This window comes from Oncorhynchus mykiss, chromosome 18 (genome assembly GCF_013265735.2).
Source record: "Oncorhynchus mykiss isolate Arlee chromosome 18, USDA_OmykA_1.1, whole genome shotgun sequence".
Lineage (NCBI taxonomy): Eukaryota > Metazoa > Chordata > Actinopteri > Salmoniformes > Salmonidae > Oncorhynchus > Oncorhynchus mykiss.
In genome coordinates this window covers 35,033,822-35,096,351 of record NC_048582.1, presented here as the reverse complement: position 1 = coordinate 35,096,351, position 62,530 = coordinate 35,033,822, and the positions used below count along the sequence as shown (strand labels likewise).

The 62,530-nt window shown below is 43.5% G+C and overlaps 1 protein-coding gene across 2 annotated transcripts; it reads left to right on the top strand.

The window, feature by feature from the left end:
• Positions 1-2,534: 2,534 nt before the first annotated feature.
• On the top strand, positions 2,535-44,957 carry ago3b (argonaute RISC catalytic component 3b). Of its 2 annotated transcripts, none has more exons than XM_021571762.2 (19): positions 2,535-3,182; positions 9,928-10,099; positions 10,279-10,399; positions 10,530-10,738; positions 15,949-16,085; positions 16,465-16,599; positions 17,035-17,122; positions 20,898-21,045; positions 21,211-21,330; positions 21,437-21,580; positions 21,883-22,016; positions 23,322-23,506; positions 41,105-41,264; positions 41,969-42,059; positions 42,234-42,428; positions 42,615-42,749; positions 42,857-42,958; positions 43,239-43,438; positions 43,660-44,957. In XM_021571762.2, the coding sequence occupies exons 1-19, from the start codon at positions 3,164-3,166 to the stop codon at positions 43,766-43,768; spliced, it is 2,604 nt and encodes an 867-aa protein (XP_021427437.2). In that variant the 5' UTR covers positions 2,535-3,163; the 3' UTR covers positions 43,769-44,957. The 2 variants fall into 2 exon arrangements, with proteins under 2 accessions (XP_021427437.2, XP_021427436.2); XM_021571761.2 differs by having other exon boundaries at positions 2,537-3,182; positions 21,850-22,016.
• Positions 44,958-62,530: the final 17,573 nt, after the last annotated feature.

Below are 62,530 nucleotides of genomic sequence, written 5' to 3'. Positions count from 1 at the left end.
GCATAGATGGTTGTCCTTATTTTGTCACATGCAGTTTAAAATGAATATATTAAAATTATAATAGAAGTATAATAAATATTTAAGGAGCAACCATAAAATAGCAAGGCTTTTATACAGGGGGTTCCGGTTCAGAACCAATGTGCAGGGGCGCCGGTTAGTCGAGGTAATTGAGGTAATATGTACATGTAGGTAGAGGTAAAGTGACTATGCATGGATTATAAACAGAGAGTAGCAGCAGCATAAAAATGGGGGGTGGGGTGAGGACAATGCAAATAGTCCAGGTAGCCATTTCATTAACAGTTCAAGAGTCTTATGGCTTGGGGTTGGAAGCTGTTAAGAAGCCTTTTTTTATCTAGACTTGGCGCTCTGGTACCGCTTGCCGTGCGGTAGCAGAGAGAAAAGTCTATGACTAGGGTGGCTGGAGTCCTTGGCAATTTTTTGGGCCTTCCTCTGACACCGCCTGGTCTAGACGTCGTGGATGGCAGGAAGCTTGGCCCCAGTGATATACTGGACCTCACGCACTACCCTTTGTAGTCGGAGGCCGAGCAGTTGCCATACTAGGCGGTGATGCTCTTGATGGTGCAGCTGTAGAACTTTTTGAGGATCTGAAGACCCATGCCATATCTTTTCAGTCTCCTGAGGGGAATATGCGTTATCATGCCCTCTTCACGACTGTCTTGGTGTGTTTGGATCATGATAGTTTGTTGGTGATGTGGACACCAAGGAACTTGAAGCTCTCAACCTGCTCCATATCAGACCCATCGATGAGAATGGGGGTGTGCTGGTTCCTACTTTTTCTGTAGTCCACAATCATCTCTTTTGTCTTGATCAAGTTGAGGGAGAGGTTGTTACAACCCATGACACGTAAGCATGTGCCAGCAGTCTCTTGGGACATTCACTGGGACCTCTTCATCTGCAGACCATATCTGAGGACAGACAACATGACAAAGAAACAGGCTTCATTCTATTACAATTAGACAGCCCTGACCTATCTAACTAATACACCTACTCCCTTTCCTGACAACTGGAGCAGCACATCCTTTCACCCTCTTCCATTACTGTCATCTACAAATGCATTTGGAGCATGTATTTTTTATTTACCATTTTTTTCTCAACTTTATTTAACCAGGTAGGCTAGTTGAGAACAAGTTCTCATTTACACCTGCGACCTGGCAATGATAAATAGGCCTACACACACAACATTTTTCCTTGAGCCAAGTCAAAGTTTAGTCATTGAAGTCTATGCCATTTGGTTGGTGATTGGTCAACAGTATAACTCCTAGTGTGAGTGGGAACTATGGACGGGATTCTTCAATTAAGTGTTTGTTGTCATTCAACGAGAGACGACTAGTTTTCATGCACATTTTTTCACTTGAGAAATACTGCATCAAACATCTTAGATGTAAAATTGTGTGGCTAAGATCTCCTCGGCAAAAACATCGAAATTAATTATAGATTTCTTGATTTATCTTGGATTAATTCAGACTATTTTGAGGAAGTGTATACCGGCTATGTTGTTGCTATGGCATCTCAAGAGGGACAAACAGCAATATTTCCGCTTTTTTTTCTCATTTTTCAAGCAAAGGTCTTTAAGGGAGTTCTGCTAGGAGCAAATCGAACCTAGTAGGGCGTGCCTTAACTTTGTAGAATGTAAGTGTCATACTAGTCTTGACATCCAGACCCTATGCAACACTTGGGTCTGGCTTTTGAGACTAGTGTCATACTAGGTTGTTTAATGATAGCCTACAATGTAACCTCGTTCAAAATGTAACAGCTGCAAAATACATTTCAATCTCACATAACATTTAACATTGTATTTTGATATTGTTTGACTTTTCGGTATCTTTTATTCCTCAGCATACTGTATATGAAGCAAGCCATATATTGTTTCTATCGGCCCACAATGTAATATATTATAGTTTGATACAATATACACTAAGCATACCAAACATTAGGAACACCTTCCTAATGTTGAGTTGCACCCCCCTTGGCCCTCAGAACAGCCTCAATTTGTCAGGACTGGGATGCTGGCCCATGTAGACTCCAATGCTTCCCACAGTTGTGTCAAGTTGGCTGGATGTCCTTTGGGTGCTGGACCATTCTTGATACACACGGGAAATTGCTGAGCGTGAAAACCCAGCAGTGTTGCAGGTCTTGACACAAACCAGTGCGCCTGGCACCTACTACCATACCCCGTTCAAAATATTTTGTCTTGCCCATTCACCCTCTGAATGGCATACATACACAATCCATGTCTCAAGGCTTAAAAATCCTTCTTTACCAGTGTCCTCCCATTCATCCTCACTGATTGAAGTGGATTTAACAAGTGACATCAATAAGGGAGTATAGCTTTCACCTGGATCCACCTGGTCAATCTATGTCATGGAAAGAGCAGGTGTGCTTTTTTACTCCGAAACATGACAAGCCAAATATCCGTTTTTTTTTAAACAGCAAAGTTGTTTGATTTAGTTTATTTTTTGTAGTTTGGTCATTTTTTTGTTGTTGGTAGTTTGGCCGTTTAGGGGGAATCCTGTTTCCATCCCTCACAGTAGGTGGCGGGATGTACATTAAATTGTGCAATCGCCAATATACCATAGAAGAAGACGATATCCGTGACCCGGAATGTACTTAGTTAATCTTGCCCGCTTCACAGCGGTAGTACAGAGAACGCACCGGGGAGTGAAACACCAATTTGCCGGCAGAAGAACACCAAAAGGGTCACTTTTATGGTCGGAAAAAACAAACATGATGTTGATATTATCCTGGCAACTAATGACAAGGTGAAACCCTAAACGATTGAGATATAGCCTTAAAACCGTTCAGGAATAGGAGCAGTGGAGTATCCGAGGCTCTGAAATATTTTCTGGGACTTAAGTCTTTGAAAAACAAATATATATATTATCACCTGAGAACAATTAGTGCTTTAACGAAAGGAAGGAGACACGTCGTTTAACTTGTGCCGGTTGACAACGGGGGCAATTTGGGAGGATCTCGGGTTAAGCGGACACCCCAGCGGCCCGTGTCCAAATCAGAAACAGAAGCCGGGGTGTCGGCTTGAGAGAGTGGTCGGGTGGAACGTCTCCAACGCTGAGGTAATAGCGTCAGACGAACAGGAGCTGCGTTGAGATTTGGCCATTGGGAGCCGGGGACAGAGACCTCATGAATGGAAATCGGAACTTCAGGTATATTCATACACCTGTCTGTCAAACCCCTTATTCTTATTAAATTGTTGAAGTTTGGTGTTGGAAGTTTTGTAGGCTGACTATCAGTTGCTATCCTTAAAGGATAGCATACAGTCAAACCAAAAGCCTAGTAAGCCTACCAATCAGATAATGCATGAAAATAAACACATTCAGGCCTTTCACTCTACTGTCTGGGTTAGAAAACGAATTTGGGTGACCAGACATACCATTGGTAAGATGGTTTGCCGGTTCAGCGTCTCGTCGGCAGCAACAAAAAAGTACTTCCGGGTCACAGAATTTGGGAACATTTCTAAATAAAAGTCCCCCACGTAATAGCGGGGAAAAGTGTAAATAACCTGTATTTATTTATGAGATGACATATAATTCTCTAAACATTAACAATGATTCATATGTTTAAGAAATCATTTGCATTCAATTTGGGTTTAAAAAAAAACAAGTTTGAAGGTCAAACAAATCCCCCTCAATGCGAATCACTGTATATGGAATACATACTGGCTTAATAGAGCAAAACCTATTTTGGGTGTGGTAGTAAAAGTGTTATAGGCAATACTCAGTAGGGTCTGTAGATTGTGTAAACGGTGTCATTTCAAGGGATCTGAATAATACGGAGTGTTGCTGGCCCTTTCCTCGACCCGTTATATTGGCGGACACAATGCAAATCACTATATAGAGCAAAAAATATTCAGGGTGCCGCCGTAAAAGTATTGTAGGGAATACTTAGTAGAATTGTATATGTTGGTGTCATTTCATCGGGCTCTGAGTGTTGCTGGCCTTTTACTGTGGTCAAATTGCTTAAAAATGGGCTGCCTGGACACCTTACGGTACAAATATAGCACTGTACAGGAAACATAGGGTAATACATACTTAGAAGGATCTGTAGAATGTATATGTGGTGTTGTTTCATGGGGGACTGAGGTCTATATGCCCAGCAACTCTTTCTACTCCACCCACTCAAATGGTCCCAATGCAATACACTGTAGGCCTATACATTTACATATTGGAAAAACTATTCAATGTTCATAGGAAAAACCTGTTGCCTAAGCCTGTTGCGGTGACTGTATTACCGCCATACCGGTGGTCACAAGTCATTTTTTATTTCACCTCTAGTTAACCAGGTAGGCTAGTTGAGAACAAGTTCTCATTTGCAACTGCGACCTGGCCAAGATAAAGCATAGCAGTGTGAACAGACAACAACACAGAGTTACACATGGAGTAAACAATAAACAAGTCAATAACAGTAGAAAAAAAAAGAATCTATATACATTGTGTGCAAAATGCATGAGGATAGGCAATAAATAGGCCATAGGAGTGAATAATTACAATTTAGCAGATTAACACTGGAGTGATAAATGATCAGATGAACATGTGCAGATAGAGATACTGGTATGCAAAAGAGCAGAAAAGTAAATAAAATAAAAACAGTATGGGGATGAGGTAGGTAAATTGGGTGGGCTATATACCGATGGACTATGTACAGCTGCAGCGATCGTTTAGCTGCTCAGATAGCAGATGTTTAAAGTTGGTGAGGGAGATAAGTCTCCAACTTCAGAGATTTTTGCAATTCGTTCCAGTCGCAGGCAGCAGAGAACTGGAAGGAAAGGTGGACAAATTAGATTTTGGCTTTAGGGATGATCAGTGAGATACACCTGCTGGAGCGTGTGCTACGGGTGGGTGTTGCCACCGTGACCAGTGAACTGAGATAAGGCAGAGCTTTACCTAGCATAGACTTGTAGATGACCTGGAGCCAGTGGGTCTGGCGGGGAACATGTAGCGAGGGCCAGCCGACTAGAGCATACAGGTCACAGTGGTTGGTGGTATAAGGTGCTTTAGTAACAAAACGGATGGCACTGTGATAAACTGCATCCAGTGTGCCTTATTCAAAATGATGTAGTTCTGTCCTTAAGCTGTTCTTGTCTATTAATGTTCTGTATTATGTCATGTTTCATGTTGTGTGTGGAACCCAGGAAGAGAAGCTGCTGCTTTCGCAACAGCTAATGGGGATCCTAATAAAATACCATCTGGTCAGAATTTGTCACCTCCATTATAGGGCAAGCCAAGAGTGCAAGTCTGGTACAGAATGGCATTTTATTTCACACTGGAAGCAAACATTTCTCATTTATTGTTTTGTAATTAAGATATTGTCCTGACTTAGTCAGTCAGCAAAGAGTTAAAGCGACATTACCAAAGGGCAGACTGGACCCTGGTTTTATGGACACAAACAATTCATATTTTTCCTGTACAGTGATATATTTGTACCATATAGTGTCCAGGGGCCCCACCCAAACCAATTTGACCACCGTGAAAGTCTAGTAACACTTCCTATGACCTAGCTTTTTGTTCAAACTCATCCTTTTTGTACAGAGAATTATGTACGGTGCAATATGTAGTCCAATATGAAAAATGGATTTAGGCTGATTGGCCGCTCTTAAGGGCTGCAGAAGTGACACTCCTCTGGGTGTAAACTTCAACAATAGATGTGTTCATGCGTAAAATGGACCCTGCTTTTACTGCAACACAACGTACAGGGAATTATGTACGGTGCGATATGGATGTCCAATATGAAAAACATTCTGAACGTAGGGCAATACAAATGGGCTAATTAACAGTGGGATTTTCTAAGGTTGATTTAATGTAATACAAATAATTGTATTATTGTTATTATTAATAGCATTATAAATAATGTTTTGTGATTTGTATTACTGTTGTTACATGATAACTATCTATCAATATGCACACTTCACAGCCAGAAGAGGACTGGCCACCCCTCATAGCCTGGTTCCTCTCTAGGTTTCTTCCTAGGTTCCGGCCTTTCTAGGTAGTTTTTCCTAGCCACCGTGCTTCTACATCTGCATTGCTTGCTGTTTGGGGTTTTAGGCTGGGTTTCTGTACAGCACTTTGTGACATCAGCTGATGTACGAAGGGCTTTATAAATACATTTGATTGATAGTAATCATATTTTTTCATGCTGTTAACAATGTCAATATTATTTGTGCTATAAAATATTTTCTCATTTTTCATATTCTTAAAATTCTGCCTGCTAGCATTTCCTCGTAAAATGTTACGACCATTTGATTATTTTTTCCCCCCATACTGCATGCTGGTGGAACGGAGTTGTTTGCTGGTTGGTTGCCTCTGCCGAGTCCCCAACAACCGGATGTTGTGGTTTTCAGGGGAAATGGAAAGAGAGTCTGTGACGTGACTTCCGCTTTAGGACGTTAACAAGGCGACACTCCATCGTAACTCCTCCACATGTACTGGATTGGTTGAACAGAAGAGAATCTCCCCCCGACAGTATCTAGTTTCAAGCTTTTCTTTTACGCCTAAATTAGGTTTGCCGCCGGCTGTCATAAGCAGGTGGCAAGCCCGTCAGGTGTGTCTAATTATCTCAAGCCCATGAGAGGCTGGCTGGCTGTTTGGGAGTTGCCTGCCTGCCTTCCACACCAGCTGGTGTCAAAGTTATTGAATAGTGCTTTTTTCTTACCTTTATTTAACTAGGCAAGTCAGTTAAGAACAAATGTTATTTGTTTTACAACCCTCCCCTAACCCGGATGTTGTTGCATGGAACTCTGTATTCCCAGCATGGGACTCCCGATCATGGCCGGTTGTGATACAGCCCAGGATCGAACCAGGGTCTGTAGTAACATCTCTAGCACTGAAATGCAGTGCCTTAGACCGCTGCGCCATTCGGGATCCAACTCACTGTGGGCTCGCTTAATTATCAATCAATTCTGCATGAAAGCCACAAAGTCAATTAACTATCAGCTAGGGGCAGCTGCTTTGTGAGACAAATATTTGTTGGCATAGTTTTGAGCTGTCAAAACATTGAAACCATGATTGGAGATGGATGATATGATTTGTGATGTCTGCTTTCTTAGCACTCATTCGACACAGTCTGTTGGATTGTCATGTTTTCTGATTTCATGCCAGTTTGATTTGATATCAAATCTTAATCTGTATTTGGTGTCTTAAATGAGGCCTGGGAGATAAATGCCAAGTAAAGTTCCCTACATCCACTTTTTTTTTTTTGTACTGTATTTTAGGGGAATTACAATATTTGGATACATTTTGCACCCACCAAATGACCCATGTGTGTTAACGTGCCTCGAGAGAGGAGCCATAGATGTACAGCTGCTGAGTGCCTGTACCTGGCTGAACACTGGCAGACTCACTTTGATGATCCATGTTGTATAGGCCTAGAGCTTTCACATGGTGTTTATCGTATAGGTTCTGTGTGTGTAAGCCAAGAAAGCCCATGATCCAGAGCTCTGTGTGGGTAGACTTGCAGCCTAACTGTAAATGGAAGAGGATGAGAAAGAAGAAGAGGCAGTTAGTTAGCCATCCACACCACCATTGCCACCCACTCTTGTACACTCAGTTGTTTCTTGTTAGGTTTAGGTTCAGTATCTAGCTAGTTGTTTAGTAGTGCAGTCAGTGTATGAGTTGATGTTTGAGTGGGTAGGCTAATTGTGTTCCTGGCTGGCAAAACCATGCATTGTCCAACTCATGATTACACCATCTTCTTTTGAGCTGGACCCTTGATTAGGTCGGTATGTGTGTCTGTTTTTCCTCTTGTCAGGATGGTCTGTGTTGCCATGGAGAAGTGGCAGCCACATGGGTGCTGTTGGCATGGCAATGACACACATGGGAGCGAGTGATAGACACTGGGGACACGGCATCACAGATAGTACAATCTGACTCTACAAAACCACGTTACAGTGTACATTTGTTGATTGCTAGACATACAAATACGATGATTTATTGTTACATTTGAAGCTAGGTCTAGTTGTGGCCACAACCGGACTAGATTGTGAACGACTGTTGGCAGAATGCATTGCTTGACTGCCATGAGGGTGATGAGCACAATATAAATTGAATAGCCGAACCCCAAACAATTTGTTGTCTAGTTAGTTGAGCAGAAACTATGTATGTTTTGGTTCTACAAAGCTGTGTCCATCATAAAATTCCATAATTAAATATTGCACAATGCGATCAATTATCATGCAACATGCAACAATTTCACTGAGTTACAGTTCATATAAATAAATCAGTCTACTGAAAAAAATTCATTAGGCCCTCGTCTATGGATTTCACATGACTTGGAATACGGATATGCATCTGTTGGTCAGAGATACCTTAAAATAAAAAGGTAGGGGCGTGGATCAGAAAACAAGTTAATATCTGGTGTGACCACCATTTGCCTCATGCAGCGTGCGAAGTTGCTGGATATTGGCGGGAACTGTAACACGCTGTCGTCCATGTCGATCCAGAGCATCCCAAACATGCTCAATGGGTGACGTCTGGTGAGTATGCAGGCCATGGAAGAACTAGGATATTTTCAGCTTCCAGGGATTGTGTACAGATCCTTGTGACATGGGGCCGTGCATTATTATGCTGAAACATGAGGTGATGGCGGCGGATGAATGGCACGCCAATGGGCCTCAGGATCTCGTCATGGTATCTCTGTACATTCAAATTGCCATTGATAAAATGCAATTGTATTCGTTGTCCGTAGCTTATGCCTGCCCATACCATAACCCCACCGCCACCGTGGGGCTCTCTGTTCACAATGTTGACATCGGCAAACTGCACTCTCACACGACGCCACACACGCTGTCTGCCATCTGCCCGGTACAGTTGAAACCGGGATTGATCTGTGAAGAGCACACTTCTTCAGCCTGCCAGTGGCCATCGAAGGTGAGCATTTGCCCACTAAAGTCGGGTATGCTGCCAAATTGCAGTCTGGTCAAGACCCTGGTGCGAACGACGAGCATTTAGATGAGCTTCCCTGAGTTTAGGACAGTTTGTGTAGAAATTCTTCAGTTGGGAAAACCCACAGTTTAATCAGCTGTCAGGTTGCTGGATATTGGTTGGTCTCAGACGAGCCCGCAGGTGAAGAAGCCAGATGTGGAGGTCTTAGGCTGGTGTGGTTACATGTGGTCTGCAGTTGAGAGGCTGGGGATGTAAACAAATGAGAGAAATAAGCTTTTTGTGCATATGGAACATTTCTGGGGTCTTATTATTTCAGCTTATGAAACATGGGACCAACACTTTACATGTTGCGTTTATATTTTTGTTTTGTGTACATTCTACAGACCCTACTGAGTATTCCCTACAATACTTTTACTCTGGCACCCAGAATAGGTTTTGCTCTATAAGTCAGAATAGGTTTTGCTCTATAAGCCAACATGTATTCCACCGATCCTAGTAGATTGCCAAACATTTCTGTAAAGAAGATAACCTTGCATGTTGCGTTTTTATATTTTTGTTCAGTATATTTTGCCTGTGCACATATGACAAGCATTTCTTGGTCGGATCACCTCTCCTGAGTCACCGGAGGAGCGCGTGCTAATCCTGTTGTAGAATTCATTGTGGCCAGCAGGTCAAACGAATGACTACAATTAACAAGTTACTCAGAAATACAAACCATGACTCTCTCGAGTCAGTAGAAAGAGTAGTTCAAAAAGAACGAATCATTCGCCAACTGCGCTAGTGTCATGTTTTTTGTGTGTGTGTGTCAGAGTAGTTAGTGTGCGGCTCATCTGAGTTGTAAGTGTGGGTAGTGTGTGTGGTTTTGTGACGTCATGATTACCGGAGTAGTTTTCGACGAGGCTGTGGTAGAGTATGGGTGTAGTGTGGCTGGCACACCCATACTAATCTCTCCAACAAAGTTTGTGTTAGTCAGGAGAATTCTCACTCGCTCTTACGTTCACCCTCCTCTCTCTAGGAGATGTTGGGGCCCAGGCCCTGTTCTCAGTGCCACGGCGGCCTGGCTTTGGCACCATGGGGAAGCCCATCAAGCTGCTGGCCAACTGCTTCCAGGTGGATATCCCCAAGATGGACGTCTACCTCTATGAAGTAGACATCAATCCCGAGAAGTGCCCGCGTCGCGTCAACAGGTAAGCAAGCTGCGCTGGATCAGACACACAAACTCGTATGTGTCTGCATGAACATTCTCAAAACAACACAAACTGGCTGCAGAGCTTTCATTTGATCACATAAACTGTACTCGGCATCACTTTACATTATGGATCAGTGCTGGAGTGTCGATATATTTGTCTCTCTGGTGCCCCTATAGGGAGGTGGTGGACTCCATGGTGAAGCACTTCAAGGTGACCATCTTTGGGGACCGAAGGCCAGTCTACGATGGGAAGAGGAGTCTCTACACAGCCAACCCCCTACCAGTCGCCACAGCAGGGGTGAGATGCGCGCGCACACATACACACACAATAACATTTGTAGTGTCATTTACCATATTGAATGTCAGATGGGTGTTCTGGTGATTCATTGAGTTGCCATAGAAGTTCAAGCTATCTATATTCTTCTCAGGTGGATCTGGACGTCACCCTGCCAGGGGAGGGGGGTAAGGATCGCCCCTTCAAAGTGTCCATCAGGTTTGTGTCGCTAGTCAGCTGGCACATGCTGCATGAGGTCCTGACAGGGCGCACCATGCCTGAGCCCTTGGAGCTGGACAAGCCCATCAGCACCAACCCTGTACACGCTGTGGACGTGGTGCTGCGACACCTGCCCTCCATGAAGTGAGTCATTACAGTTTTCACTTTATTTATTTTAGGTAGGCAAGTTGAGAACAAGTTCTCATTTATAACTGCGAAGACCTAGCGAAGATAAAGCAAAGCAGTTTGACACAAACAACAACACAGAGTTACACATGGAATAAACAAACATATAGTCAATAATACAGTCTATATACAATGTGAGCAAATGAGGCAAAAAAAGGCCATGGTGGCGAAGTAAATACAATATAGCAATTGAAACACTGGAATGGTAGATTTGACAGTAGATGAGTGTGCAAAGTAGAAATACTGACGTGCAAAGGAGCAAAATAAATAAATACAGTAGGGGAAAAGGTAGTTGTTTGGGCTATTTATAGATGGGCTAGATGCAGTGATCTGTGAGCTGCTCTGACAGCTGGTGCTTAAAGCTAGTGAGGGAGATGTGTTTCCAGTTTCAGAGATTTTTGTAGTTCGTTCCAGTCATTGGCAGCAGAGAACTGGAAGGAGAGGCGGCCAAAGGAGGAATTGGCTTTGGGGGTGACCAGTGAGATATACCTGCTGGAACGCGTGCTATGGGTGCAGCTATGGTGACCAGCGAGCAGAGATAAGGTGGGACTTTACCTAGCAGGGTCTTGCAGATGACCTGGAGCCAGTGGGTTTGGCGATGAGTATGAAGCGAGGGCCAGCCAACGAGAACGTACAGGTCGCAGTGGTGGGTAGTACAGTGCCTTGCGAAAGTATTCGGCCCCCTTGAACTTTGCGACCTTTTGCCACATTTCAGGCTTCAAACATAAAGATATAAAACTGTATTTTTTTGTGAAGAATAAACAACAAGTGGGACACAATCATGAAGTGGAACGACATTTATTGGATATTTCAAACTTTTTTAACAAATCAAAAACTGAAAAATTGGGCGTGCAAAATTATTCAGCCCCTTTACTTTCAGTGCAGCAAACTCTCTCCAGAAGTTCAGTGAGGATCTCTGAATGATCCAATGTTGACCTAAATGACTAATGATGATAAATACAATCCACCTGTGTGTAATCAAGTCTCCGTATAAATGCACCTGCACTGTGATCGTCTCAGAGGTCCGTTAAAAGCGCAGAGAGCATCATGAAGAACAAGGAACACACCAGGCAGGTCCGAGATACTGTTGTGAAGAAGTTTAAAGCCGGATTTGGATACAAAAATATTTCCCAAGCTTTAAACATCCCAAGGAGCACTGAGCAAGCGATAATATTGAAATGGAAGGAGTATCAGACCACTGCAAATCTACCAAGACCTGGCCGTCCCTCTAAACTTTCAGCTCATACAAGGAGAAGACTGATCAGAGATGCAGCCAAGAGGCCCATGATCACTCTGGATGAACTGCAGAGATCTACAGCTGAGGTGGGAGACTCTGTCCATAGGACAACAATCAGTCGTATATTGCACAAATCTGGCCTTTATGGAAGAGTGGCAAGAAGAAAGCCATTTCTTAAAGATATCCATAAAAAGTGTCGTTTAAAGTTTGCCACAAGCCACCTGGGAGACACACCAAACATGTGGAAGAAGGTGCTCTGGTCAGATGAAACCAAAATTGAACTTTTTGGCAACAATGCAAAACGTTATGTTTGGCGTAAAAGCAACACAGCTGAACACACCATCCCCACTGTCAAACATGGTGGTGGCAGCATCATGGTTTGGGCCTGCTTTTCTTCAGCAGGGACAGGGAAGATGGTTAAAATTGATGGGAAGATGGATGGAGCCAAATACAGGACCATTCTGGAAGAAAACCTGATGGAGTCTGCAAAAGACCTGAGACTGGGACGGAGATTTGTCTTCCAACAAGACAATGATCCAAAACATAAAGCAAAATCCACAATGGAATGGTTCAAAAATAAACATATCCAGGTGTTAGAATGGCCAAGTCAAAGTCCAGACCTGAATCCAATCGAGAATCTGTGGAAAGAACTGAAAACTGCTGTTCACAAATGCTCTCCATCCAACCTCACTGAGCTCGAGCTGTTTTGCAAGGCGGAATGGGAAAAAAATTCAGTCTCTCGATGTGCAAAACTGATAGAGACATACCCCAAGCGACTTACAGCTGTAATCGCAGCAAAAGGTGGCGCTACAAAGTATTAACTTAAGGGGGCTGAATAATTTTGCACGCCCAATTTTTCAGTTTTTTATTTGTTAGAAAAGTTTGAAATATCCAATAAATGTCGTTCCACTTCATGATTGTGTCCCACTTATTGTTGATTCTTCACAAAAAAATACAGTTTTATATCTTTATGTTTGAAGCCTGAAATGTGGCAAAAGGTCACAAAGTTCAAGGGGGCCGAATACTTTCGCAAGGCACTGTATATGGGGCTTTGGTTACAAAACGGATGGCACTGTGATTGACTGCATCCAATTTGTTGAGTAGGCTGTTGGAGGCTATTTTGTAAATGACATCACCGAAGTCGAGGATCGGTAAGATGGTCAGTTTTACGAGGGCATGTTTGGCAGCATGAGTGAAGGATGCTTTTTTGTGAAATAGGAAGCCAATTCTAGATTTAACTTTGGATTCTGGAAGGAGAGTTTACAGTCTAACCAGAAACCTAGGTATTTGTAGTTGTCCACATATTCTAAGTCAGAACCGTCCAGAGTAGTGATGCTGGACGAGCGGGCAGGCGCAGGCAGCGATCGGTTGAAGAGCATGCATTTAGTTTTACTTGCATTTAAGAGCAGTTGAAGGCCACGGAAGGAGAGTTGTATGGCATTGAAGCTCATCTGGAGGGTTGTTAACAGTGTTCAACGAAGGGCCAGAGGTATACAGAATAGTGTTTTCTGCATAGCGGTGGACCAGAGACTCACCAGCAGCAAGAAAGACATCATTGATGTATACAGAGAAGAGAGTCGGCCCAATAATTGAACCCTGTGGCACCCCCATAGAGACTGCCAGAGGCCTGGACAACAGGCCCTCCGATTTGACCCACTGAACTCTATCAGAGAAGTAGTTGGTGAACCAGGCGAGGCAATCATTTGAGAAACCAAGGCTATCGAGTCTGCCGATGTGGTGATTCACAGAGTCTAAAGCCTTGGCCAGGTCAATGAATACGGCTGCACAGTATTGTTTCTTATTGATGGTTAAGATATCGTTTAGGACCTTGGCTTTCGAAGACCTTAGAAAGGCAGGGTAGGATTGATATAGGTCTGTAGCAGTTTGGGTCTAGAGTGTCTCCCCCTGTGAAGAGGGGGATGACCACAGCTGCTTTCCAATCTTTGGGAATCTAAGGCGACACGAAAGAGAGGTTGAACAGGCTAGTAATAGGGGTTGCAACAATTTCGGCAGATAATTTTAGAAAGAAGGGGTCCCGATTGTCTAGCACGGCTGATTTGTGAGGGTCCAGATTTTGCAGCTCTTTCAGAACATCAGCTGACTGGATTTGGGAGAAGGAGAAATGGGGAAGGCTTGGGTGAGTTGCTTATTGAAATTCTCAATTATAGTGGATTTATCGGTGGTGACAAAGTTTCCTATCCTCAGTGCAGTAGGCAGCTGGGAGGAGGTGTTCTTATTTTCCATGGACTTCACAATGTCCCAGGACTTTTTTGAGTTTGTGTTGCAGGAAGCAAATTTCTGCTTGAAAAAGCTAGCCTTGGCTTTTCTAACTGCCTGTGTATGTTGGTTTCTAACTTCCCTGAAAAGTTGCATTTCACAGTGTTTCAGGGAGCGCTTGACAGTGATGAGTGGAGGTCGTTTGACCGCTGACCCATTACGGATGCAGGCAATGAGGCAGTGATTGCTGAGATCTTGGTTGAAAACAGCAGAGGTGTATTTAGAGGGCAAGTTGGTTAGGATGATATATATGAGGGTGCCCGTGTTTACGGCTTTGGGGTTGTACCTGGTAGGTTCATTGATAATTTGTGTGAGATTGAGGGCATCAAGCTGAGATTGTAGGACGGCCGGGGTGTTAAGCATGTCACAGTTTAGGTCGCCTAGCAGCACGAGCTCTGAAGATAGATGGGGGGCCATCTTTTCACATATGGTATCCAGAGCACAGCTGGGGGCTAAGGGTGGTCTATAGCAAGCGGCAATGGTGAGAGGCTTGTTTTTAGAGAGGTGGATTTTTAAAATTAGAAGTTCAAATTGTTTGGGTACAGACCTGGATAGTAGGACAGAACTCTGCAGGCTATCTCTGCAGTAGATTGCAACACCGTCCCCTTTGGCAGTTCTATCTTGTCGGCAAATGTTATAGTTCGGGATGGAAATTTCAGAGTTATTGGTGGTCTTCCTAAGCCAGGATTCAGACATGGCTAAGACATCAGGGTTGGCGGAGGGTGCTAAAGCTGTGAATAAAACAAACTTGGGGAGGAGGCTTCTAATGTTAACATGCATGAAGCCAAGGCTTTTACGGTTACAGAAGTCAACAAATGAGAGCACCTGGGGAATAGGAGTGGTGCTAGGCACTGTAGGGCCTGGATTAACCTCTACATCACCAGAGGAACAGAGTAGGAAAAGTGTACGGCTAAAAGCTATGAGAATTGGTCGTCTAGATTGTCCGGAACAGAGAGTAAAAGGAGGTTTCTGGGGGCGATAAAATAGCTTCAAGGTATAATGTACAGACAAAGGTATGGTAGGATGTGAACACAGTGGAGGTAAACCTAGGCATTGAGTGATGATGAGAGAGATATTGTCTCTAGAAACATCATTAAAACCAGGTGATGTCATCGCATGTGTGGGTGCTGGAACTGAATGGTTGGATAAGGTATAATGAGCAGGGCTAGAGGCTCTACAGGGAAATAAGCCAATAAACACTAACCAGAACAGCAATGGACAAGGCATATTGACATTAAGGAGAGGCATGCTTAACCGAGTTATCATAAGGGTCCAGTGAGTAGTGAGGTTGGTTGGGGTCACGGCGATTCAGACAGCTAGCCGAGCCATGGGTAGCAAGCTAACAGAAGATGGAGGTCGGTTTTTAGCCACCCTGTGCGTTTCCGTCGGTAGATTAGTGGGGTTCCGTCTGTATGGGCCTAGGAGTGTTCATGTACTATAGAACTGCTGTCAGAAGCTCTTTGCTGTGTTTTTCCAGATGTTCTGTTGGTTGTGTGTATTTATCAACACTCATAGTTCAGAATAGTAGTAGTTTATAGTATTGATTCTTTTAGAAAAGATATACAACCTAATGAAGCTATGTCTTGAATAAAACATGAGTTGAGTAATTCAATACATTTTCTGGCTGTGAAAGGTGACCCCCTCTTCTCCCCAGGTACACCCCAGTGGGGCGCTCCTTCTTCTCCGCACCAGAGGGTTACGATCATCCCCTGGGCGGGGGTAGGGAGGTGTGGTTCGGCTTCCACCAGTCGGTGCGGCCCGCCATGTGGAAGATGATGCTCAACATTGACGGTGAGGGCCTTTTCCCTTGACTGTCAGGAACATCGACAATAATAACGTATTCTTCACTGGTGGCAGGGACTTGTTTCTTTCCACGTTGTCTGGATGACAATGTTGTAGCATCTCAGTCAGTCTCTGATGTCTGTGTTTAGTTGCATTTTGTTTAGTCAGTCATGTCTTTGATTGGTCCAAATTATATAGAATACAGCCTATCCCTCACACTTATACTCAGAATTTGATCCTTAGCTACATTCGAAGTTCCTGATTTTTTTTAATTTTTAATTTACATATTCCAACTCTTGCTCTTTGAATTTGGTTGTTGACTATCATAACATGGATCCTAAGCCGCATTCAAGTACCTTATTTTAATTTGACCACTTCTCCTCTGTAGTATCGGCCACGGCTTTCTACAAGGCCCAGCCGGTGATCCAGTTCATGTGCGAGGTCCTGGACATCCACAACATAGACGAGCAGCCCCGGCCCCTCACCGACTCCCACAGGGTCAAGTTCACCAAAGAGATCAAAGGTATGCAGAGTGACGTCACCACCACCACGCCAGGAACAAGAATGCTAACTAACACTTTAATGGAACACACTGCTAGACTCCTTGCATCACTATTGAATTCCAGGACTAATGTTTTTGTCATTTGTTTTGGTTGTAGGGATATTGGTATTGTGATAGTTCATTCACTCCTTTCTGTGTTGTTGAATCGTTTTATACTGAACAAAAATATAAGCTCAACAATTGAAATAAATTCATTAGACCCTGATCTATGGATTTCACATAACCGGGCAGGGGCGCAGCCATGGGTGGGCTTGGGAGGGCATAGGCACACCCACTTGGGAGCGGGACTGCACCCCTGCCCAGTTATGTAAAATACATAGATTAGGGCCATAATTAATTTTCAATTAATAGTTCTTCTCAAACATATGCACCTCCTCCTTCCTTTGCTGTGTCCAGGTCTGAAGGTGGAAGTGACCCACTGCGGGACGATGCGGAGGAAGTACAGAGTGTGTAACGTGACCCGCCGCCCTGCCAGCCACCAGACGTGAGTACCTATACACAGAGAGACAGGGATATGTGTAGTTTGGCGGCAGGCAGACCAGAAGTTAAGAACGTTGGCCCAGTAACCAAATCCCCAAGCTGACTAGGTGAAAAATCTGTCAATATGCTCTTAAGCAAGGCACTTAACCCTGATTGCTCCTGTAAGTTGCTCTGGATAACATTTCAAATATTACAATGTAGGTTAACTCTGACACAGCCTGAACCGAAGCCTTGAATTGCCTCTAAATTTGACTAATGGGCAGCTTCCTGGATACAGAATGTTTCTGTTTATTTGTTTGTTTCACCTTTATTTATTTAACCAGGTAGGCCAGTTGAGAACAAGTTCTCATTTACAACTGTGACCTGGCCAAGATAAAGCAAAGCAGTGTGACAAAAACAACAACACAGAGTTACATGTGGGATAAACAAACGTACAGTCAATAACACAATATAAAAATCAATGTGCAGTGTGTGCAAATGTAGTAAGATTAGGGAGGTAAGGCAATAAATAGGCCATAGTAGCGTAGTAATTACAATTTAGCAATTAAACACTGGAGTGATAGATGTGCAGATGATGATTATGATGATGATGATGATGATGTGCAAGTAGAAATACTGGGGTGCAAAAGAGCAAAAATAAATAACGATATGGGGATGAGGTAGTTAGATTGACTGTGTACAGCTGCAGTGATCAGTCAGCTGCTCTGACAGCTGAAGCTTAAAGTTAGTGAGGGAGATAAGTCTACAGCTTCAGTGACTTTTGCAATTCGTTCCAGTCATTGGCGGAGGCCACAGAAGGAGTGTTGTATAGCATTGAAGCTTGCTCGGAGGTTAGTTAACACAATGTCCAAAGAAGGGCCAGATGTATACAGAATGGTGTTGTCTGCATAGAAGTGGATCAGAGAATCACCAGCAGCAAGAGCGACATCATTGATATATATACAGAGAAGAAAGTCTGCCTGAGATTTGAACCCTGTGGCACCCCAATAGATACTGCCAGAGGTCCGGAAACAGGCCCTCCGATTTGGCACACTGAACTCTATCTGAGAAGTAGTTGGTGAACCAGGCGAGGAAGTCATTTGAGAAACCAAGGCTATTGAGTCTGCCGATAAGAATGTGGTGACTGACAGAGTCGAATGCCTTGGCCAGGTCGATGAAGACGGCTGCACAGTACTCTTTTATTGATGGCGTTTATGATATCGTTTAGGACCTTGAGCGTGGCTGAGGTGCACCCATGACCAGCTCAGAAACCAGATTACATAGTGGAGAAGGTACGATGGGATTCGAAATGGTCGGTGATCTGTTTAACTTGGATTTCGAAGATTTTAGAAAGGCAGGGCAGGATCGATATAGGTCAATAACAGTTTGGGTCTAGTGTCTCCCCCTTTGAAGAGGGGGATGACCGAGGCAGCTTTCCAATCTTTAGGGATCTCAGATGATATGAAAGAGGGGTTGAACAGGCTAGTAATAGGGGTTGCAACAATTATGGCGGATAATAAAAAAAAAAAAAGAGAGCCCAGCTGATTTGTAGGGGTCCAGATTTTGCAGCTCTTTCAGAACATCAGCTATCTGGATTTAGGTGAAGGAGAAGCGGGGGGGCTTGGGCAAGTTGCCGCGGGTGTTGCAAAGCTGTTGGCCGGGTTAGCGGCAGCCAGGTGGAAAGCAATGCCACCCGTAGAAAAATGCTTATTGAAATGTTTGATTATCGTAGATTTTATCGGTGGTGACAGTGTTTCCTAGCCTCGGTGCAGTGGGCAGCTGGGAGGAGGTGTTCTTATTCTCCATGGACTTTAGTTTCCCAAAACCTTTTGGAATTTGTGCTACAGGATGCAAATTTCTGTTAGGAAAGCAAAGGCTAGCTTTTTCAAACTGACTGTGTATATTGGTTCCTAACTTCCCTGAAAAGTTGCATATCGCGGGGGCTTTTTCGATGCTAATGCAGTACGCCACAAGATGTTTTTGTGCTGGTCAAGGACAGTGGAGTAAACCAAGGGCTATATCTGTTCTTAGTTCTACATTTTTTGAATGGGGCATGCTTATTTAAGATGGGGAGGAAAGCACTTTTAAAGAATAAACACTGATGGGATGAGGTCAGTATCCTTCCAGGATACCTGTACCAGGTCGATTAGATAGGCCTGTGTTTTAGGGGGCGTTTGACAGTGATGAGGGGTGTTCGTTTGACCGTGGGCCCATTACGGACGCAGGCAATGAGGCAGTGATCGCTGAGGTCCTGGTTGAAGATGGCAGAGATGTATTTAGAAGGCAAGTTGGTCAGGATAATATCTCTGAGGGTGCCCGTGTTTACGGATTTAGGGTTGTACCTGGTAGGTTCCTTGATAATTTGTGTGAGATTGAGGGCATCTAGCTTAGATTGTAGGACGGCCGGGGTGTTAAGCATATCCCAGTTTAGGTCACCTAACAGCACGAACTCTGAAGATAAATGGGGGGCAATTAATTCACATATGGTGTCCAGTCCACAGCTGGGTGTCTTTAACAAGCGGCAACAGTGAGAGACTTATTTGTAGAGAGATGGATTTTTAAAAGTAGAAGCTCGAATTGTTTGGGTACAGACCTGGGTAGAACAACAGAACTCTGCAGGCTATCTCTGCAGTAGATTGCAACTCCGCCCCCTTTGGCAGTTCTATCTTGACGGATGTTGTCGTTGGTGAGGGAAATTTCAGAATTGTTGGTGGTCTTCCTAAGCCAGGATTCAGACACGGATAGGACATCAGGGTTGGCGGAGTGTGCTAAAGCAGTGAATAAAACAAACTTAGGGAGGAGGCTTCTGATGTTAACATGCATGAAACCAAGGCTTTTACGGTTTCAGAAGTCAACAAATGAGAGCACCTGGGAAATAGGTGTGGTACTGAGGGCTACAGGGCCTGGATTCACCTCTACATCACCAGAGGAGGAGTAAAATATGGGTATGGCTAAAGGCTATAAGAACTGGTCGTCTAGTGCGCTGGATCAGATTTCTGAGCATGGTAGAATAGATTCAGGGCATAATGTACAGACAATGGTATGGTAGGATGTGTGTACAGTGGAGGTAAATCTAGGCATTGAGTGACGATGAGAGAGATTGCATCTCTGGAGGCGCCAGGTGAGGTCTCAACATGTGTGGGGGGTGGGACAAAAGAGCTATCTAAGGCATGTTGAGCGGGACTTTGGGCTCTACAGTTAAATAAAACAATAAGTACTAACCGAGACAGCAGTAGACAAGGCATATTGACATTAGAGAGAGGCATAAAGCAGTCATGGGTGTTGATCAGGATCGCGAAGACAACGGGTAAATGGCGATGAATGAGCAGAGAGGGTCAGTTAGGTACGCACAGGACCTGAGTTCGAGGCTGGGGCCGACAGATAAACAGAGGCCTGCTGGACTATTCACTAACGCAGTACATCAGCTGTGTCGCCGAGTGATCATAGGGTCCAATGAGCAGCAATGGGTGCGTCTGGGAGCCGTTCGGTAGTTGCTATTACGCTAGGCGAACGGCAAACAACGGCATTCAGAAAGCTAGCGGGCCGGGGCTAGTGGATGGGTCTTGCCTTGACATCGCAACGGAAAAGCCTGTTGAAGCCACATCGGACGATTACGTCGACAGACCAGTCGTGATGGATTAAGTCTAGTCCTGGTCTAAAAAGCAAGGTTAATGGAGAATCTCCATTCAATATGCTTTTTGGTCAAGGACTTCGCTTAACCTGTGTCCAGAGAAACCACCCCTAAGAGTTGAACATGGAAACTAGACAAAACTCCATGTTTCTCCTCTCTGAACCCCCAGGTTCCCCCTGCAGCTGGAGAATGGTCAGACAGTGGAGCGCACGGTGGCCCAGTACTTCAGAGAGAAGTACAGCCTGCAGCTGAAGTACACCCACCTCCCCTGCCTCCAGGTGGGGCAGGAGCAGAAACACACCTATCTGCCCCTGGAGGTGAGTACCAATAATAGTATTGGCTCTTTGTAGAGCCCTGAATGATTGTCTTTCCTGGTCAGATCATCTGCTCAGGATAACTCCGGGCCCTAAGCATAAAGCTGTACCAATACGGCTCTCTACTGTATTAAATTACTTTAACTCACATTCTATGTCTCCTTGCAGGTGTGCAACATAGTAGCTGGCCAGCGTTGTATTAAAAAACTCACTGATAACCAGACGTCCACCATGATCAAAGCCACGGCCCGCTCTGCCCCAGACAGACAGGAGGAGATCAGCAGGCTGGTGAGTATGGTGTACTGTCTCATCCACCACCAAACTAATGATTTCCTGTTTTGCTACTACCCCTCCCTATATCCTCCTCCTCTATCATTCCCCTCTCTGTGTCCAGGTGCGGAGTGCGAACTATGAGGTGGACCCGTTCGTCCAGGAGTTCCAGTTCCGCGTGCGTGACGAGATGGCGCAGGTGACGGGCCGTGTGCTGCCAGCCCCCGGGCTGCAGTACGGCGGCAGGGCGAGCTCGGAACACTTCATGGTATCTACCCTTTAAATCATCCTTCATCTGGATGTCTCTGTGCATGTCTGTGATTTAGCTTCACCATCTCTCTTTCTTGCCCCAGGCTCTTTCACTTTTGTCGCTTTTGACGAACTGTCAACCTCTACCACCATTTCACCCACCTCTGTTTTTCTCTGTGAAAATAATAATTTATACTTTTCTTGTGTGAAGGCTATGACAAATGGCATGACAGTTTTTTTTTTAGATAGATTAAATGATACTCTCCCCCTTCTGTGTGTGTGTGGCAGCCCCAGCAGGTGAACCCTGTGGTGTCTTTGCAGAACCGCACGGTGGCCACACCCAGCCACGGCGTGTGGGACATGAGGGGCAAACAGTTCCACACTGGGGTGGAGATCAAGATGTGGGCAATCGCCTGCTTCGCCACGCAGAGGCAGTGTCGCGAGGAGATCCTCAAGTGAGTGCTGTCTGTCTCATACATGCATACATATACTTGTACATCATAAACACACACCGACAGAGAGGTCTCTGTTTCAACAGTTTCAACTCAGCACAATGCAATAACATAATATTCATAAAAATATTTATACTGAACAAAAGTGTATATACGCAACATGTAACGATTTTACTGAGTTACATATAGTTCATATAAGGAAATCAGTCAATTGAAATAAATAAATTGGGCCCTAATCTATGGATTTCACATGACTGGGAACACAGATATGCATTTGTTGGTAACAAATACCTTGTAAAAAGATAGGGGTGTGGATCAGAATACCAGTCAGTATCTGGTGTGACCACCATTTGCCTCATGCTGCGCGACACATATTTCGCATAGAGTTGATCAGGCTGTTGATTGTGGCCTGTGGAAGGTTGTCCCACTCTTCAATGGCTGTGAGGAGTTGCTGGATATTGGCGGGAACTGGAACACGCTGTCGTACACGTCACCTCATGCTGAGGTGACGTGATGGTGGCGGATGAATGGCACGACAATGGGCCTCAGGATTACATCACGGTATCTCTGCATTCAAATTGCTAACAATAGAATGCCATTGTGTTCGTTGTCCGTAGCCTATGGCTGCCCATACCAGCACTCAGATAAGCTTCGCAGAGAATTTTGGTTGCGCAAACCCACAGTTTCATCAGCTGTCTGGGTGGCTGGTCTCAGACGATCCAGCAGGGGAAGAAGCTGGATGTGGAGGTCCTGGACTTGCGTGTTTACAGGTGGTCTGCGGTTGTGAGGCTGGTTAGACGTACTGCCAAATTCTCTAAAACATCATTGGAGGCAGCTTATGGTAGATAAATGAACATTCAATTTTCTGGCAACAACTTTGGTGTACATTCCTGCAGTCCAGCATGCCAATTACACACTCCCTCAGGACTTGAGACATCTGTGACGTTGTGTTTGACAAAATTGCACATTTTAGAGTGGCCTGTTTTAATCAGCTTCTTGATGTGCCACACCTGTCAAGTGAATGGATTATCTTGGCGAGGAAGAAATACATTTGTGCACAACATTTAAGAGAAATAAGCTTTTTTGTGCTTATGGAAAATGTCAGGGATCATCTATTTCATGTACATGAAACATGGGACCAACACTTTACATGTTGCATTTTATATATTTTTACATTATGATTTATTTGGGTTGGTTTCTGCCACGCTTCGTCTGTGTGTCCGTCCATATCGTCTCTTTGGGTCTCCTCGTCCTCTCTATCTCTCTCGCTCCTTCTCATCCTCTCTCTTCTTCCCTCTGTCTCTCCAGGGGTTTCACAGACCAGCTGCGTAAGATCTCTAAGGATGCTGGGATGCCCATCCAGGGCCAGCCATGTTTCTGTAAATACGCCCAGGGATCAGACAGTGTGGAGCCCATGTTCAGGCACCTGAAGAACACCTACGCTGGCCTGCAGCTCATCATCGTCATCCTACCTGGGAAGACCCCTGTCTATGGTACGGTCCCAGACACTGTTTCAAGTAGCCACCCTTTGATTTGATGACAGCTTGGCATTCTCTCAACAAGCTTCACCTGAAATGGTTTTCCAACAGTCTTGAGGGAGTTCCCACATATGCTGAGCACTTGTTGGCTGCTTTTCCATCACTGTGGTCCAACTCATCCCAAACTATCTCAATTGGGTTGAGGTCGGGTGATTGTGGAGGCCAGGTCATCTGATGCAGCACTCCATCACTCTCCTTGATCAAATAGCCCTTACACAGCCTGGAGGTGTGTTGGGTCATTGTCCTGTTGAAAAACAAATTATAGTCCCACTAAGTGCAAACAAGATGGGATGGCGTATCGCTGCAGAATGCTTTGGTAGCCATGCTGGTTAAGTGTACCTTGAATTCCAAATAAATCAGACTGTCACCAGCAAAGCACCCCCACACCATCACACTCCTCCATGCTTCACGGTGGGAACCACACATGCGGAGATCATCCGTTCACCTGCACTGCGTCTCACAAAGACACGGCGGTTAGAACCAAAAAGCTTATATTTGGACAAATTTCCACTGGTCTAATGTCCATTGCTTTCTTGGCCCAAGCAAGTCTATTCTTCTTATTGGTGTCTTTTAGTAGGGGTTTCGTTGCAGCAATTCAACCATGAAGGCCTGATTCACACAGCCGCCTCTGAACAGTTGATGTTGAGACGTGTCATCAAACAGTTGATTTTGAGATTCTTCAAAGTGGCCATCCTTTGCCTTGATATCAGCTTTACACACTCTTGTCATTCTCTCAAGCAGCTTCATGAGGTAGTCACCTGGAATGCATTTCAATTAACAGATGTGCCTTGTTAGTTTAAATTTCTTTCCTTCTTAATGCGTTTGAGACAATCCGTTGTGTTGTGACAAGATAGGGGTGGTATACAGAAGATAGCCCTATATGGTAAAAGACCAAGTTCATATTATGGCAAGAACAGCTCAAATAAGCAGAAATGACAGTCCATAATTACTTTAAGACATGAAGGTCAGTCAATCAGGAAAGTTTCAAGAACTTTGAAGGTTTCTTCAAGTGCAGTCACAAAAACCATCAAGGGCTATGATGAAACTGGCTCTCATGAGGACCGCCACAGGAAAAGAAGACCCAGAGTTACCTCTGCTGCAGAGAGTTACCAGCCTCAGAAATTGCAGCCCAAATAAATGCTTCAGAGTTCAAGTAATATACGCATCTCAACATCAACTGTTCAGAGGAGACTGAGTGAATCAGGCCTTCATGGTGGAATTTCTGCAAAGAAACAAAGGACACCAATAAGAAGAAGAGAATCATTTGGGCCAGAAACACAAACATTTGGCATTAGACTGGTGGAAATCTGTAATTTGGTCAAGTCAAAATTTGACATTTTTGGTTCTAACCTCCGTGTCAATGTCTGACGCAAAGCAGGTGAACAGATGATCTCCTTATGTGTGGTTCCCACTGTTAAGCATGGAGGAGTGTGATGGTGTGGGGGTGCTTTGCTGTGATTTATTTGGAATTCAAGGTACACTTATCCAGCATGGCTACCACAGTATTCTGCTAAGATACACCATCCATCTTGTTTGTGCTTAGTCCCACTGTCATTTGTTTTTCAACAGGACAATGACCCAAAACACACCTCCGGGCTGTGTAAGGGCTATTTGACCAAGGATAGTGATGGATTGCTGCATCAGATGACCTGGCCTCCACAATCACCCGACCTCAACCCAATTGAAATGGTTTGGGATGAGTTGGACCGCAGAGTGAAGGAAAAGCAGCCAACAAGTGCTCTACATATGTGGCAACTCATTCAAGACTGTTGGAAAAGCATTCCAGGTGAAGCTGGTTAAGAGAATGCCAAGAGTGTGCAAAGCTGTCAAGACAAAGGGTGGCTACTTTGAAGATTCCAAAATACATGGGCTGGAAAGTATTTGAACCCTTTGGAATTGCCTGGATTTCTGTATACATTGGTCATCAAATTTGATCTGATCTTCATCTAAGTCACACAAACAGACAAACAGTGTGTTTTAAATGTAATAACACACACATTACTGTATTTTATTTTATTTAGTCTATATTGAACCCCTAGGCTAATGACTTCTCCAAAAGCTAATTGGAATCAGGAGTCCGCTAACCTGGAGTCCAATCAATGAGATGAGATTGGAGATGTTGGTTAGAACTGCCTTGCCCTACAAAAAACACTCACAAAATTTGGGTTTGCTATTCACAAGAAGCATTGCCTGATGTGATCCATGCCTCGAACAAAAGAGATCTCAGAAGACCTAAGATTAAGAATTGATTACTTACATAAAGTTGGAAAAGGCCTTTATGTTCATCAGCGCACAGTAAGACAAATTGTCTATAAAATGGAAAACGTTCAGCACTGTTGCTACTCTCCCTAGGAGTGGCTATCCTGCAAAGATAACTGCAGGAGCACAGTGCAGAATGCTCACTGAGGTCAAGAAGAATCCTAGAGTGTCAGCTGAAGAAATCAAAATCTCTGGAACACGCTAACATCTCTGACAAGTCTGTGATACGTAAAACACTAAACAAGAATGCTGATCAAATTAAATTTATATAGCCCTTTGTACATCAGCTGATATCTCAAAGTGCTGTACAGAAACCCAGCCTAAAACCCCAAACAGCAAGCAATGCCGGTGTAGAAGCACAGTGGCTAGGAAAAACTCCCTAGAAAGGCCAAAACCTAGGAAGAAACCTAGAGAGGAACCAAGCTATGTGGAGGGGCCAGTCCTCTTCTGGCTGTGCCGGGTGGAGATTATAACAGAACATGGCCAAGATGTTCAAATGTTCATAAATGACCAGCATGGTCAAATAATAATAATCACAGGCAGAACAGTTGAAACTGGAGCAGCAGCACGGCCAGGTGGACTGGGGACAGCAAGGAGTCATCATGTCAGGTAGTCCTGAGGCATGGTCCTAGGGCTCAGGTCCTCAGAGAGAAAGAAAGAAAGAAAGAAAGAAAGAGAGAATTAGAGGGAGCATACTTAAATTCACACAGGACACCGGATAGGACAGGAGAAGTACTCCAGATATAACAAACTGACCCTAGCCCCCCGACACATAAACTACTGCAGCATAAATACTGGAGGCTGAGACAGGAGGGGTCAGGAGACACTGTGGCCTCATCCGATGACACCCAGGGCCAAACAGGAAGGATATAACCCCACCCACTTTGCCAAAGCACAGCCCCCTACACCACTAGAGGATATCTTCAACCACCAACTTACCATCCTGAGACAAGGCCGAGTATAGCCCACAAAGATCTCCGCCACGGCACAACCCAAGGGGGGGGGGCGGGCGCGCGCGCCAAACCAGACGGGAAGATCACATCAGTGACTCAACCCACTCAAGTGTTCACAGGAGGACAGCAGTGGCTTCTTCCATCGGAAGTTTGCAAACGTACACCTGGATGTTCCACAGTGCCACTGGCAAAATATTCTGTGTACAGATGAAACTACAGTTGAGTTGTTTGAAAGGAACACACAACACTGTGTTGAGGGAAAAAAAGCAAAGCACACCAATGTCAAAACCTCATCCCAACTGTAAACTATGGTGGAGGGAGGATCATGGTTTGGGCTGGTTTGCTGCCTCAGGGCTGGACAGCTTGCTGTCATCGACAGGAAAAACTTGGGAATTAATTTATCAAGACATTTTGCAGGAGAATGATAGGCTATCTGTCCGCCAATTGAAGCTTTGAGTCCTGACCTCAAACCGATTAGATGCTGGGGCATGACCTCAAGAGAGCTGTTCACACCAGACATCCCAAGAATATTGCTGAATTGAAACAGTTTTGTAAAGAGGAATGGTCCAAAATTCCTCCTGACCGTTGTGCAGATCTGATCCGCCACTACAGAAAATGTTTGGTTGAGGTTATTGCTGCCAAAGGAGGGTCAACCAGTTATTAAATCCAAGGTTTCACATACTTTTCCAACCCTGCACTGTGAGTAAAGTAACGCTCCCACGGTGTGTTCAATGAAGACATGAAAGCATATAATAATTTGTGTGTTATTAGTTTAAGCAGACTATGTTTGTCTATTGTTGTGACTTAGATGAAGATCAGATCAATTTTATGATCAGTTTATACAGAAATCCTGTTAATTGCAATGGGTTCACATACTTTATCTTGCCATTGTAAACATCTCACCAAATTCATAATAGATCCACTGATGTTGATAACCTCTCAAAGCCAAGTGTACTTACCCAGCCCTTTCTAAACAGTTGGCACCAGTGGTTTAGTGGAGGGTAAAAGCGTAAATGGGAGTGTTACTTTAATCACATTTCACGATGAGTAGTGTTTTTTTCCACTACTGTATATCACTCGGCACCACTGCAGCTGGTACACACAGTCAGTATTGTGGTACTGAGGTAGGTTGAGCTGGTACTTCTTATCCGTGGCAAGAGGCACAAAACGTCCCCGCAGATAGTGTTAGCGTCCACGGAAGTATGTTGCTGACTTCTTAGGGGCAGTCAGGGAGACCATCTGTGCTGCTCTGCTCCTCATCCCAACCTGAAGAGGACATATAGTATGTGCGGATATCACTATCCCAAATGGAAACATTTTGGTCCAGCTAATAGCCATAAGGAACACTGGATTGAACCTCTGTATTCAAAAAATAATGTTCCTTATGTTTTCTCAACAAAATACTGCCCAACATTTTGTTTTTATCAAGCCAAGAACAGTACCTTTTGCAATTGAGATATAAACTCAGAAAAAAAAGAAACGTCCCCTTTTCAGGACCCTGTCTTTCAAAGATAATTCGTAAAAATCTAAATAACTTCACAGATCTTCATTGTAAAGGGTTTAAACACTGTTTCCCATGCTTGTTCCATAAACAATTAATGAACATGCACCTGTGGAACGGTTGTTAAGACACTAACAGCTTACAGATGGTAGGCAATTAAGGTCAGTTATGAAAACTTAGGACACTAAAAAGGGCTTTCTACTGACTGCAAGCTTGGCACACCTGTATTACGGAATTTCTCCCATTGTTCTCTGCATATCCTCTCTCTCTGTCAGGTTGGTTGGGGAGCGTCGCTGCACATTTATTTTCAGGTCTCTCCAGAGATGTTTGATGGGGTTCAAGTTCGGGCTCTTGCTGGGTCATTCAAGGGCATTCAGAGACTTGTCCCGAAGCCACTCCTGCGTTGTCTTGGCTGTGTGCTTAGGGTCGTTTTCCTGTTGGAAGGTGAACCTTTGCCCCAGTCTGAGTTCCTGAGCACTCTGGATCAGGTTTTCAACAAGGATCTCTCTGTACTTTGCTCTGTTCATCTTACCTTCGATCCTGACTAGTCTCCCAGTCCCTGCTATTGAAAAACATCCCCGCCACATGGATGCTGCCACCACCCTCCTTCTCTGGTGGGATGGTGCCAGGTTTCCTCCAGACTTGAAGCTTGGCATTCAGGCCATAGAGTTCAATCTTGGTTTCATCAGACCAGAGAATCTTATTTCAAGGTCAGAGACTTGACCAATGCCCTTCTACCCCGATTGCTCAGTTTTGCCGGGCGACCATTTCTAGGAAGAGTCTTGGTGCTTCCAAACTTTTCCAGTTAAGAATGATGGAGGCCACTGTGTTCTTGGGGACCTTCAATGCTGCAGAAATGTTTTGGTACCCTTCCCCAGATCTGTGCCTAGAAACAATCCTGTCTCGGAGCTCTACGGAAAATTCCTTTGACCTCCTGACTTGGTTTTTGTTCTGACATGCACTATCAACTTTGGGACCTTTTTATATAGACAGGTGTGTGCCTTTTCAAATCATGTCCAATCAATTGAATTTACCACAGGTGTTTACCACAAGTTGTAGAAACATCTCAACAATGATCAATGGAAACAGGATGCACCAGAGTTCAATTTTGAGTCTCACAACAAAGGGTTCAAATACTTATGTACACTACTGTTCAAAAGTTTGGGGTCACTTAGAAATGTCCTTGTTTTAAAGAAAAACATTTTTTGTCCATTGAAAATAACATCAGTGTAAACATTAATGTTATAAATGACTATTGTATGACTATTGTAGCTGGAAACGGCAGATTTTTATGGAATGTCTACATAGGCATACGGAGGCCCATTATCAGCAACATCACTCCTGTGTTCCAATGGCACGTCATGTTAGCTAATCCAATTTGATCATTTTAAAAGGCTAATTGATCATTAGAAAAAACCCTTTTGCAATTATGTTAGCACAGCTGAAAACTGCTGTTCTGATTTAAAGAAGCAATACAATGGGTCTGAATAGTTGAGTATCTGGAGCATCAGCATTTGTGGGTTTGATTACTGGCTCAAAATGGCCAGAAACAAATAACATTATTCTGAAACTCATCATTATGTTCTTGTTCTGAGAAAATGAAGGTTATTCCATGTGAGAAATTGGCAAGAAACTGAAGATATCGTAAAACGCTGTGTACAACTCCCTTCACAGAACAGCGCGAACTGTCTCGAACCAGAATAGAAAAAGGAGTGGGAGGCCTCGGTGCAAAACTGACCAAGAGGACAATGACATTAGTGTCTAGTTTGAGAAACCGACGCCTCACAATTCCTCAACTGGAAGCTTCATTAACCTGTTGATCCTACTTGAGACGCAGACGTCTCAAGTAGGCACCTGGAAATGCAAATGCGCTACGCTAAATGCTAAATGTACTCGTTAAAACTCAAACGTTCATTAAAACACACATACAGGGTATTGAATTAAAGCTACACTCGTTGTGAATCTAGCCAACAAGTCAGATTTTTAAAATGCTTTTTGGCGAAAGCATGAGAAGCTATTATCTGATAGCATGCAACACCCCAATATACCTGAAGGGGACGTAAACAAAAGAATTAGCGTAGCTGGCGCTACACAAAAACGCAGAAATAAAATATAAAACATTCATTACCTTTGATGATATTCTTTGTTGGCACTCCTATATGTTCCATAAACATCACAATTGGGTATTTTTCCCGATTAAATCCGTCCATGTATGCCCAAAATATCCATTTGTATAGCCTGTCTGGTTCAGGAAAAAAGCTCTCTTCCAAAACGCAACGTCATTTTTTAAAATTATATAAGTTGCCTATATTCTTTGACAAAACACTTCAACCTACTTTTGTAACCCAACTTTAGGTATTTGTAAACGTTAATAAGCGATCAAATTGATCACTGGGCGATCTGTATTCAATAGCAGCTACTCAAGAAAACAATGTCCATTTTTCTCTCTTCCAAAATCGATTGCTGTAGGCTGGATGGAATGAAGGATCTATTTGTCATGACACAAAGGATTTTTGTCAATGAAAATGACGTGTTTGGCTACATCGTGTGGAAGCTGTAGGAATTGCATCCTTGGCCCTATTAATTTTGGTGCCCCTTAAACAATACATGCAAGTGGCGCATGGATATATTTTTCAGTTTTCAGTTACCAGTTTTTCTTGCACTTTTCGATGAAACACACACTGTTATAGTCACAGTCGTGATTTAACCAGTTTTAGAAACTTCAGAGTGTTTTCTATCCACACATACTAATCATATCATATGCATATACTATATTCCTGGCATGAGTAGCAGGACGCTGAAATGTTGCGCGATTTTTAACAGAATGTTCGAAAAAGGAGAGGGTAGACTTAACAGGTTTTAATCAATTTAATTTTCAGTGTTTGGTTGGCTCTCTCTATGAGATCACCACTGGATGGATGATAACCACAATGTATTTACAGGTCAATCTGCAAACTTTCAGATATGTTCGAAATAACACTATTTACAAAATGAGAGCTGTTCATTTGGACGGCAGACCTCACTTAGGGATGATTTCCCTTAGTAGGTTATTTGCTACAGCCATTGCTGTGGCATGCTTACAAAGAAATGCTTCTACCCATTTGGAGAAGGCATCAACCAGGCAGTACCTATACCCCTGGCATGGAGTAAGCTCAATGAAGTCCATCATTATGTGCTCAAAAGGGTCTTCGGGCCTTGGGTGAGTTGACATAGGCAGCCTTTGCCTGCGTTTTTAGTCATACAAATCAAACACTTAGCACAAAATCCAGGAGGAAACCAAAAAAGGATGTACAATTTCTACTACTCCCCCTTTGACACATGATCTTGGCCATGTGTCAACTTAGCCACATAGGGGAAGCAAGATCTGGGTAAAATGGGAAGGCTGTCAAAGGAACACTTCTTCCTCCACTGTCTCACCTCCCCAGGCTCTGCACCTGATTGCAGATCAGAAACATCATGTAAACATATTTGCTGCAGAAACAGGAAGTGAAACCATTTGGAGAGTGGGGGAAACAATTAACACGGCAGCTGCCTTTGCAGCCATGGCAGCCATAGCATTCCCTTTAGAGACAGTTGTTTTATATAGTTTCGCAATCAGTCTTACCAGATGATGATGCACAATCGTGCACCACCCCGAACGCGTATCTGCTATCAGTATAAATGGTAACAGTTTTATCCTTAGCTAGAACGCACACCCTAGTCAGTGAAAATAATTCTGCAGCCTGAGCTGACAGATGTGATGGCAGTTTTGCACTCTTAAGTATCTATAGCAGTCGTACTTGCGTAGGCAGTGGTGGAAAAAGTACAACATTGTCATACTGAGTCATTTTCTATTAAGGTATCTTTACTTTTACTCAAGTAAAAGTGAAAGTCACCCTGTAAAATACTACTTGAGTAAAAGTCTGAAAGTATTTGGTTTATAAAAAATTTGCCAACTAATGATAATGGTAAACCCCACGATTGTGCTGGCATTGTGGAGCAGGTCTGTCAACCCCACCCTGACCATCTGCAATTTTCAGCAAGAAACACTAACAGAGCTCTGGTGTCGACTTCACATGCTTTTTCAGAACACAGTAACAGGTCGACATACTGTATTTATTTTGTGCCAAAGCAGCAGAAAATACCACCGGAGATTCCGAGTAACCTTGGTGGCAGACGAGTCAAACGCTTGTTTAAAATCTTAAACACGAACCAGAACTGTGATTCTGGTGCGACGGGAATGCTATAAAAAAGCATTAGCCAAATCAACAACTGAAAACCGTTTTGCCGCACAGAAGATAGAATCGTAATGGGGTTTGGCACAGCAGGAGCCATTGCATAAACTGCATCGTTAACAGGTCTGAGATCTTGAACAAAACGCCAATCTCCTGAGGCTTTTCATACAGAAAGAATGGCGGTATTACAGGGAGAGCCTGGACAAGGCACAACAGCTCCTCTTTCTACCAATGAAGCATGAACAGGGGTAATCCCCTTGATAGCTTCCTCACTTAGGGGATACTGAGTTCAGCTTGGTCTGTGTGGGTCCTTAGGTGTGACAGTAAGCCGGTTCAACGCCCCCCCCTCTTTCGCCCAATGTCATACTTCTCTTTAGCCCATAGAGAGACCAATCAACAAGGGCGACTCATTCTCCATGGAAATCATCTGTTTAGTGCTATGAAGGCCATGCACATCTCATTGAACATGTACAGCCATGGAACACACAAAGTATGAATGCTGGGGGAGAATTTAGACCCATCCCTGCAAGACCGACTTCAACCAAATACCAATATCCTCCCAAGCAGCAACATCTGTTTTTAGCTACCGATACATAAATACATACAACAAAGCCTGTTCTGTATTCAATTTAACACTGAAAAGCACAAAATTGGGGCCCACTATACATATCACTGCAAAGTAAGCTCTCTTGGATATGGTCCCGGTCAGCCAACTTTGTTCATAATCTAAATCTCTTGTCAATAGTGAGAAATGTGCGGTGCAATGTAAGCCAGTCTGTGACATAAAACTACCTTCTGTTTCCAACAACTGCGAGCAGTTGATAAAATGTAATCAGTAGGGTCATAGTGTGACCCATGAATATCCTGTACATCCCATGCATAGTACCACTCATGTTCAGACCATGTCGGACAACATCATGAGGTGACGTCTCCTGAGGCTGTACAACAGGGAGGCCTTTTCCTTCACAAAGAATATGAATTCCCAATTTACAGAGAAGATCGCTTCCTGCCAAATTTACAGGACAACATTCCCCCAAAAATGTATTGATGGTAAATGCATGTGTTATTAACTCTTTCAGAGTCACTCCCGAGGCTCCTATAGTGGTGGGAGGTTTGGACATCAATTCCAAATCTATGGCAGACATTGCAGAGCGAGTATCTTCTAGAAATGTGATTGGCTCACCGCTGACGAAGAGACAAACCATTGGCTCCTCACGGGGGTTTGAAAAAAATCTTTAAATGCTGTCTAAGGGTGTCAGCTGGCTCGATCTTGCGTCAGTCCATATGTGGGTTGTAAAGCGTTGTTTTCGGTGGAGGTCCGGTTTTCCTACGCCCCCTGTTCGTTCGGTAGGTTCATTTCGACATGTTCTGGCGAAATGTCCCTCCTTTCCACAGTTGTAACAAGCTAATTTCCTGTTGTTGCTCTTGTCTGGCCCACCCGTTAGCACTGACTCCCCCTCTTCATCTACCTGTTCCTCTTCCCCTCTGTCCATCATTTTGAGGTCTTCGCTGAGCCTGCCGCTGCTGGCCTTGTCCTTGATTTAAAAAGCCTGTGCAGCTTGTAACTTCACTCCTTCTTTTTCTATTCTCTGTTTTGTCTTGTCTTCTTGAGACAGTTGCTGCCTCTCAGCATGTTTGCAGTGTTCAATAAGTGCTTGTAGACTGTTACTTTCCCAGCCAATGCAGGTCATTTTAACCTGTTTACTAAGGGCTGGCAAAATTCCATTCATTAGGGCAGATTTAAAGAGGCTGTCATAGTCATTGGTTTGAGCCCGCTATGCTTTCAGTAGCAGGTTTTCAGCCCATGTCTGTAGTGTTCCAACCACTCTTTAGCTTTCTGCGTGCAACTATGGATAGCTGCCCAATCAGTCATGGGTGGGTAATGTTTATTTTATTTGATCACACAGTGTAACCAGTTGGGTATGATACGCTCCATCATCTTCCCATTGGTAGTTTTCATCAAAGCCTCCCTCAACGTCTGCCCATTGCAACCTCATCTTGACACAGCAAATGTGCGTGATCTCAGCTGCAGATGGCTTGTACGGCCAACTTAAGTAGCTGTGTGGTAAAATCACCAGTGTCCTTTGTAAGATTTGTAAGTTCTTTAGCAATGTCCTTCTTAATTTCATCCAAGTCTTTTGGATGTCGACGAGCGGGTGCCATTCGACATGGCCCTCCTCACCGTCCACAGATCGCAGTTGTGAATTAGAGAACGTTACCAGAGGTGCCTGGAGAAATGTTGTGTTCGGGTCCCCCTTTTTCTTTTTTTTTCTTTTTTTACCTGTTCTGGTCGTGACCGTTTTGGGTAAGGAATTTACATGTAGGGGTCGGCATCGAGTTCCCAGAGTCCATCTACACCAGAGACCGGACTCAATGTGGGCGGTGCACGGAATAGATTTCTGCTCCTGCAAGTGGTCTGCTGGTAGAGCTACGGTGGGGGAGAGACGGCTGAGAGAGCTGCTGTCGGACAACCAGGGCTGGTGCTGGTGAAGTGGATACAGGGTTATAATAGGGGGTGGAAAGTCATCATCCGTGTTTCTCCTTCTTTTCTTATCTTCCTCCGTGTGTTTCTTGTTACTTTCTTTCAGCATTATTCCTTTAACTTTCCTGTCTGTCTTTTGGCTTCCCTCTCCCACTTTCTAAACATACACATTTCTTGGATTTCTTGGTTTCCTCAAACTTCAAAAAGTTATTTCTACATTCTGCTAATAAGATTTCACTCAATGTACCTTTTTAAGGGAAAATCTGCTACTTTGTGCCAGAGCGGTACCTGTTCCAGAATGTCCCTGCCCCATTTGTCTGCCATGACCTTCACTGGTCCCGTGAGATGATCGGTCAGGCAAGGTCTACAACCCACACAAGTGGCTCAGGTAGTGCAGCTCATCCAGGATGGCACATCAATGTGAGCTGTGGCAAGAAGGTTTGCTGGGTCTGTCAGCGTGTGGAGTGGCATTTCATTGGGGGGCCGCACAGCCCTCCATGTGCTCGCCAGAGGTAGCCTGACTGCCATTAGGTACCGAGATGAGATCCTCAGACCCCTTGTGAGACCATATGCTGGTGCGTTTGGCCCTGGGTTCCTCATAATGCAAGACAATGCTAGACCTCATGTGGCTGGAGTGTGTCAGCAGTTCCTGTAAGAGGAAGGCATTGATGCTATGGACTGGCCCACCCGTTCCCCAGACCTGAATCCAATTGAGCACATCTGGGACATCATGTCTCGCTCCATCCACCAACGCCACGTTGCACCACAGACTGTACAGGAGTTGGCGGATGCTTTAGTCCAGGTCTGGGAGGAGATCCCTCAGGAGACCATCCGCCACCTCATCAGGATCATGCCCAAGCGTTGTAGGGAGGTCATACAGGCACGTGGAGGCCACACACACTACTGAGCCTCATTTTGACTTGTTTTAAGGACATTACATCAAAGTTGGATCAGCCTGTAGTGTGGTTTTCCACTTTAATTTTGAGTGCGACTCCAAATCCAGACCTCCATGGGTTGATAAATTTGATTTCCATTGATCATTTTTGTGTGATTTTTGTCAGCACATTCAACTATGTAAAGAAAAAAGTATTTAATAATAATATTTCATTCATTCAGATCTAGGATGTGTTATTTTAGTGTTCCCTTTATTTTTTTGAGCAGTGGGGTGGAATCCACTTTGGGGTGGAATCTCTTCCTTCTCGCAACACTCCATCGCTGCTGCTAGGCAGGAAACAAAGTGATACGGGCAATAAACTGTTCCTTCTCCCTTAATGTGACCTGACCCCCTTCATCACTAATCCATGGCTCTCTCCCCTTATCAGTGCCTGCCACGTGATCGTTTTCCCTACACTCAGCACATTCCAAGCTTAATTGCACCCACCATATACCTTCCTCCTACAGATAACCATTAACTTCTGGTGTAGACCCTAGACTATGGCACCCCTCATGTCTCTATTATAACTAATGATTAATCATATTTAAAGTTTAGAAATCCGAACCCATCCATCTTCCTTTCTTATAATTCTAAAATATATTTTTATATAATTTATATAATATAAAAAATAATTAATATAATTTCTTCATTATTTTATTTTAAATGTTATACCCAAATGGCAGTTCCTCCTATGCAAATTCTCCCGTATGTTTTAAATTTATAGCTGGTTTCCCAATCATAACTAACTTTCACCAGTACACTGATTCATTAATTTTCTTTTATAATGTTTGTCTAAGCTGCAGGAATATTTTTGACTTGAACCTGTCCTGGAATCACATAGCTCATACATTTACACCCGACGATGGTAACCCATGGCATATTTCTTCAGGACTTTGTCCTGGAATCACATAGCTCATACATTTACACCTGACGATGGTAACCCATGGCATATTTCTTCAGGACTTTGTCCTGGAATCACATAGCTCATACATTTACACCTGATGATGGTAACCCATGGCATATTTCTTCAGGACTTTGTCCTGGAATCACATAGCCCATACATTTACACCTGACGATGGTAACCCATGGCATATTTCTTCAGGACTTTGTCCTGGAATCACATAGCTCATACATTGACACCTGATGATGGTAACCCATGGCATATTTCTTCAGGACTTTGTCCTGGAATCACATAGCTCATACATTTACACCTGACGATGGTAACCCATGGCATATTTCTTCAGGATCCTGTCCTGGAATCACATAGCTCATATATTTACACCTGACGATGCTCTCGTGCATGTTTCAGTGTTACTTGCCTCGAAGCAAGAATATAATTTATTTAGCTCGTCTGGTAGGCTCGTCTCACTGGGCAGCTCTCGGCTGTGCTTCACTTTGTAGTCTATAATAGTTTGCAAGCCCTGCCACAGCCGTTGAGCATCGGAGCCGGTGTAGTACGATTCGATCTTAGTCCTGTATTGACGCTTTGCCTGTTTGATGGTTCATCGGAGGGAATAGCGGGATTTCTTATAAGCTTCTGGGTTAGAGTTCCGCCTCTTGAAAGCAGCAGCTCTACCCTTTTAGCTCAGTGTGAATGTTGTCTGTTATCCACGGCTTCTGGTTGGGGTATGTACGTACAGTCACTGTGGGGACGACGTACATACGTCATCCCTCGGTCTCCTCGGGAGCAATCAGCAAGCGGAGTTGCCATCCCTCCTCGTCGCCAAATTGTGTTAGTCTCTCTCTTCCTATAGAATTGCTGACTCTTTCAAACAACAATTTTATAAGATTTACAAAAACGAAGCCATCAACCATCACCAATAATGGCTCAGAGTTGAAAGCTTAACAAACATAGTCGGGTCCTTGCTTTATTGAGAAAATACAACCCCTTTCTGTATACGTGGCAGTCAGCAGATCGTGTGTAAAAGGTAATTAGTTGTCCGTGCAGACTTAAGATGGACGGTTGAGCCCTCGGGCTATCAAGCTTGTGCTAACTGCATTCAAAAGAACAAACACTATGTACTCCTTTCTGCAAGTTTCCATATATGTGACTTTCTGTAGATGGTAAACCCACGGGATGTCTGTCACAGTTCTGCAGTTGCATCGAAATGCTTGTGCTTCTAGTTCCGACCATGCAATAATATCTAACAAGTAATATAACCTAACACTTTCACAACAACTACCTCTTATACACAAAGGAATGGATCCGAATATGTACATAAAAATATATGAATGAGTGATGCCCGAACGGCATAGGCAAGATGCAGTAGATGGTATAGAGTACAGTATATACATATGAGATGAGTAATGTAGGGTATGAAAACATTAAATAGAGTGGCATTGTTTAAAGTGGCTAGTGATACATTTAATTACATCAAGGTGGCAAGATGCTTTGTGCATAACACAAGTCATTTTTCAAAAAATTGTTTACAGAGATTATTTCACTTATAATTCACTGTGTTACAATTCCAGTTGACTAAGTTGACTATGCCTTTAAATTCCAGAACAATGATGTCATGGCTTTAGAAGCTTCTGATTGACAACAGGCTAATTGACAACATTTTAGTCATTTGGAGGTGTACCTGTGGATGTAGTTCAAGGCCTACCTTCAAACTCAATGCCTCTTTGTTTCACATCATGGGAAAATCAAAAGAAATCAGCCAAAACCTCAGAAAAAAATTGTTGACCTCCACAAGTCTGGTTCATTCTTGGGAGCAATTTCCAAACGCCTGAAGGTACCACGTTCATCTGTACAAACAATAGTACGCAATTGTAAACGCCATGGGACCACACAGCCGTCATACCCCTCAGGAAGGAGACGCGTTCTGTCTCCTAGAGATGAACGTACTTTGGTGTGAAAAGTGCAAATCAATCCCGGAACAACAGCAAAGGACCTTGTGAAGATGCTGGAGGAAACGGGTACAAAAGTATTTACAATTGAAGTCGGAAGTTTACATACACCTTAGCCAAATACATTTAAACTCAGTTTCACAATTCTTGACATTTAATCCTAGTAAAAATTCCCTGTTTTAGGTCAGTTAGGATCACCACTTTATTTTAAGAATGTGAAATGTCAGAATAATTGTAGAGTGATTTATTTTAGCTTTTATTTCTTTCATCACATTCCCAGTGGGTCAGAAGTTTACATACACTCAATTAGTATTTGGTAGCATTGCCTTTAAATTGTTTGACTTGGGTCAAACGTTTCGGGTAGCCTTCCACAAGCTTCCCACAATAAGTTGGGTGAATTTTCGGCCCATTCCTCTTGACAGAGATGGTGTAACTGAGTCAGGTTTGAAGGCCTCCTTGCTCGCACATGCTTTTTCAGTTCTGCCCACAAATTTTCTATAGTATGGAGGTCAGGGCTTTGTGATGGCCACTCCAATACCTTGACTGTGGTCCTTTTTGCCATTTTGCCACAACTTTGGAAATATGCTTGGGGGTCATTGTCCATTTGGAAGACCCATTTGCAACCAAGCTTTAATTTCCTGACTGATGTCTTGAGATATTGCTTCAATATATCCACATAATTTTCCTTCCGGCATGATGCCATCTATTTTGTGAAATGCACTAGTCCCTCTTGCAGCAAAGTACTCCCACAACATGATGCTGCCACCCCCGTGCTTTACGGTTGGGATGGTGTTCTTCGGCTTGCAAGCCCCCCCCTTTTTGCTCCAAACATTACGATAGTCATTATGGCCAAGCAGTTCTATTTTTGTTTTATTAGACCAGAGGCGATTTCTCCAAATAGTACTATCTTTGTCCCCATGTACAGTTGCAAACCGTAGTCTTGCTTTTTGATGGCGGTTTTGGATCAGTGGCTTCTTCCTTGCTGAGCAGCCTTTCAGGTTATGTCGATATAGGACTCATTTTACTGTGGATATACAGTTGAAGTCGTAAGTTTACATACAGTTGTCGGGAGTTTTAAAAAGCACTGTCGTTGCACCAATGTACCTAACCATGAATATCAATGCCTTTCTTAAAATCAATACACAAGTATATATTTTTAAACTTTCATATATATATATATATATATATATATATATATATATATATATATATATATATATATTAAGAAGTTCATGTTAGCAGGCAATATTAACTAGGGAAATTGTGTCACTCTTGCGTTCTGTGCAAGCAGAGTCGAGGTATATGCAGCAGTTTGGGCCGACTGGCTCGTTGCGAACTGTGTGAAGACCATTTCTTCCTAACAAAGACCGTAATTAATTTGCCAGAATTGTACATAATTTTGACATAACATTGAAGGTTGTGCAATGTAACAGCAATATTTCGACTTAGGGATGCCACCCGTTCGATAAAATACGGAACGGTTCCGTATTTCACTGAAAGAATGAATGTTTTGTTTTCGAAATTATCGTTTCCAGATTTGACCATATTAATGACCTATGGCTCGTATTTCTGTGTATTTATTATATTATTTTATTATATTGTCTATGATTTGATATTTGATAGAGCAGTCTGACTGAGCGGTGGTAGGCAGCAGCAGGCATGTAAGCATTCATTCAAACAGCACTTTCCTGCATTTGCCAGCAGCTCTTCGCAATGCTTGAAGCACAGTACTGTTTGACTTCAAGCCTATCAACTCCCGAGATTTGTCTGGCAATACTATAGTACCTATAAGAACATCCAATAGTCAAAGGCATATGAAATACAAATGGTATAGAGAGAAATAGTCCAAAAATTCCTATAATAACTGCAACCAGCTTTCATATGTTCTCATGTTCTGAGCAAGGAACTTAAATGCTAGCTTTTTTTACATGGCACATATGGCACTTTTACTTTTCTTCTCCAACACTGTGTTTTTGCATTATTTAAACCAAAATTGAACATATTTCATTATTTATTTGACTAAATAGATTTTATTTATGTATTATATTAAGTTGAAATAAGTGTTCATTGTTCGTTCAGTATTGTTGTAATTGTCATTATTACAAATATATATATTTTGGTCCTCCAATATTCAGTATCGGAGTTGAAAAATCATAATCAGTCGACCTCTACTAATTGTGTATTTTCCACGACTGTGTATTTATTTTGGTTATTTCCATAGCCAGAGTATACCATGTACAAGATGGCATTAAGTGTAAGATGTTTACCGGTGTCTACAATATGGCATTGGATGTAAATGGTTACCTGTGTCCTACAATATGGCACCAGGTGTAAAATGGTTCCCTTTGTCTCTCTAACAGCTGAGGTAAAGCGGGTTGGAGACACCCTTCTCGGCATGGCCACTCAGTGTGTCCAGGTGAAGAACGTGGTGAAGACGTCCCCCCAGACCCTTTCCAACCTCTGCCTCAAGATCAACGTCAAACTGGGGGGCATCAACAACATCCTGGTCCCACACCAACGGTAAAGCAAAGTGAAAGAGCGGGTGTGGCCACAGGCAGAAAACCCCTATTTAGCAGAAACGCATATATACTTTATGATGGAAAACACCTATGTAGTGTATGACAAAAACCTATTTGGACATACACCACTGTTCAAAAGTTTGGGGTAACTTAGAAATGTCCTTATTATTGGAAAAAAAAATGTGTCCATTAGAATAACATCAAATTGATCAGAAATACAGTGTAGACATTGTTAATGTTGTGAATGACTATTGTAGCTGGAAACGGCTGATTTTAAAAAATATATCTACGTATCTACATAGGTGTACAGAGGCCCATTATCAGCAACCATCACTCCTCCTGTGTTCCAATGGCACGTTGTGTTAGCTAATCCAAGTTAAAAGGCTAATTGATCATTAGAAAACCCTTTTGCAATTATGTTAGCACAGCCGAAAACTGTTGTCCTGATTTAAATAAGAATTAAAACTGGCCTTCTTCGGACTGAGAATCTGGAGCATCAGCATTTGTGGGTATGATTACAGGCTCAAAATGGCCAGAAACAAATACCTTTCTTCTGAAACTCGTCAGTCTATTCTTGTTCTGAGAAATGAAGGCTATTCCATTCGAGAAATTGGCATTGGACAAGCAAATTGCTTTCCTTTCAAAAGTGACCCCAAAGTTTTGGACTGTAGTATATGTCTGATGTTTGTCTCTCTCTTCACCCAGTCCCTCAGTGTTCCAGCAGCCTGTTATCTTCCTGGGGGCCGACGTCACTCACCCTCCAGCCGGAGACGGAAAGAAGCCTTCCATCGCAGCGGTCAGTCTCTTCCTGTCACTCTAGTTTCCATTTCCACTTTCCTCACAAACACTGCCTTGTCTGTTATCAGACAGAGTTGTCATGGAGTCTGATGGATCTAGTACATTGGTAATCTACTAGTTTGCTACAATAGCGTTCTGAAACATAGTGTCAGAAGTCATGTTTCTGTCCCAGGTGGTGGGCAGTATGGACGCCCACCCCAGCAGGTACTGTGCCACAGTGAGGGTCCAGAGACCCAGACAGGAGGTGATCCAGGACCTGGCCTCCATGGTGCGGGAGCTCCTCATCCAGTTCTACAAGTCTACCCGCTACAAACCCACCAGAATCATATTTTACAGGGATGGCGTGTCAGAGGGACAGTTCAGACAGGTTAGTTAAAATACTTATGTCCCCCTTCAATCTCTCATTTAAAGTTGACAGCCAAGCCAAATGATGTCCCTATATTGAGAAATACATGTATTATAAAAATGTTCTTCATAGACTATTAGCCTTAAACTTGAATTCTTCACCGCGTGCCACTCTTTGCTGGTGAGTTGACTTCTCTCTGTGTGGCAGGTGCTGTACTATGAGCTGCTGGCGATCAGGGAAGCCTGTATCATGTTGGAGAAGGAGTACCAGCCGGGCATCACCTACATCGTAGTGCAGAAACGCCACCACACACGCCTCTTCTGTGCAGACCGCAATGAGCGGGTAAGCAGTGCTATGGATCTCTCCTTGTACATTAATGATTGACTTTATCTGCTAGGCTTAGATTGGTGGTTGAACTGTTTTTAAATGGGGTGTTGTTTCTTTGGCAGGTTGGACGGAGTGGTAACATTCCTGCAGGCACCACTGTGGACACAGATATCACTCACCCCTATGAGTTTGACTTTTACCTCTGCAGCCACGCAGGAATACAGGTGTGTGTCAAGACTCACACCAGGGTTATGTTCAATAGGCATACAATGGGAAAACATTGTAATACTAAAGTCAGCATTCTTATTGGACAAGTTCAGGTAGTATATCCTGCTTATTTCTCCCTAATGTCGACTCTTGCCGTCATTGATACTTTCTCAGAGGTTCGTCGGCCTCTATTGCTTTCCACTACACTTCGTTGTCAGTGTTGAATCAATGCTGGTATCCTCTCCATGGAACCCTCATTGTTCCTGTGGTATTACAGACTTTGCCTTCTCCCTACAGGGTACGAGCCGACCATCCCATTACCACGTCCTGTGGGACGACAACTGCTTCACGGCTGATGAGTTTCAGCTGCTCACCTACCAGCTGTGCCACACCTACGTCCGCTGCACCCGCTCGGTCTCCATCCCCGCGCCAGCCTACTACGCCCACCTGGTGGCCTTCCGTGCCCGCTACCACCTGGTGGACAAAGAACATGACAGGTGGGGGGTGGGGAGGGATTCATTTAATTGTGAACAAGTATACTTTTCTGTAGGGCTAAAATCACTGTCTCATGCTGTTTATCAGGTAAAAAGAAACTGGAGGCCGATGTCATGTATTGACTATAAAATAATAGTCAAGTTCATTCAAGATAAATGTTCTCTTCTCTTTCTGTCCTTTTCCCTTTCTCGTTTCCTCACTTCCTTCTCTTGAACACACGCAGTGCGGAGGGCAGCCATGTCTCGGGGCAGAGTAACGGCCGAGACCCCACGGCCCTCGCCAAGGCTGTTCAGATTCATCACGACACACTGAGGACTATGTATTTCGCCTGAGAGGTAGAATAACCCTCCCAACACCCCACCCTATCAGCCTCTGTGTCCTAGTGGGGGTCAGCCATCGCATATCGGACTTTGGGCTGGCGCAGCTCTGGTCCCGATGAGGGGATGCCAAGCCACGAAGGATAACAACAACCAGGGGGGAGTACAGCAACGTTATGCAATATGAAACCAGCCAATCCTCTCCCAGCCTGTTCTCCTTTGCTGTGTTTTTAATTAATGATACTGCTCCTTGAGCTGTGCTCAACTTTTGCTTTGTCTTACTTTCAAAATGCCAGAGTGTAGAAGACAAGACAGGGGAATTGATAAGGATGGTTTCAGGGGTTGGGTGGGGACATAGCAGGTCCAGTGAGGATCATTCTTGTTCCTCAACCCAGTGCTGATATGATGACTTGCCTATCTATGTTCAATCGTATAAATTGTCCTCTTTTAAATGTCTTCGTTAGCTTATTGTCGTTATATGTGCGTCTTTGTATGTTCTGTAGAAGTCTGATTGCCATGGCGATGCCTGTTAGTCGAGAACGCTTGTGAATCACAGCTATGCCCTTTTTCATAGGGCAAGCTGCTCGCCCAGTTACTCTGCTCTCTTTAAGCCAATGGGGATTTACTTAACACGGCAATCTCTATCTCTATCAAAAGGCATTTACAGAAACAAAATGTTTTACAGCTATTGTTTGTTGTACTTTTAGAATATCAACCCTGGCCACACCATGGACCTACTCAGAACCTTTACGGTTCACTGTGGTAGCTACAGATTTCACTGTGGTAGCTACAGATTTCACTGTGGTAGCTACAGATTTCACTGTGGTAGCTACAGATTTCACTGTGGTAGCTACAGATTTCACTCTCTTTGTTTTTATTATTATTTATCCTTCTGTGATTTGAGATTCATCTTATTTATCATTCATTTTCAGCAATAGAGCACTGTTCGTTTGGTCAAATTTGAACTAAGGAACTGATGTCACACCTTTTAGTGCAATAAGTCGTTAATGCATAAAAAGGGTTCTATGGTTAACATACCGATTTGTATATTTTTGGGCCATTATGACCGGATATGGGCAGGTGATAACGGATAAAGAATGTAAACTGGGGCAAGGATTGATGCCACAAAATGGTTATGTGGGGGTGACATGACACAATACGTGTTTTTTAGTAAATGGAGTGAATTATGTGCCCGTTTTAGGTGGAAAGAAGAATTTGAAAGACCAAGGATGTATCTATTTTAGTTGGAGCTCCTCTGAGATCAGTCAATTCGTTTAGTTATACAGTCAAATAATCTCATCCAGGCATTACTGTCAGCATGATATGTTGTCTAGAAATGTCTGGGGTTAGAGAGCACAGCGTGTATGGCTGCATGGGTTCAGTTTCATGATTTCATTTTTAATGTGATTTTTTTTTTTTTATATGTAGACTGATCAATTGAAGGTGGGGACAGTTAGCTAACAGATCTGTATGGTTCATTTTAACCCGCTAGTGGAGGACTCATTTTGCACTGTTCAAAGTAAGCCTTCAAATTTCAGAGTTTTATCAAGCTGTTTTGTCACATTTTGAAGGGCTTTGCCTTGCTGTGCAGTATCCTCCAGGCGAGGCCTTTGGTTTGGTCAAGCTGGAACGAGACGAAACTCAATGTGCCTCGTGGGATTGTGAGGGGGAGGACTGGGGTCATCTGCATGGGGCTTGAAGCATGGGTGGTATGAGCCTTGTCCGACTGGGACACAGGTGATCCCTGCTCTCACTGCAAAAGAAGAGGCAGTGTTGTAGCATGGCCAGCACTCTGCCACACTCATTGTCCTATAGTTACCAGAAACCAAACTAGCTGCTATACCATATGTTATTTTGTTCATATATATTCCTACAAAGAGAGACTATAAAAATATATGACAATTTACTGCACTTAAAGATGCATGTGTTTCAGGTGAGACACATACCCTGGTGCTGAGAGGTGCAGTATGGGGGGGGGGGGGGGGGGTAGTAGAACCCCCCCCTCTGTTGTATTCAGACATTATGAGCTTTGTGTTTTAAAGGATCAGGTGTAACAGTAGAGAGGACTTTCCACTTATAATACAGGGGACATGCTTTCATTCCCAGAGGGTATGGTCTTTTAGTCATCAGTACCCCGGGGGCCAAACTGTATGTGTGAATTAAGTCCCAGCAAAATGTCAGACATTACCAGCATCTGATTTTACCTAAAGAACAGTGTCGGTATGATCTCATCAACTGTAACTGTGTGCTAATGTGTAGGGGGGGGGGGGGGGGGGGGGGGGGCATTGTAAACTTATGCTGCCGTTCGTGGGAGGTGGGAATTTACCAGTTGTGAAGTCGGAAATACTAGTGGGATGCATTCACGTGCTTTGAACTCATTGAGAAATGCCGATTGGCTAATGGCTAACAAGCTGCGTAAACCATAAATTAAAAGTACAGCTCTCATGCTTGCAAACAAATTAAAGGGTTCAAAAACCATATTAATAGATTGCTATTTAGAAATGTTTTGTTGCATTTAACTTCCGAAAATGCTGTTATCGAGGTCATTTCCTTAGTAGGTGACAGAGGTCATCATGTGGGAGCACAGGATGATGGACAAATTTACCACTAGTAATTGGCAGTTGGAGGGCCATTCAAGTGGATTTTCCCAGTTGTATGTGGTGAATTCCCACTTGGTTTACGAATGCAGCATTATTCTGAGGCTGGGGGATAATACAGGGGAGACGCGTGGCAGCCTACAGTGCATTCGGAAAGTATTCAGACTCTTTTTCTAAATGTTGTTACGTTACAGCCTTATTCTAAAATAGATTTTCTCCTCATGAATCTACAAACACTACCCAATAATGACAAAGCAAAAACAGGTTTTTGCACAAACATTATACTTTATTTACATACGTATTCAAACCCTTAGCTATGAGACTTGAAATTGAGCTGTGGTAAATTCAATTGATTGGACATGATTTGGAAAGGCACAGACCTGTCTATATAAGGTCCCACAGTTGACAGTGCATGTCAGAGCAAAATCTGTGAGTGATGAAAGTTGAAGGAAATGTCTAAGCTCCATGACAGGATTGTGTTGATGCACAGATATGGGGGAAGATACCAAAAAATGTCTGCAGCATTGAAGATCTGCAAGAGCATAGTGGCCTCCGTCATTCTTAAATAGAAGAAGTTTGGAACCACCAAGACTCTTCCTAGATCTGGCCACCTGTCCAAACTGAGCAATCGGGGGAGAAGGGCCCTGGTCAGGGAGGTAACCAAGAACCCGATGGTCACTCTGACAGAGTTCCTCTGTGTAGATGGTTGTCCTTCTGGAAGGTTCTCCCATCTCTGCAGCACTCCACTAATCAGGCCTTTTATGGTAGAGTGGACAGACGGATGTATTCCTCAGTTGAAGGCACATGACAGCCCGCTTGGAGTTTGCCAAAAGGCAACTGAAGATTCTCAGACCATGAGAAACAAGATTCTCAGGTCTGATGAGACCCAGATGGAACTCCTTGGCCTGAATGCCAAGCGCCACGTCTGGAGGAAACCTGGCACCATCTTTACCGTGAAGCATGCTGGTGGCAGCATCATGCTGTGGCAATGTTTTTCAGCGGTATGAACTGGGAGACTAGTCAGGATCGAAGAAAATATTAACAGAGAAAAGTACAAAGAGATCCTTGATGAAAACTTGCTCCAGAGCGCTCAGGACCTCAGACTGGGGCGAAGGTTCACCTTCCAACAGGACAACGACCCTAAGCACACAGCCAAGACAACGCAGGAGTGGCTTCAGGACAAGTCTCTGAATGCCCTTGAGTGACCCAGCCAGAGCCCAGACTTGAACCAGATTAAACATCTCTGGATAGACCTGAAAATAGATGTGCAGCAATGCTCCCCAACCAACCTGACAGAGATAGAGAGGATATGCAAAGAACAACAGGAGAAACTCCCCAAATACAGGTGTGCCAAGATTGTAGCGTCAAGACTTGATGCTGTAATTGCTGCCAAAGGTGCTTCAACAAAGTACTGAGTAAAGAGTCTGAATACTTATGTAAATGTGATATTTCAGTTCTTTTTTTTATTTTTTTAATAAAAATGTTTTTGCTTTGTCATTATGGGGTATTGTGTTTAGATTAAGGGGGGGATTTTTTTTAAAAAAATCCATTTTAGAATAAGGCTGTAACGTAGCAAAATGTGGAAAAAAATCTGAATACCTTCCAAAGTACTGTATTTCCTATATAATGGCAGCCCATTGCCTATGTAATGCACTGCTCTTGACCATGGCTCTGGGAAAATGTAGTGCACTATGTAGGGAATGGGGTGGCCCATAGCGCACTACTTTTGTCAAGAGCCCTATGTAGGTAATCAGATGCGTTTGGGACTCAACCAGGCTCCTCCATGTGATGCCCTCCCCTCTAAACGCTGGACATCAGATGCCTTCTTTCGTGTTGTTCTAAACCATTTAAAAATTCTGAAATTGAGATATATTTGTATATTATAATGAACACTTATTTTTGCTAACAAATTCTATAAAAATAGAACAATAATAATAATAAAATATAGAAGACGATGGTAATATGGTCACTAATAATAATCCAAATGCAATAGACTGATGTGGTGTTTATTTGTCCCATGTCAAAGCAAAGCGTGTCGTACCGAAGCTACATCTGTAGCATTTAAATGACCTACTGTGAGGGGGATTGCTGATTTCTTTTTTTTTTGGGGGGGGGGGGGGGGGCAGGTGTTGTTCTGTAGTGACTGATTGGATGAACCTCCCCCTATTTCCCATCACCCTCTCTGTTCATTGAACTAATCATCTCTGGAGAGTAGCCTAGCTTCCATTCAGTAGATTCCATTCGTCTCACAGAGCCTGGTCTACTAGAACAGGTAGTGAATGTGACCTTCATTTTTGAGTGTTGATTTCATCTGAGACGTTTTGTCTGATTTTGTGTGTGTGTGTGTATCTCTCAAAGTTTTTTTGTGGGAAAGGGTTGAAGGTTCATCCTTGGACAAAACTCCATAGACCCGTGCCTTTTTCTGATGGTGCTGAAAACAAGTAAATCAAAGAAGATATCTTACTTTCAAAACAGTGAGGGCAATATGCCCCTCTCTACATTGATACGTATATATTGATACATGACAATACTGTCCAACATGTGCATGTATGTGTGTGCCTGGGTGTCTGTTTGTGTGTACCACTGACATACTGTATGCCAAGAACACAACAATATGCAGAACCAATCAGTTTTGAGGTGTCAGGACCAAAAAAGCTTGTGGGGATGATAAGGTGGGCAGGCACTCACAATGCACAACCAAAAATGTTGCTTTTAATAACTAGACACTACAGTGGATATTTTAGACTGCCTCCCTAGTGGCAAACTGTTTACTGTAATGCATGGGGTTTTCAGCCCTGGTTCCCTTTAATCATTTAGTAGATGTTCAGGGATGGTATGTTCTAAAGTGAATAGCAATAAACAATGTGATCTTTAGGCTCTGAGCAACTGGCTGTTGGCTTACACGAGGATTGCTTCCCAAATGCCACCCTATTCTCTTTATAGTTCTCTAATGTTGGCTCTGGTCAAAGTAGTGCACTATATAGGAAATAGGGTGCCATTTGGGAAGCAACCCTGGTGTAACCCAACCATTATTCTAGGCTAGACAGAAATACATTTTATATTTGTTTAGAACCACTGCTCTGGCGTTCTGCATTTCTTCTGAAGGTCTTTATTGAAGAGCTTTGACGTGTTACAGCTAGAGGTTTATAGACTGAGAACAACATGCAGTGGTCCAGTTGTGCCACATGAGTGCCCGCTTGCCTAAGAAAGGAATCCTCTGTAAATCTCCAAACCCTACATCTCTATTGTGGTTGGCTGCATATCGTACTTAATAAGATACAACTGACAAATTGCTTCGGTAACAGTATGCTCTAGATTTTTTGCCTGATTATGAAATTGTGACACTTTTAGAAGTATAATTATATGTCAAATACATTTTTTTTTGTCTGATCCTGGTCCTAAGTTGAGCCTTTTTATTTGGTTGTCATATTTAATTGTTTTAATTAAATACTGTATGTATGAAATCTGTGTTTGTGTATTCATTGAGAATGGATGAGTAATGTATGTTGATCCTTGCAGTCTTTTTCTGCATCATTCCTAGAAAGACTGAGATATGGTTTTCAACTGTGATGGTTCCTGAGTCAGGTGTGTAACTTGCGGGGAGATCAAGGCCCCCAATATTTGAGACGAGCCAATTTGACCCCCTCAATAATACACCATGATGGATTGGAAATGATTTTCCCATCGTAGCTAGTTATTTCTCATGATCACGACATAAGTTGTTTTGTCAAGATCCTGAAATAAACTCTAGAAATAGAAGTGGACATATTGATGATAGTGACAGTACGGCTGAGGCAGTGAGCCCACGGTGGATCAGCACATATGTTTTTATTGATTGCTACACTAAGGGATGGTCAATTTCATGTGAACATCATGCTTTCATTTGTGTAAGTGAGGATTTGGTGAACTGTATATTCTTTAGGTTAGGTTTTACTTTGTGTTCGCTCCCGTGTGCTGGTAAGGGCACAGATGACAGACGGGTAGGATTCCAGTTGAGGTGGTTTAATAACGCTGACTGCACAGGCACGGAACCGCAGTGTATGAAGTATGGATGGGCTGGCACGGAACCGCACAGTGTATGTAGTATGGATGGGCAAAGGCTCTTAGTGGTCTGGCAACTTGCGTCAACCAAAGTGTCTGCAAGTAAAGAGAGAAATAAAGATACCACAGAATACAATCTCCAATTCACATCTCTTATAAACAATTTGCATGGCTATAACATGACTATGATAACTTAATGCTATACAGGACCACACAACGCAATTCAACATGACGGTGACTGCACTAATTAAGATCAAAGTGGTGGTGCTGCACACGTGCTACAAAGCATAGCACCATCTTCAGTACAGGGCTACAACTGCACAATTAACTTGAATACCTCTAAACAGTCAAATACAATGAAATACCCATATAATGATGTGCCATACACCTATACAATTACAGGGCATATAAACAATGCACTGGGGGACATTTTCCTTTACAAATACAGGGTTAAATGTGTGAAATGATCTGACAGCCAAAACAGAGAGAGCCCGCTCGCAATAGCTAGCTCTCAGTAGAAACGACTAATTAGCATAACCATAAATATGACATTATCGTCGCAGAGTGCATCTTCAGACATAAACACCTGAAAGGTATGAAATATGTACTTGCATATCAACAAGGACGCACACTGGACTTGGCTAATGAGTCGGAAGCACAGTAGTATTTGGATGCATTTTAATAATGTTCAGTGTTAGAGCACAGTGTAGAATTTGCCAAAACAAAATCCCATATTAAGCCACAACCTACACCAGGATATACGAACTGTGCGCCCAACTGTGAAGCTAGCTGTAGCGGAGTTTCGAGAAACTAGCGGGCCTGCTAGTGATAGTGGTGGAGCCAGCATCTGGGGCGGCAGGGTAGCCTAGTGGTTAGAGCACTAGTAACCGAAAGGTTGCAAGTTCAAACCCCCGAGCTGACAAGGTACAAATCTGTCGTTCTGCCCCTGAACAGGCAGTTAACCCACTGTTCCTAGGCCATCATTGAAAATAAGAATTTGTTCTTACTTGCCTAGTTAAATAAAGGTAAATAATCTCCATACGTGGAGATGTATCCACTCAGTCAAGTAGGACTACTCCGCGACCCGCAGCAATGCAGTCTTCTATGGGCCAGTTTATGCCAAAGTCTATGTCTGTAGCAAAACAAGGCCAAATTGATATTGCATTGGCCAAAATGATTGCCACCGATTTCCAGCCATTTTCGATCGTGGAGGACAGAGGTTTTAGAAATTATAGCAATAGTCTAAATCCAATGTACACAATTCCCTTTCAAAAGGGAAAGTCCAAAAAGCTACTGCAGTTTGCCTTACCACTGACTGCTGGACATCAAGGGTAACCACTTCTTTCATGTCGGTTACATGTCACTTCATTGAAGATTTTTCGATGTCTTCAGCTGTCTTCTGTACTGCTTTGAGTTCAGCGACAGACACACCTCAGAGAACTTGGCAGAGGAACTGTTGAGAGTGGCCAAAGAATGGTAAGTAGATGGAAAAGTGGTCTGTTGTATTAGCGACAATGCAGCTAACATAACCAAAGCCATGAAAATGTTTAAATGAACCCATCAGCCATGTCTTGCCCACACAATCAACCTGATTGTAAGAGATGCTCTGAAGGTGATGAAGCCCACTGTGGACAAAGTGAAAGCAGTTGTGGAATACTTCCACAGGAGCACAGTCGGTGCTGAAAAACTAAAGTCTACACAACGCCAGATGGGGATGCCTGAGCTGAGGCCTAAACAAGACTGCACTACAAGGTGGAATAAAATGTTATATGTTGAAGCGGTTTCTTGAGTCAAAGAACGCCATCATCTCTCCCCTGGCCATGGTCAATGCACCTGTTGATGCTCTGACCCAAGAGGAATGGGAGGTAACCACAGGACATGTGACAGAGTTGATGGACACCCTATGTTCATCAATGGACAGAAAGTTCCACAGAATGGAATATAATCAGAGACCGCTGCACTTGACCCCAGGTTTAAGAAGTTAGCCTTCAGTGATGCCAGAGTGATTGATGAGGCTCTTGAAAGAATAACCTCAGCAGCAGGGAGGGACAGCCCCAGCAGTCAGCTGGCTCAGGCACCAGGGCAACAGGAAGAAGATGGAGCAGAAGCACGAGCAGTAGTGCCACAAAAGTCTGCTGTTTGGATGCTGTTTGACGAGAGAGCAACTGGGGATGCAGCACGAAGGAATCCCTCAGCAGATGCCATAATGGAGGTCCGATCCTATTTGGAGGAGCCCCTCCTCCAAAGTTCTGCAGATCCTCTGAGCTGGTGGAAGAACAAGGCCTCGGTCTAAAGTCATTACAGGGAGACTGCATAATGGCCACACCTGTTCCCTCAGAGAGGGTCTTCGAAAGTGAGGCAGCTTGCATTTCTGAATGCAAATCTCTCAAAAAAGCTAAATATGGTCAGCATTGCTGTGTGCTGCAGGTTTTAACATGGCAATAAAGAAAAGATGGACCAGTGTAATGTTTTAAGTGGGATACTACAGTTTTGCACATTGTTCATTATTTTTCTTTGATATGGTTTAATAATCTACTATGTTGTTCAGATTGTACTCATTTTGAATTGTTACATTTAAACTCAGCAAAAAAAGAAACGTCCTCAACTGCAATTATTTTCAGCAAACTTAACGTGTAAATACAGTGCCTTGCGAAAGTATTCAGCCCCCTTGAACTTTGCAACCTTTTGCCACATTTCAGGCTTCAAACATAAAGATATAAAACTATTTTTTGTGAAGTCAACAACAAGTGGGACACAATCATGAAGTGGAACGACATTTATTGGATATTTCAAACTTTTTTAACAAATCAAAAACTGAAAAATTGGGCGTGCAAAATTATTCAGCCCCTTTACTTTCAGTGCAGCAAACTCTCTCCAGAAGTTCAGTGAGGATCTCTGAATGATCCAATGTTGACCTAAATGACTAATGATGATAAATACAATCCATCTGTGTGTAATCAAGTCTCCGGTATAAATGCACCTGCACTGTGATAGTCTCAGAGGTCCGTCAAAAGCACAGAGAGCATCATGAAGAACAAGGAACACATCAGGCAGGTCCGAGATACTGTTGTGAAGAAGTTTAAAGCCGGATTTGGATACAAAAAGATTTCCCAAGCTTTAAACATCCCATGGAGCACTGTGCAAGCGATAATATTGAAATGGAAGGAGTATCAGACCACTGCAAATCTACCAAGCCCTGGCCGTCCCTCTAAACTTTCAGCTCATACAAGGAGAAGACTGATCAGAGATGCAGCCAAGAGGCCCATGATCACTCTGGATGAACTGCAGAGATCTACAGCTGAGGTGGGAGACTCTGTCCATAGGACAACAATCAGTCGTATATTGCACAAATCTGGCCTTTATGGAAGAGTGGCAAGAAGAAAGCCATTTCTTAAAGATATCCATAAAAAGTGTTGTTTAAAGTTTGCCACAAGCCACCTGGGAGACACACCAAACATGTGGAAGAAGGTGCTCTGGTCAGATGAAACCAAAACTGAACTTTTTGGCAACAATGCAAAACGTTATGTTTGGCGTAAAAGCAACACAGCTCATCACCCTGAACACACCATCCCCACTGTCAAACATGGTGGTGGCAGCATCATGGTTTGGGCCTGCTTTTCTTCAGCAGGGACAGGGAAGATGGTTAAAATTGATGGGAAGATGGATGGAGCCAAATACAGGACCATTCTGGAAAAAAAAACCTGATGTAGTCTGCAAAAGACCTGAGACTGGGACGGAGATTTGTCTTCCAACAAGACAATGATCCAAAACATAAAGCAAAATCTACAATGGAATGGTTCAAAAATAAACATATCCAGGTGTTAGAATGGCCAAGTCAAAGTCCAGACCTGAATCCAATCGAGAATCTGTGGAAAGAACTGAAAACTGCTGTTCACAAATGCTCTCCATCCATCCTCACTGAGCTCGAGCTGTTTTGCAAGGAGGAATGGGAGAAAAAAAAAATTCAGTCTCTCGATGTGCAAAACTGATAGAGACATACCCCAAGCGACTTACAGCTGTAATCGCAGCAAAAGGTGGCGCTACAAAGTATTAACTTAAGGGGGCTGAATAATTTTGCACGCCCAATTTTTCAGTTTTTGATTTGTTAAAAAGTTTGAAATATCCAATAAATGTCGTTCCACTTCATGATTGTGTCCCACTTGTTGTTGATTCTTCACAAAAAAATACAGTTTTATATCTTTATGTTTGAAGCCTGAAATGTGGCAAAAGGTCGCAAAGTTCAAGGGGGCCGAATACTTTCGCAAGGCACTGTATTTGTATGAACAACAAGATCCAACAACTGAGACACAAACTGAACAATTTCCAAATACATGTGACTAACAGAAATGGGATAATGTGTCCCTGAACAAAGGGGGGGTCAAAATCAAAAGTAAAAGTCAGTATCTGATGTGGTCAGAAGCTGCATTAAAAACTGCAGTGCATCTACTCCTCATGGACTGCACCAGATTTGTCAGTTCTTGCAGTGAGATGTTACCCCACTCTTCCACCAAGACACCTGCAAGTTACTGGACATTTCTGGATGAGCCTGCAGGAATGGTACCACATGAGTGAGGAGGATGTCTTCCCTGTAACGCACAGCGTTGAGATTGCCTGCAATGACAACAAGCTCAGTCTGATGATGCTGTGACACAATGCCCCAGACCATGACGGACCCTCCACCTCCAAATCGATCCCGCTCCAGAGAATAGGCCTCAGTGTAACGCTCGTTCCTTCGACAATAAACGCGAATCCGACCATCACCCCTGGTGAGACAAAACTGCAACTCGTCAGTGAAGAGCACTTTTTGCCAGTCCTGTCTGGTCCAGCGACACTGGGTTTGTGCCCATAGGCAACGTTGTTGCCGGTGATGCATGGTGAGGACCTGCCTGTCCGCAATAGGCTGAGAGAGGTTGGACTTACGGCTTGTAGGCCTGTTGTAAAGGCAGGTCCTCACCAGACATCCCCGGCAACAACGTTGCCTTTGGGCACAAACCCACCGTTGCTGTTTTGAGACACCGTGCTTTCATTTGTGTTTGAGCTCATCAGTTTACAAGTTAGAACCTTAGCAACCTAAATGTCCTTTACCTTGAGCTAGGAGCTCATGTGTTATTATGCCCTCATGGGGCATACACATCAGTTATGGAAGCTAACAACCAGCATACATAACAATCTAACAAGACTACCTAGCTAGTACACAAGACTAGCCAATTTAGCTGCGTTGTTTCTTGCATTAGATTGGCTGCATGAGATAGGCTGTGGGCTTGGGGGCGCCACCCAGCCTGGGAGACCAGGCTGCCTGTCCAGTATCGTTCTGGGCTTCAATGCCCCACGAGCGCATTGCGATCTATGCAGCGGCAGCATGGTACTTTTGATTATCTTGACATTTGTTATGTCGGGATCACAAGAAAAGTATCTTGATTTGACAAAACTTTTGTGTTGTAGTGATGATGAGATAAGTCAGGATCTCGACTTAACAAGGGAATTTTATTTATTTAATTATTTCTGAACTTCTGTAGTGAACTGAGTAATAGCTCCTCTTTCTTCTTAACAAACCCTTATGTGAGTTAACTTGTAACACATAAATAAGTACAGTCACATTTAACATACAATTCTTATTTGTGCTCATGAATTTTGCATGGAAAAGGATACATTTCGATTGGAGAAAGTTTCTATTGAGACAAGACGCGTATCTCACACGTGTGAGCGGTATTTCTCAAAATGAGTGATAATTGGTCACGCTTATATTGGGCTACATTTTGTGAGTTCAAAGACAACTTTGGTAGTATTATAAACATTTAAACAGCTAGTTTCTAGTAGGCTATATAATTTGAGAACGGCTGTTACTCAGTAGGCTCAAGCAAGCCTGTTTCTCTCCCCAGTCAGAGGCTGCATGTCTGTCTCACAGACAGGTTGCTGCTGCAGGTCAATCTTCCATACAGTGCATTCGGAAAGTATTCGGACCACTTGACTTTTTACACATTTTGTTAAGTTACAGCCATTTAAATGGATTAAATCGTTTTCCCCCTCATCGATCTACACACAATACCCAACAATGACAAAGCAGAAACATGTTTTTAGAATTTTTTGCAAATGTATATTACAAATAAACGTCTGAAATATCACATTCACATGAGTATTCAGACCCTTTACTCAGTGCTTTGTTGAAGCACCTTTGCCAGCGATTACAGACTTGTCTCTTCTTGGGTATGACGCTACAAGCTTGGCACACCTGTATTTGGGCAGTTTCTCCCACTCGTATCTGCAGACCCTCTCAAGCTCTGTCAGGATGGATGGGGAGCATCGCTGCACAGCTATTTTCGGGTCTCTCCAGAGATGTTCGATCCGGTTCAAGTCCGGGCTCTGGCTGGGCCACTCAAGGACATTGAGACTTGTCTCGAAGCCACTCCTGAACCTTCGCCCTAGTCTGAGGTCCTGAGCGCTCTGGAGCAGGTTTTCATCAAGGACTCTCTGTACTTTGCTCCTTTCATCATTCCCTCGATCCTGACTAGTTTCCCAGTACCTGCCTCTGAAAAACATCCCATCAGCATGATGCTGCAACCACCATGCTTCACCGTTGGGATAGTGGCAGGTTTCCTCCAGACGTGACGCTTGGCATTCAGGCCAAAGACTTCAATCTTGGTTTCATTAGATCAGATAATCTTGTTTGTCATGGTCAGAGTCACTCTACCATAAAAGGCTTGATTGGTGGAGTGCTGCAGAGATGGTTGTCCTTCTGGAAGGTTCTCCCATCTCCACAGAGGAACTCTGGAGCTCTATCTGAGTGACCATCAGGTTCTTGGTCACCTCCTTGACCAAGGCCCTTCTCTCCCAATTGCTCGGTTTGGCCGGGCGGTCAGCTCCAGGAAGAGTCTTGGTGCTTTGAAAATGATTCAATTTAAGAATGATGGAGGCCGTTGTGTTCTTGGGGACCTTTCAATGTTGCAGACATTTTTTGCTACCATTCCCCAGATCTGTTCCTCTACACAATCCTGTCTCGGAACTCTACGGACAATTCCTTTGACCTCATTGCTTGGTGTGCCTTTCCAAATAATTTCCAATCAATTGAATTTACTACAGGTGGACTCACCTCAAGTTGTAGAAACATCTCAAGGATGATCAATGGAAACAGGATCCACCTGAGCTCAATTTCAGGTCTCATAGCAAAAGGTCTGAATATGTAAATAAGGTATTTCAGTTTTGTATATTTGTGACTCACAACCTGGAGTGACACATGCACTTATCACATAGTGAGTGACACATGCACTTATCACATAGTATTCCATACATATGTTAAGGCCATACAACCTGAGTTGAAACCTGAGTGAGGTGCACATTTACAGTACATAAACAGATGCATGAGCCATATATTTATGTGGTGGGCACTTGATACGGTCACATGACATTGTTGTGGTATGTCACAAAATGTGGGGTGGCAGGTAGCCTAGTGGGTAGAGTGTTACATTTAAACTCAGTTTTTCACAACTCCTGACATTTAATCCTGGTAAAAATTCCCTGTCTTAGGTCAGTTAGGATCACTACTTTATTTTAAGAATGTGAAATGTCAGAATAATAGTAGAGAGAATTATTTATTTCAGCTTATTTATTTTATCACATTCCCAATGGGTCAGAAGTTTAAATACACTCAATTGGCATTTGGTAGCATTGCCTTTAAATTGTTTAACTTGGGTCAAACATTTTGGGTGAATTTTGAGGATTGAACCCTGTGGCACCCCCATAGAGACTGCCAGAGTTCCGGACAGCAGGCCCTCCGATTTGACACACTGAACTCTATCAGAGTAGTTGGTGAACCAAGGGAGGCAATCATTTGAAAAACCAAGGCTGTCGAGTCTGCCAATAAGAATGTTGTGATTGACAGAGTCGAAAGCCTTGGCCAGGTCGATGAATACGGCTGCACAGTCATTTCTCTTATCGATGGCGGTTATGATGTCGTTTTGGACCTTGAACGTGGCTGAGGTGCACCCATGACCAGCTCTGAAACCAGATTGCATAGCAGAGAAGGTACGGTAGGATTCGAAATGGTCGGTAATGTGTTTGTTAACTTGGTTTTCGAAGACCTTAGAAAGACAGGGTAGGATAGATATAGGTCTGTAGCAGTTTGGATCTAGAGTGTCACCCCCTTTGAAGAGGGGGATGACCGCGGCAGCTTTCCAATCTATGGGAATCTCAGACGAAAGAAAGGTTGAACAGGCTAGTAATAGGGGTTGCAACAATTTGGGTAAATCATTTTAGAAAGAGAGGGTCCAGATTGTCTAGCCCGGCTGATTTTGGAGTCCAGATTTTGCAGCTCTTTCAGAACATCAGCTATCTGGATTTGGGTAAAGGAGAAATGGTGGGGGCTTTGGCGAGTTGCTGTGGAGGGTGCCGGGCAGTTGACCAGGGTCGGGGTAGCCAGGTGGAAAGCATGGCCAGAAATGCTTATTGAAATTCTCAATTATAGTGGTGATTTATCGGTGGTGACAGTGTTTCCTAGCCTCAGAGCAGTGGCCAGCTGGGAGGAGGTGCTCTTATTCTCCATGGACTTTACAGTGTCCCAGAACTTTTTTGAATTAGTACTACAGGATGCAAATTTCTGTTAGGAAAGCTAAGGCTAGCTTTTTCAATCTGCCTGTGTATATTTCTTTCCTAACTTCCCTGAAAAGTTGCATATCACGGGGGCTATTCCATGCTAATGCAGAATGACACAGGATGTGTTTGTGCTGGTCAAGGGCAGACAGGTCTGGGGTGAACCAAGGACTATATCTATTCCTGGTTCTAAATACTTTGAATGGGGCATGCTTATTTAAGATGGTGAGGAAGGCACTTTTAAAGAATAGCCAGGCATCATCTACTGACGGGATGAGGTCAATGTCATTCCAGGATACCCCGGCCAGGTAGATTAGAAAGACCTGCTCGCAGAAATGTTTTAGGGAGCGCTTGACAGCGATGAGGGGTGGTCGTTTGGTCGCTGACCCATTACGGATGCAGGCAATGAGGCAGTGATCGCTGAGATCTTGATTGAAAACAGCAGAGGTGTATTTGGAGGGCGAGTTAGTTAGAATGACATCTATGAGGGTGCCCATACGGATTTGGAGTTGTACCTGGTAGGTTCATTGATAATTTGTGTGAGATTGACGGCATCAAGCTTGGATTGTAGGATGGCCGGTGTTTTAAGCATGTCCCAGTTTAGGTCACCTAGTAGCACAGGCTCAGAAGATAGATGGGGGCAATCAGTTCACATATGGTGTCGGGGGCATAGCTGAGGGATGTCTTTTGCAAGCTGCAACAGCGAGAGACTTGTTTCTGGAAAGGTGACTTTTGAAGTAGAAGCTCGAATTGTTTGGGTACAGACTTGGATAGTAATACAGAAATCTGCAGGCTATCTTTGCAGTAGATTGCAAGATTTCAGGATTTTTGGTGGTTTTCCTAAGCCAGGATTCAGACACGGCTAGAACATCCGGGATGGCAGAGTGTGCTAAAGCAGTGAGGAAAACAAACTTAGGGATGAGGCTTCTAATGTTAACATGCATGAAACCACGGCTTTTACGGTTACAGAAGTCAACAAATGAGAGCACCTGGGGAGTGGGAGGGGAGCTAGGCACTGCAGGACCTGGATTAACCTCTACATCACCAGAAGAACAGAGGAGAAGTAGGATAAGGGTACGGCTAAATGCTATATGAACTGGCCGTCTAGTGTAACGGATGTGAAACGGCTAGCTTAGTTAGCGTGGGCGCTAAATAGCGTTTCAATCAGTGACGTCACTTGCTCTGAGACCTTGAAGTAGTAGTTCCCCTTGCTCTGCAAGGGCCGCGGCTTTTGTGGAGCGATGGGTAACGATGCTTCGAGGGTGACTGTTGATGTGTGCAGAAGGTCCCTAGTTCGCGCCCGGGTATGGGCGAGGAGACGGTCTAAAACTTGTACTGTTACATTGATGCTGTTGACCCGGATTACTGGTTGCTGCGGAAAAAGGAGGAAGGTCAAAAGGGGGGTGAGTGTAACGGATGTGAAACGGCTAGCTTAGCGTGGGCGCTAAATAGCGTTTCAATCAGTGACGTCACTTGCTCTGAGACCTTGAAGTAGTAGTTCCCCTTGCTCTGCAAGGGCCGCGGCTTTTGTGGAGCGATGGGTAACGACGCTTCGTAGGTGTCAGTTGTTTGATGTGTGCAGAAGGTCCCTGGTTCGCGCCCGGGTATGGGCGAGGGGACGGTTTAAAATTATACTGTTACACTAGCACGTTCGGGAACAGATTAAAAAGAGCAGGATTCTGGGCACGATAGCATAAATTCAAGGCATAGTGTACAGACAAAGGTAAGGTAGGATGTGAGTACATTGGAGGTAACCCTAGGCAGTGAGTATTTATGAGAGAGATAGAGTCTCTAGAAACGTTTAAACCAGGTGATGTCATCGCATATGTAGGAGGTGGGACAACATGGTTGGTTCAGGCATATTGAGCAGGGCTAGAGGCTCTACAGTGAAATAAGACAATAATCACTAACCGGGACAGAAATGGACGAGGCATTTTGATATTAGAGAGAGGCATGCGTAGCCAAGTGAACATATGGGTCCAGTGAGTGGTTGGAATGACTGGGGACACGGCGATTCAGACAGTTAGCAGGCCGATGCTAACAGTTAGTAGACCCAGAGATCTACTAACAAGGGAATCTATATTCGGAGAGCCTGTTTCAGTCCTGCCCTTGACTTTGGTGCAGGGCATGTGATGTCCATAGCCTCTTCATCGCATAACTCCCTGATCGTGTCAAAAAGATAGCTAGACAAACTGTGTCCAGTCCAGGTAGTGCTTTTTACAGGCAGTCCATCTATGGGAGGAAGGATGACAGCATTGCGACTGAGTCCGAACGCTCCTTGGAGACAACAGACTCCAGAGCATCGAAACTGTTTAACAGGGAATAACAAAAAATCAGAAGACATTACAACCCTGCACAACATCAATTCACCTCCCAAGTTTAGATAAGAATAACCTCATACAAAGAAAATTATTTTTTACCTGAAGTGCTGGTACTGCTTGATCTGTGGCAGCGGTCTAAAGCACGGAGTCAGGTGTTGTTGCCAGCCATAGCTTTCCACCAGCACCGTACCATCATCCAGTCCAGCCAGCTGTGGGATGTGGACCCCTATCACAGTGCTGTCCTTCACAACATCAGCATTCTGAGACAAAGTTTTCACTCTGATCTTTCTGAAGCGCTGCTTGATAAGACAGAAGCACAAGTCACGGGCAAACTTGGTGTAGCCTGTGATCAGGAAGTTGAAGGTCCAGATTGTGGTGGAGCTTGTGCATGGTCCGCCAGGCACAATACCAGAGCACAAACTTGTTCCTCTTTTGGCCACATCACAATTCAGGTCCACACTTGTTTTCCCAACTCCATAGTTGAAGAAATGGTGCATGTAGTTGCTTGTGCCAGCTCTCATTAGAGTCAGGCGTGTTCTGCTGAATGATGCTGAAAGACAAATTCCAGATACAAATATTTTAGCATTATTATACAATAGATGTGAAATTGCATTATGAGAACATTACTACACACAGTTCATATAGGGAATGTTAGCTATTGTAACTAGCCAGCCATCTAACGTCAGCTGGCTACCTAACAGCAAGCTTTAACTAGCAATACAAACTGATTGTCATAGCTAGCTAAAGTTAACCAATAGGTTCAATGTTAGCTAGTTAGCTAGCTAACATTAGGCAATAACTAGCAATGCGAAATGGCATTCTGAGAAAACTACACTAACGGTACACACACTACATACACAAGTTAATGTTAGATAGCAAGCTGGCCACCTAACCTCAGCTGACATTAGCTAGCTAATAGCAAGCTTTAACTTGTGATCTTTTGTTTAGACATAAAATGTTAATGTTAGCCAGCTAACAGAAAGCTTTAACTGGTCTTTTGTTTAGACATGCCACATAAACGTTAGTTAGCTAAACAATGAACTATAATCCCAATTCATGGAGTAACGTTACTAGCAATACAAACCGATTGTCATAGCAAGCAAAACTTAACCAAATAATGTTAGGTTCATTGTTAGTTAGCAAGCCAGAGATTAAACTCCAGCTGGCTAGCTAACAGCTTTAGCTTGCAATGAAAACAACCTTCGGACAAAATTAGAAACATAATACCTGAATCT

Coding starts and splice junctions, on each gene's coding strand:
- ago3b (XM_021571761.2), top strand. Junction 17,123..20,897: donor CGCCCTGCCAGCCACCAGAC/GTGAGTACCTAT, acceptor CTGAACCCCCAG/GTTCCCCCTGCAGCTGGAGA. Junction 42,060..42,233: donor AGAAGCCTTCCATCGCAGCG/GTCAGTCTCTTC, acceptor TTTCTGTCCCAG/GTGGTGGGCAGTATGGACGC.